Source organism: Periplaneta americana, chromosome 5, assembly GCF_040183065.1.
Source record: "Periplaneta americana isolate PAMFEO1 chromosome 5, P.americana_PAMFEO1_priV1, whole genome shotgun sequence".
In the NCBI taxonomy this organism is placed as follows: Eukaryota; Metazoa; Arthropoda; class Insecta; order Blattodea; family Blattidae; genus Periplaneta; species Periplaneta americana.
In genome coordinates, this window is record NC_091121.1 from 11,247,905 (window position 1) to 11,319,993 (window position 72,089).

Sequence of the window (72,089 nt, forward strand, 5' to 3'; positions counted from 1 at the left end):
TGTATACGGACTCCACATAATTCCCAGTCAGTTTACAGAAAAATAAATGACAGTATCTATCTATCATCAGTTCCACTGACTTGGGTTCAACAATATATTTTTACAGTATATAATTAGGAGAATCTCTTAATAATACCCTCTTATTGGGGCAACTACGAACTGAAAATAGGTACAATTCTTTCATTTTAAATTTTGTACATTACTATTAATTTTTTTTATAAAAATGTATATACACATAAAAAGTAAACTTTGTAGATATAAATAATAATGCAGAGAAGTTATTTTGTGTCTATTTATTTACATTTGCTTTCGCAGGAAATATTAGATTTACTTAGCAATGTTCCACTAAAGCGATATTCTTCTGGCATAAGTGAAAATAGGTCATTATTCTGTCTACTTTCGTTGAGATAATATAGTAGTACTGATGCAGTTTATCAGATTTAATATTTAGTATTCCAGGGAGGTTGCTTGGCTTGCTCAACATCAATTTAAATCAAGATATCTACATCCAAAGCCAGTGACAGACTAATCAATAGACCAACCTGGACAACAGATAGGGTAATAGGCTCAGTTAGGGCCCATACAACATGGCTGTAGTGTAAGCCAGTTTCCAAAATTGAAGCAAATTTTCCCAGTTGAAGTTATCACCATAGTAGGAGAAACCATTCTCTGTTTACCTATTGATTTCCCGCGATGTAAACGTCACATTACAAGCTCGGCAATTTACTGCTGAACTCTGAGGGAAGAGCGAGTTTCGGACTATGTGAATCAAAATACGACTCAAACTTGTCATTGTTTTTAAAGACTCTGCTGATCAACAAAATAATAAAGGTTGTAAGAGCCATTTCTTTCATTTTCAAGGGACACTAGGGCTGAATGTTTGGCCAAAATGTAAAAATAAATATACAGAGTGTTAATTAAGTATGGAATATTGCTAATAACTCTTTATATTGTGACAGCTGCACCGGGATTCGAACGCGTGTCCGACAGGGCGCACGGCAGACGAAACGCTGGTACGGGGAGCATCTGCATGCTGAGAGGGCAGAGGGGGGTGTATTATGGCAACGCGGCGAGGGGAGGTTGCACGCACATCTGCTACTTGCTGAGTGAGGAAGGAAGCAAACTGCTACGTGCGGAGTGAAGGGGGGGACGGACCCTCCCGAATCGTCCAGCAGTCCGTCGAAGTGGAGATATCCAGATAATTCGAGAGAGCTATCTCTGGACACCCATAGAAATTTCTCGTAACTATGGTTTAGTTATAAAAGAAGAAACGCGAGTGAACTTGAGCAGTTTATTCAGCCCGTCAGTAAGCCAATGTTGTTACAGGCAGATTTGGACAGTAAGCGAGTTAGTCTTGTGTAGCAGTGAAGCCAGCTTCGAGACCAGAGCGCGACTTGAGTTGTGTCCGTAACTGTGGAGCCTGCAGCCCGGAGTTCGAGTGCAGTGGACCGCAGTTGGGGGACCTGAATTCGAAGTGCAGCGGATCGTCTCTGAAGGTCTGGGGTTCGAGATTCTGTGAACGCGAGTGACTGAGCTAGAAGAACTAGCCAAGACAAACGAGCTGTGAACTGAGAACTGACAGTTATGTGTTGTAAATAGTGCTTTGTGAATATTAGTTAAGATTAACAGTTCATTGTTGTTCGTAATAGTCCAAGTAAATTGTCATTGTTGTTTGTGGAGTGCAATAACGAACGCGGAGAGCAAATCCCACTGTTGACGGGAGCAAAATTAAATTGTAGAGAGTCAAGAGTTATTGTTGAGATAATAAAATTACATTGTTGTTCAGTATAAAAATTTACAATATATTCATTTTATGAAAAAATACCAAAAACAAAAGTTGTTGTAGATATCTAACTGAAACTTATGGCTGTGATCTCACAAAAGTATTGATCCATGTACAGAGTGTGGCAAAAAATAACACTTTTTTTAAATGGCAATCTATATTAAATTTTATATATGTTGTTGTTTTCTAATGCCAGGCGTTTGACAATAAAGTAATTTGACCTCTTGCACTCCAATATTTTTCAAAGATATTATCATGACCAGCCACTGAAGCACAGATTTTGAGGTGTTTCGAATCCATTTCTTGGTTTGAGTTGCACAATGGACAGTTAGGGGACTGATATATTCCAATTCTATGCAGGTGTTTGGCCAAACAATCATGGCCTGTTGCCAATCTAAATGCAGCTACAGACGATTTTCGTGGTAAATCGGGAATTAACTGTGGATTATGATGCAGAGAGTTCCATTTTTTCCTTTGGGATTGTGTTATCAAATTTTGTTTGTTGAAGTCTAAGTATGTAGATTTAATAAATCTTTTCACAGAGTAATACGTAGATTTAGTAACAGGTCTGTAAGTAGCAGTGCTGCCCTTCTTTGCTAAAGCATCGTTTCCCAGGATTCCACAATGGGATGGTATCCATTGGAATACAATTATTTTATTGAGTGTTATTAGTTGAGAGAGCATTTTATTTATTTCTGCTATTTGAGATGAAGGTGTGTGTCTAGAGACTATTGATAGAATATAATATCTTCTTCTTCTTCTTATTTTCTATATGCCTAAGCCTGTTTGTTTACACACACTACGTCAATGATGGTTACGTCTCATTCCATCTCTTGAGAGGTCTGCCCACTTCTCTTTTTCCTCTAGGGCGTAGGTTCTTTGCTGCCTTAATAAGTCTCGTGTTGTCAGTTCTATCCACATGGGAGCTCCATTCCCTTCTCCTCGTTGTGATGAAAGTCTCAACATCTATAATATTACATTCCTTCCTAACATCCTGGTTCCTAACTCTGTCAAATCTTGTTTTGCTTACTATGGTTCTTAAAGTGTTCATTTCTGCTGTTCTCATGAGCTGTTTCGTTTGGCTAGTATCTGCTCTTGTATCCGCTCCATATGTCATTATTGGTCGTACACATGTTTTATAAATTTTTACTTTACTTTCTATGTTTAGATATTTGTTTTTCCAGATGACATCTCTTAAGTATCCTGATATTCTCGATGCTTTAAAGACCTGAGTTCTTACTTCATCAATCACTCTACGAGAACTAGAAATGTGTATCCCAAGATATTTAAAATCCATAACTTGTATAATTTTCCCATTAACTTCCAGCTTACATCTTATTGGGTTCTTAGATATACACATACATTTAGTTTTATTTGTAGAAATTTCCTCTCCGGGGATTGCCGCCTTGTCGTGGCGGAGGGGCTCAGTCAGTGGCGGCTCGTGCCGGATAAATTAGGTGAAGGTCAATAGAATTCTAGGTAATTTCCTGGAATCGTTATATACCCGTGACGTCGCGAATGCTTTTGTAACCTATACGATGGGCATATTGAATTAATGTAATATATTCACAATTTTCTTAAGTTTTATGAAAAGCACAGCATATAAAATAAACAAATTTTCAACATTTTCGGAAGCTACGTCCCCTTAATACCGAAGAATTCACTGTCCCAACAAAACTTCCACACAATACATACCACAACATAATAAAACAACCACAAGTCCACATGACATAAAAAAGACAAAATCTAACACATTTTATACAACACATCAAATTAAAAGAGTACACAAGAAATAGGACCCATAACAAAATTCAAAATCACAATCATAATCGCAAATTGTATTCATATTTTAAATCAACTTCGGAACATGCAACTTCCAATATAAGTTTACCTATCCAGTAAAATCAAGTAGCTACTATTAAATCAAAGCAGTATTCTCTTGAACAGAAAACTTACACTTGAACGGAAAAGAAAGGGGCACTTGTAATTTCATCTCTTACAAGTTCATTGATGCATTCAGAAATACAATCAATTATTTCAATTTGAATCGTTTTAGATTTCCCAGAAAGAACAGGCCTAATTTTTTTCATAGTGATTTCTAATTTTCATAGGGCCGATGAAATGAGAGCCAATAATTCTTTGAAATTCCCCCTGTTCTGTGACGAAATACTCTCATCATGACCGCGAAAAGCCAACTCCTGCTTGCTTAGAAACAATACCGTATCGATTGCGGTGTGCATTACCAGTCTATTTAAACGTACATTTTCATTAAATTGACTTACGTATAACCTATAACTTTCCTTTAGTGCATCCGCAATGGTGTTCATGTTCTTCTGCAGTGTCTTTAATTGCAAAATACATTTAATGTGTTCAGCTGAATCTGCATGGCTGTAAAGACCGCGATTGACATTTCTGAAATCGCAAAATCCAGTTGAATTCCAAGCGGGTTTCTTGTTCCCCAGAAGAAGACAAGGCCAACAATATACTGTAACTTCTCGTTATAGTGACTCTCACATGACCAGTTGCAATCAGCATACCACGAATCTTAAAACTGAATATTGTATGACCGACCACCACTTTTCACTTTTTTCATAGTTATATTAATGTGACTTGTTGTTCTGCGGTATTTTAAAATATCTTGCTATCTTCTGCACAGCAACGAGAGAACGGTGTCTCCAAAAGATTACACACTAAATCGTTTAACGGATTCATGTTTTCATCGCATTAATACAAGTAGTAACACCTTCACACTTCGCTGCACTTGTCACAACAAAGAAATAAGAATACGTAAAGCGAAATCGTTGGTCAGCGCGGGTCAAATGTACAACGTAGTTTCAAATGTTATGCCAACTTTCTTTATTACAGGATACTCAAATTATTTCAAAATCCATACAAAACATAATATTCAAAAGGTGCTAACGTTAAAAAATACCAAAATATATACGTTATATACTAAATGTAAACAATATTTAACTTCTTTACAGAATATTTTATGTTTTCTTATTTAGTTGCAAAATATTACAGTTTGCCACCCTGATCCAATGTTTGGACGAGAGAGAGATTCTGTCTTTCAAGAATAGAGAAAGGAGATGAATGCCTGCTCCACAGACCCTCATAATAGTCTCGCAAAAGGGACCGGTAATTCATAGTAAGCAGCTCGTTGTCATGGCAACCGGGTGTGTTTACTGAAGGCGAAAAGGAAAGCCTCATTCGGACCTTCAGCTGGTCTACTAGCCAGTAGCCACATGGCCTGGCTGGTGAGGGGTTCGTGTGAAGTACTGCAGTGAACGTTAACTGAGCGGATTAAGCCGAACAAGATATTAAAAAATAGAGCAAAATATGGTTTAGTGAAGAATTCATTTTATTTTAATTTCTTGATAAAATGTATTTTATTAAAGCACGAAAAAAGGGGTGAAGGTGGCCTTCATGTACTTCACTTGAATAACCGCCACTGGGCTCAGTATCCAATGAGCCAGACGAATATGCATGTGAGCGAAAGCTACAGGCTAGTAAGGGGCGAGGCGACGCGAAGAGCAATCCACAACGGGTAGATGAGGCTCGAAGTCGAAGTGAAGACAGTTCATCTAGGGTGCCTAACACCCAAAATATATTAGGAGGGTGGACAAGACTCTATAGCTTAGGGAGGCAACTTGTCTAGGGAAAGAAAAATCCCAAAATCAAACCCAACTCAGACCGGCCTAGCAAGCCACCTGAGATGTAATTTTAGAGCTCCGAGAAACACACAGATGATAGCCGGACAGAATATAATATAATACAATATAATATTTTTTTGTTTATTCATTCATATGACAAATCGAATTTACAAAAACTAATGACACTTATTCATATATGTAGTCATTATGTTCTGTACAATGCAGATTACGAACGTTTTCGCCCATCGGGCATCATCAGGCTGTGTGTATAATATCTCATATCTAGTCTCTGTAGTAAAATACAATGACAATTTGATGAAATGAACTTTTTAAAAAATTAACTTATGATATGTCTAAAATAGTGTACAGACTTAATATGCGTAAAATTAAAAACTGTAACTACATTACATGATACATAAAATTATGAAAATGTGAACATGTTAGTAATGTTCCTCATTTAAACTTCATAATACCGATGTATGTGTCGATCTTGCTTTCAAAGGTTCGACTTGGACGGTGAATTGCATGTTTTAAACGTGTATATTGCACAAGCTGTTTTGTAATTTTTCATTGCGAATATTCTGTGAAGTGGTATTTATGACGACATGAGATGACCTTGTTGCACTGAATTCACCGACTAATGTGAACCTGGGCAACCTGGATGAAAGACGAAACACTAGTTCTAGAACCACAGATGCAACAGACAATGGGTTTTATTTTATATAATCATTCTTACATATTTCTCATTTTGTTTCATATTTTGTCAATTTAAGAATGTAAACAAGATAGGTTGTCAGTGAACAGAACAATCTTTTTCAGAGAAGACAAAACCATTTTTCTTTATCAAATCATCTACTACTGGCGATATCTATGATTAAGTGATTGCATACATTAACTAAGGTTTACCTCTCCTTCAGTTTCAACATAGTTATGACTTCTGTGGGCTACTGGGCTTTACACATACAACCTGTTTCGAGGACATCACATTTTCTCCATCACCACAGCCCTTCGTTTTATACACATACCAGAAACATCCATCATTTTGAACAGCTATTGTTTTGCTTTCATGTGACGGATCATACTGTTACTCGGTATGGTGTAATTAGAGACATCTCGTGGTTCCCAAATGAAATTTTAAATATTAATGGGTCTCCAAATTTGAAAGAAAAAAAAAAAAGAAGAGGCATAGTTTCCTTACCAACCCACGTAATATCGACGATGCACGATTTGTTGGGTGAGAAAGGTGGGTCTTTGAACATAACTGGCATAGGACCACAACATTTTTCTTATAGTTCTTTTGATTCATGTAATTGTTTGGAATATCACAGTTATATCCTCCCGAAAACAATGGTGTGCATTTTAGAGTTTGAATTTAATGACAAAGGATTTCACAATTCTTCTACAAAGTAATACATTTCTAACGAATTTTGGACATAAATATATTATGATAAATAAATATAGAAACAGCCAAGAAACGCATCTTTGAAGTACTAAATATTAAACCCAACATTCCTTGTATATCTCAACTACATACTGTACAAGCATTCTGTCATAATAATATTCTAATCTATAAATGCTACATTACTAGTACTAGTACCTTTAACAATAATCATTAGTTAAATAAATTAATTCAAGTTTTTAGAGGATTCTCCTTTGTACGGAAGAATTCCTTGTTTTATGCACTGAAACAAGAAGCCAAATCTCTGTCAAACTCACACAGGTGTCTCCCAGTACACTGTGGACAGCGAGAGTTGCTGGCTTCCTCTTCTAGACTCTTTGTCCTCTTGCTAACATCACATACCTGGTCCTCCCGCAGTCTGCTGGCTCTTAGGATCTCCGAAACACATGAGCTGAAGTCTCATCCTGACACGGAACTTGCTCAAAATATCCTCCACCACCCTGAAAAAAAAAAAGATGAACTAAGTATCTGCGCAACTTCAACCAATGAAATTAGATCTATATCTTTTCAGCCTCAATTCTGGAAAAGATAATTTTAATTTCGGTAAAACTAACCTCAATTTTGGAAATGGTTAATTCACAATAAAACAAAAATAAATTTAATTTCGGTAAAGACAACCTCAATTTCGGAAATGGTTAATTCATATTATTAAAAAAATTAGAATAATTTGGGTAAAGCTAACCTCAATTTCGGAAATAGTTCATTCATATTAAAAAAATTAATTTCGGTAAAGCTAATCTCAATTTCGGAAATGGTTAATTCATGTTATTAAAAAATGATAATTTGGGTAAAGCTAACCTCAATTTCGGCAATGGTTAATTCGTATTATTTAAATAATAATAATAATAATAATAATAATAATAATAATAATAATAATAATAATAATAATAATAATTTGGGTAAAGCTAACCTCAATTTCGGAAATGGTTGATCCATATTATAAATAAATAAATTGGACAGATGATTTAAGCCTTGAGACGGAACAGGCCAATAGGCCTAATCCCTGTAGCTGAAGAAGAAGAATAAATAAATAAATAAATAAATAAATTTAATTTCCGTAAAGCTAACCTCATTTTCGAAAATGGTTAATTCATATTAAAATAAATAAATAAATAACTTAAATACACAAATAAATAAAAAATAAATAAATTTAATTTCCGTAAAGCTAACCTCTATTTCTGAAATGGTTGATTCATATAAAAAAAAAACAAATTTAATTTCGGTAAAGCTAATCACAGCTTCGGAAATGGTTAATTCATTAAAAAAATAACAATAATTTCGGAAAGCTAACCTCAATTTCGGAAATTATTAATTCATATTAAAAAAAATAAATAAACTTAATTTCGGCAAAACTAACCTCAGTTTCGGAAATGGTTAATTCATATTAAAAAAAAAATACTTTTGGTAAAGCTAACTTCAATTTCGGAAATGGTTAATTCATATTTACAAAAAAGAAACTTAATTTCGGTAAAGCTAACCCCTTAACAGGAGGCCAATGCCCTTCAGAGACATAGAAAAGCTCATCTTTATTTTTAACCTCAATTTCGGAAATGTTTAATTTGTACTTAAAAAATGAAAATCATTTAATTTCGGTAAAGCTGACCTCAATTCCGGAAAGGGTTAATTCATATAAAAAAAAAATAAATTTAACTTCAGAAATGCTAACCTCAATTTCTGAAAATGTAAATTCAATATCGGAAAGGATACTAAACTCAGAACAGAATGAAATCAATTTAGGATTTGAAGGTTTTTCTCATTTTTTCAGCTATATAGTAACACTAAATATATATGTAAAATTGTATTATAAACATATTAAAATCAAATTAATTCTCCACATTGTTTCAAGAGGAAAGACATTTAATATTGGTAGCTACACAACAATTCAATAGCTGTTATATTGAAACAATCAAAATGAAGATATTAGATACGGCCAGAAAAGTTATAGACAATAATGAAAAATTTAGGGATATTAATGTCTCTTGTAGAAAGGATAAAAATAACATATGAAGAATATGTGAGTTGTGTTTGGAGACATGTGGTCACTTCAGAATGGTTCTGTACAAATAAAGGACTCCAAAAAGATACCGGTAGTGTATTATCACCAATACTTTTCAATATTGTGATGAAGTATGTATGAAAGTGTTGAAGACTAGGAGATCTGGTTATTAAGACTCTTCCTATGCAGATATCACTCTGATTCGAGGAAGATATGTCCGAGAAATAGAAAATAGATTAACAAGTTGAAATGAAAACACTGAAGAGTTGGTTTAAAAATTAATTTTGAAAAAAATGTTTTTGTGACGAAGTATTGAGAAAAAAATATAGATAAAAACGAAAGACACATATATTCAAGAAATGGAACAGGGATGCAGAACTGCGGAAGAGAGGGGTGGAAGCATGGGGAAAGAGTATGTTCCCTGTCAACAATCCCCCAGCCTTGAATTACGTATCTGAGACGTCCACAAGCACACTGAATACATATGTCCTCTCCTCCCACCATATCCAATGACGTGTGGAGTGAAAGGAAGGGCTGAGTCATGTGTTTCGGGCTTGTGACGTGTGCCACAATTGTAGCACAGTTTTGCATCTCCGGTTTAGATGTTATTATACAATAGTTAAAAATAACAATTCTTCTGCTTACTTCTTGTCAGCTGTACTTGTAAGTGGTGGAATTGCTTCCAATGCCTCTTCAAAGAAACTCCTGCAAACAAGACAATGATATTTACTAAAGCATTATAACTTTGTCCTAAAAAATATTTCACTTCTTACCTAAAGAATTTGTACAATAAATTAAACTCAGCATACATTTACTACAACATTATTAATATAATATATCGTCCCCTGCAAGCCAAAGTATCGTAAAGGTACGGTCACACATCGCTACTTTTGCAGCACAACTTTTGTACTGCAGCTGCAAAGGTTGCGTGTCGTGTTCACACGTAAGCTGCGCAACCCGAATGCTGCAAAAGTTGCAACTGGAGGTTGCGAGTCTGTTCACACACAAGGCGCTACTTTTGCAGCCGTAGTCATGCTGCAGGTTTCCATCTCCGTGTTGACTTCTCAATATACATTTTGTAGTTATGTTCGCATTATTAAGAAACTCATGCGAAAGCTTCCTTATCTATTATTTGCTTTTCTGTCGTATCTAGTATTCAGAAATTGACATTATTTTTACTATAAAGCTTTTAAAAACGCCTATATACTTAAATGATAACCAACAGTATATTCACGTAATCAATGTTGGCAACCCTCCTGTTTGGAACTACGCTATGGAAAATTTAAAAAATGAATTATATCGTCAGCATTTATGCTCAGACTGTGTTGTGTATTTAATAACTGTTACAAATAATTTATTTTCATCACATCTAACATTAAAATACATCCAAACAATAAAAGTATCATTGGCACATTTGGGTGGCAACACTGGCTGCAACCACAGCAAAAGTTTCAACAAAACCGATATCAAAAATGCTGCAGCGGCAACCCTGAGAACCCTGTACACACGTCGCTACTTTTAAGCTGCGCGCAGTATGGAAAAGTAGCAGGCAGCAGGTTTGGCAGCCGCTACTTTTCGGGTTGCACCGTTGTTCACACGTCGCAGTACAAGAGTTGCGCAGTTTTTTGTACTGCAGCGCTGCAAAAGTAGAGACGTGTGACCGTACCTTAAGTGACACTTTTACCGAAAATGAGTTATGGTGCTTAGAATAAATTGCCCAGCACTTTGCATCAACTGTAAAAGTTCCGTGAGCCCAACAATTTTTCCCCCTCTGATGGGTTGGTTTAAACTTTGACTATCGTATTCACCACCATGTTGGATAACTATCGTAATTGCCTCTCCTGTAAAGTTAGCAAAATGTTCTGCCTTGCAGGGAACGATATGTGCAACTCAGATCTAGGAACGCTTATTTTACTCAATCATGTTTGGATAATCTATCATATACTGTACCTTTTTTTCTGAAGGAAAAAAAAAAGACCAAAAAATAAAACCCTACGTGAATGGTTTACATTTAATGTAGACTTTTTTTTCATGAATTATAATAATACTAGTGGCTTGTGCAGCAAAAGCTGCAAACTAAGTTCATTAGATGTTCAAATAAACATTTTTCAGATTTATTTTCAATGAAGAATACCAGACATTCTGAAAGTAATTTGCTTCCATAATAATGAAACATACTCCCTCTGAATGGTTTTTATGCCAAGTACTTTTTCTTGAACCTATACACCTTCAGTTTTTTAGTTTGAAAGCGAAAACGCAAGTAACAATGTCAGGACGATCGATCGGTTTTTCACGTGGGAGTAAAGCAATAGCTATTTCAGGTCATTGTGGATTGTAGGTGAAAGTTAAAAAAAATATATATCAGGTTTGCTTTGCTTTCGAACAATAGACATAGCATCTTGATATAGCTGCTGCATGTGTTGTAAACTATCTTGAAATGTAGAAAGTAAAATCACTTTATCCTGCTAAGAGATCTTGCTGAAATGATTGAGAGACTACAAAATCTTTGTAGGCCTCTTATTTTATCAGTAAGTAATACCTTTTGGTCTTTCCTAAGGAACTGTAATTTTTGCGCTCTCTCGAGCCAATACTGAAGAGAATCACGCATATAAATATCTACACCACACGGCCATTAAATATATGAAAAAGACCCAACCCCATTTTATTAATAACTATAAAAATATTTGATTTTTAATAACAATATTATTATCTTACGTAAGTTTTATAGTTTTCAGTAACATATACTATATATACTATATAGCCGCCACTCAGTAAATTATATAAATCAATATCTAATTTAAGATATTCTCTACATGTAGTTACATAACCCTAAAAGTTTCACTTTCATATCATCAATATAGCATTAATATGTATAATTAATGAAAAATAGTTCCAGCATGGCATTAACTATAATAATATTTCATTTCTAATGATAATAATGTCATCAAACCACCTCAAGTTTTGTAGTTTTTAATATCCACTACACAGCTGTACTCAGAAAATTACACACCACAGAATTAGACCTGTAAATTATTTTTAGCCAGTCTTGAATTTTTAATTATCAATTTAATTTGAACTCTAAATATGTCAGCATTCTTGCAGATCATGGCCTTCATGTAATATTGTTTACTGTAGTGTGTGTTTTGTTTTATTCTGAAATGCAATTACTGACAACAGATGGATTTTAGAAAATAGGAAAATTATGTTGAAAAATTGACATTTCACTGAAAACTACTATTTTTCTGAAAAACTTTGGGTTCAAAGCTTCAAAATGAGGGGTCATTTATTATAATACGTTCAGCCGTTTTCCCGTAATTTCCATTACCAGTTCAAATTATATATATATAGATTTATTATTATCTTCATTTACGCTATTTTGGAGAAAGAGTAAATGCTAGGAAATAGAAAGTAGAACTTACTGTGCTGATGGAGTGGTGAACAATCTAACTGTCTCCTCCACAGCCCGGATATCAGCTCTAGCTTGCTGGTTACCTTCCACACTGAAGCGAGTCACGCATGACATCAAACGAGACAATTCTTCTGCTACTGTCTCCACTATTTGCGTCAGTACACGTGACACGAGATTTGGGGAGACACGATGTACCTGTTTTCAAGCAACAAGGTTAATTTAAGACTTTCTGATTAAAAATAGGATGTTTCAAAATTCAGCAAGCAGTTTTCTAAAATTTTAATGGACATTATTACCATATTTACTTCAATACAAGACTCTTTCTAATCAACTTTCATTACACAAGGAGTGAGGAGGGTCTCCATTCACAATGAAAACAAAAGTGTTAATTTAAGAATGTAACATTACTGTAAAATTAAGAAGTCATACCACAGTCTAGTATATACAATCACGAAGCTCAATATGTAATAAATATCCATTGATAGATAGTTGCTAACCACTATGATCACTACTATTGCCTCATTACAGACAATGCGAAATAGTATCTGCACAGTCTATTGTTCCTAGCAACCTCATAACTCAAGCTTCATGACTGTATATACTAGACTGTGGTCATACTATCATTCATAATGAGAACATAAATGTGATAAAAATAAGAAGCATGCTTTTACTCATTTTTTCAGTTTTCCTTAAGGCCCATTCACAATGAAAATTAAACATAACTGTAACATAAACACAGAAGTTTGCGCCCAGGCTACCAAATGGGATCATTCACAATGATTCACATAAGCATTGACATAAACATTACCGTAAGACGTTAACATGAAAGTTTGCAACCTCCAAACTTTCATGCTTATGCTTACGTGATTTGCAAACAGAACACAATCGTGGAGCGCTGAAGTATACGACAGAATATGAGGAAATGGCGTCGTTGTTATGTTTCCATGGTTACCAAGTATCTTTGCTGTTATGTTTATGTTCCCATCGTGAATGATGGTATGACTTCTTGATTTTACTGTAACATTAAGTTAACACTTACGTTATGTTTAATTTTCATTGTGAATGAGCCTTTACATAACAAAAATTGCAACCCTTTGAAGCTAGTTTCATTATTGCGAAATAATGCTATGAATGGATATTATCACGATAAATTGCATTTGCAAAAGAGGTTTTAGCTAATTAGTACTATTTCTTCAAATAATTAATACAGTAAAATCCCTCCCATCCGGCACCCAAATAACCAGCAATACCAAAATAACGGCACTATTGGCTAGGCCAAAAAAAAAAAAAGTCATTCACATGAAAGGGAAGAGTCGGACGAAGATGTGAGTGGTTTTCGTGGATCGCACATGCTGCATATTGTTTACTCTTTACATTGTTCATGCGTGAAAACATAGACAGAAAACCTCGTTATGTCCCTGGAGTAGATCAGGTAGCATTGGTAAGCTGTCACTTGGGCCTTGCAAACAATGCGCAGAGATGATATCTTTAAATTTATCACTTGAACTCGCCTATTTCGAAGGGGTGTTGGACGAGTCTAAATAGGAAAGTGTGAAATTCTCTGTTCCCACATCGCATAAAGTTTCATTCTACTGATAGACAGTATATATAAACAAGAAGACATTAGAAATATGTTAAAGAGGTTCAAATCATCGAGCGCTACTTCATCTTCATAGTTGCGATCAGTGTTGCCAATTCAGTGGTTTTCCCGTTAAATCTAGCTTTTTTGGATAACCATCTCGCGGGCAAAATTATATTATCCCGCTTAGCGGGAATACTAGTGGTTTTTAATCTTTAAAGTTACTGAAATGAAATTCATATTAGCATTATAAGCGGCTTTCATAATTACGTTTAATTCGTTCAGTGCGTGTTCTGTGATATAATGGATGTGTTAATGTAGTGATAATTCCATATTATATATGCTGCCATTAAAACCCGAAATACGTCAAAACCAGTTTCAGCTAGTAAAAACTAGTTTAAGCAAATAAAGATAGAAAGTGAGTTTTCGTATAATCTATAATCAGTGTCAGGTTAGCTTTGGTTTGTTTAGGTTTTTGTTTGGTAAAAGCCTAAAAAGACCTATAAAAACCAAACCTAACTTGTCATTGATTCTAGATCTTACGAAAATTCGCTTTCTATCTATCTATATTTTAAAATTACTTTTTACTAGTTGAAACTGGTTTTGTCGGATTTTAGGTTTTAACGGCAACATATATAGTGCAATAAGAATTTAAATAGGTTTTGTCTGTGATAAAAGTGTTCAAAATTGCTTTATAGCGCCACATTGGCAATGATAAAAGTGTGCAATATTCGTTACACTGGCGGGTGAATGCTCTACCTTGACCATTATTATTATTATTATTATTATTATTATTATTATTATTATTATTGAATAATAAGTATACATTAAAATCTAGAGATATTTGCTAGAAAATCGCGGGTTTTCGAAAGTCATCTAGGGGGATTATACGAACAACTGTTGGCAACACTGGTTGCGATGTTGGTTACACTGCTCTTCATGTCACATGGTCGATATTTAAAATTGTCATTAGGTTATGAAAAGGTTTAATATTTTTACGCTATTATGTATTACAATAATTATGAACTGATGAATGTACATTACCGTATTCAGTACTAAAAATAAACATTGTACGTATTTCAAAACTTTATTTTTAAATATCTATATGAAAATTACTAAATTTCAACATGGAAAAAATTTTTTGTGCAGTACAGTATGTCTGTACATAACCTATAAACGTATTTTCCAATTATCCTGCACTGGCTTTGTCCCACAGTTGCCGGATACAAGGAATTATACTGTACTATAATTTCACACCTCTAGATATATGTGCTGTATCCTTATGTTTCAGTAAATACAGTACATTGACTTTCGGAAATAAAATTAAAATTTCAGCAATACATTGTATTTACCTCTGCATGTACACCAATCATGTTAGTAATGATTTCTTTGGCATAAGGTCTAATATCTGTAGGTTTCCGTGGTGTGTCCCAATCAAATCGTCCCAAATACATCGAGGGCTCTATTGTTCCCACCAAGGGATCACTTTTCTGCTCTAGGTAGACCTCAAGAATCCGTCTATCCAGAGTATTCAATGCATTGGTAGCAGTTGCTATGGGCAGTATGGGTGATGGGTAACCATGGCGAGTAAACAGCTCAGAGAGACGAGGTAGCACAACTTTGGCAGTGTACTGACAATTGCTTAGTGTGGTCAGCAATCTCTGTTCCCACGCCTGAAAAGGACATATATAGCTAATGTTAATACAGTACTAATTTATGTCATACACGGTGTCTGTAAATAATAATAATAATAATAATAATAATAATAATAATAATAATAATAATAATAATAATAATAATAATAATAACAATAATAAAAATAACAATAATAATAACAATAAAATAATAATAATAATAATAATAATAATAATAATAATAATAATAATAATAATAATAATATCGCTTTCTTCACATCATCTATTTGGACTTCGTCAGGTACATTATAAATTATCAATCATGGATTTCTTAATTTTGCAGCAGTTGCTTCCAGCTCGTTTCCACATTTATTATTGATGTTGTTGCAAATCAATATATTATAGAAATCAAGATAGATGGCCAGTGTCACATGAGAAACTATTGTTAAAACACTATAAAGAATTCAGAAACTTTGTTCAATCAATAGATTTCACATCACTGTAAATATTATAAATAGTGAAAATACTACTCTACTTAAAATTAGTATTAGTATTCAGTAGTAGTAGTAGTAGTAGTAGTAGTAGTAGTAGTAGTAGTAGTAGTAGTAGTAGTAGTTAGATATGTTAAAATAATTATAAGTAATTCACGACCTTTATTAATTCAATAGACTTCACGGCAGTGTATTATATTGTAAATAGTGAAGATACTACTCCAGTTAAAATACTGGGTGTTCAGGTCAAAGTGTGTCATGGCTCGCTGTATGTCTCATGTGGCTAGCCGATGAGCCTAGAGAATTCAATCTTCCTTCACTTCCACAGAGGTGTATTATCTATGAGGCAGAGAAGTTGCCTAGCATGTACGGCGTTCATTCTGAAGAGTATGTACCGATACGTACGGTAACGCCGGTAGTGGCAGGAATGTGAACTGTTTGGAAATACGTACTGTCGAGATATGGGGAGAGGGCTAAGACGATTACTTACGTATTTGTTGACATTAACTTCGACGGTCAACATGGACACGGAGCATTTGATTTGTATTGTGGAATGTTGCCGTACGCAACCGATGATAACAAATACCCTGCGTACGACTTGCCGGCGCAAAACACAGTTCGAAAGAGGTTATGGTAGCACACAGACCGTACAGACCGCCATCTGTTGCTACGACGTTCAAGTTATACCGTACACGTTCTCAAGTTCAGATTGAAGAACGCCTTGAATAATAGGCAACTTCTCTGACATATAAGCTGAAACTCGCTTCAAATCGGTGACTCAACAACAGTGACGTCATGACACACTTTGAAATGAACACCCAGTAGTATTAGTATTAATAATTTTAAATAATTCATAAACTCTATTCAGTCAGCTGACTTTACATCCTTGTAAATATTGTACATAGTTTACTATTAGTTTTGTTTTAAGTTCAGACAGAATGTAAAAACAGTGTAAGCTTAGCAACAAATGTGTGTAGTATTGCATTACTGCAATGGAGCATACTGAATAAAAAGAGGGATATGATATGAAAAAAAAATAAAATAAAATAATAAATAATAATAATAAAATAATAAAAATAAAATAATAATAAATAAATAATAAAATAATAATAATAATAATAATAATAATAATAATAATAATAATAATAATAATAATAATAATAAAGAGTTATCTTTAAATCAGTAAGTATCTACATCAGATTACATTATGAAAACAAAATCACATATAATTTTATAGATCTTAGAGGAAAAAGAAAATAACGAAAGAAGACTCAGTTACTCACTGGTCCACTGCCTTCCTTCTCAGAGCCCCTATAAACAGCTGGAGAGCCAATAAGCTGCGATACTGCTGAGGAGTGGTCTTCCTGCATCATTGCTTCATTACTGAATGCACAATTTTCTAATGACTGGGAAAAAAAAATAAAGAACTTGTTACAAAGCATATTTTGATTTAAATTAGAAGACAAATAGCTCACAAACTGCCTTCTGAAGGATACACTGGAAGAAATAGCAAAGGGGAAAAAGTTAGGGCAGAAGAAGATATCAGATGACAGACAACATTGAGAGACATGGGGAGACTAAAGGTAGGCGTTCACTACATCGTATTGCACGCATTGGACGAATCGCACGGATCGGAAAAAGACTATCTTTGCTGTAATTGATATGTAACCGCGTTCACTACATCGTATTGGACGCATCGCCTCACGGCAAATCCATCCACCTTTTTAGGATGGGCAACTTTTCCGATGTGTGCGATCATGGCCTTGTTTAATAAATCAATTTTAATTGCTCAACTGTTACTATTATGTTGTGCCATGTTCAGTGTCGCGCCAAAATGGCAGATGGAAAACTTATTTCGCGTGTAGAAAATTGCGAAGAATTATATAATTTGAGGCGTTCCCATTACAGTAATCAAGTCGTTTCTTGCAAATATATTATGTAACCAATATTTCTTTCGTTTCTTCCTCTTCAATTAAAATGCATGAAGCAATTACAAATTCTTATTCGCTAACAGACGTAATTAATAGATCTAACCTCAATTCCTTTGCTTTCAGTAATGTCAATATCGTACGACGTCATGTTTTAAACGGCTGATAGGGAAATCCGATGAGGCGATGAGGTGAAGCAGTTACAGTGAACGCACTGCACTTAAAATATCCATTGCGTGCGATTCGTACGAGCAGTGCGATACGATGTAGTGAACGCTTACCTTAAGAGGAAGGCAGAAAATAGGAAAGATTGGAGAATGCTGGGTTTCAAGTGAAGGACTTTCCCTTGGGAATGAAACTATAAATAACCCTCTGTTTGTATCACAGGCGTGGAAAGCCAACAGTCTTAAGGCTCGCTCCCGCTTAGTGAAATCGAATGGAACAGAATTCCTCTTCACAATGTATTTAAATGGAAGATAGCAGAAAGCAGTGAATTGAATCGAACCAAACCAAATTGAATAGAATTGAATTCATGAGCTAGAAAATTTATTCCACTGCCAGAACAGAATTTCTTGTCTCAGATATGATCGGATGTTCTCGTGAAAAAACAAATGAGCCATATCCTTTTTCTGGTAGAGTATTTTGTTTATTGAAACGTATTGCTTAAATAGTACGTAGGCTATACAGAAAATTACAATTTAATAAGGGAAACTGATAAATTATCCACTACAAAATATACTACAGTAATAATTATTTCCGTGATAATGCTTGAAATGAAATAAGTAAATTAATGGAAAATGACAATGGAAGATACAGTATTTCAAATCAAAATCCAGACAGAAATATCACAATCAAAATTAGTAGGAAGAGGATTAAAACAAGGAGATGGGCTAGCGCTGCTGCTCTTTAACATGGCCCTGGAGTACGTGATAAGGAAATTGAATATGAATACCAACGGTACGCTAATATACAAATCAGTACAGCTTGCTGCTTACGCTGACGACATAAATATAATGGCTAGAACCCAACAAGACTTAATAAATACCTATCAAAACTTAAAACAATCTTCCAAAAAGGTGGGCCTGAGCATTGACTGTGACAAAACAAAGACTCTGACACAAACACACTCAACATGTCCAATTACCTCCAGCATTACCATAGATGATCACAAAATAGAAAGAGTGGACTATTTTAATTATCTGGGAACAATAATTAACAATAGAAACGATGACAATCAGGAAATACAAAACAGGATACTTAAAGCTAATCGTTCTTATTATAATCTTTTACCCATGTTCAAATCTAAACAAATTCACCCAAATACCAAAATGAGGCTTTACAAGACAATGATACGCCCGGTATTAATTTATGGATGCGAAACATGGGTTATGACCAAAAAAATAGAAAACATAATCAATAGTTTTGAAAGAAAAGTATTAAGAAGAATTCTCGGACCCGTTAGAGACAATGGGGTCTGGAGAATGAGATATAACAAAGAAATTTACAATAGATACAAAGATTTGGAGATTTCAGTAATAGTGAAACTAAAAAAATTAGAATGGGCTGGACATGTTCAGAGAATGGACAATTCAGGCATACTGAAGATGGCTATGCAGGACAGATATATGGCAAAAGACCTATTGGAAAACCTAGGAAAAGATGGAAGGACTCAATCAAGGAAGATTGCCAGCAGCTATTAAAGTGTAGGAATTGGGAAGTGAGAGCCCGGGATAGAGAAGATTGGAAGTAGAGAATCAAGAAGGCCAGGGCCCGTTTTGGTTGTAGCACCGATGATGATGATGATGATGATGATGATGATGATGATGATGATGATGATGATGATGATGATGATGAAATTAATGGAAACATCATGTAAAAAATAAAATCCAAAGAAGAGTTACAAAGCGAAATTTTGTTTCATCTATCAGAATTATAGTGAAACAAAGTAGAAAATTCTCCATGTATATCCCTAGTTAAAAATATCATGAGTCAAGTATTTCCTTTTCTTTTTTTTTTTGTTTAGATACGTATTTCTTCCTTTTCCATGTCATCACAGAACTGTACTAAGCTTTATGCGATCCATTTTACACTGCAACATGCTTCAGTTCGGTTCGATTCCACTAGTTCTTCAGTAATTTAACTAATAATGCATGTGTTATTAAATATCAACAGTAGATCTTTGTTTTCTTTCCTTATCCTGACTTCCTCCATATCACTCCTTTTCGGACAGCTGATATTTATCATTAATACTTCAAAAGCAAAAATAAGTCAACTACCTGCGAGAAGCTGAGCAGCAGGCCTTGTACAAGAGCACTCAGCTCCCTCTGTGCACTGCTGTTTTCAAGAATCTGCATCTCTCTCTGCTCTCCCAACAGAACGGATTCCTTCACCAGCTGCACCACCTCTTGCACCTTACTTTCAAACTGTGAAGGCTGAAAGAGAAACATATAACCTAATTATGCACAAATATGTGTGTTATAACTAGGGACCGGATTTTTAGGTTTTTAAAAATACCATTTTAGGTTTTTGGAATAGGTGAAATAGGTTTTTTTTAGGTTTTATGTGAAAGGGTTCACAAAATCTGCCCAATCATTAAAAATGTATCCTTACAGTTATTCTTAAAAAATAAATATATATTTATTAAGGCAACATGGACCACGAAACTGACATTTTCAAGAACCAAACTATTTATCAAAATTTGTAAGTGTGTGTAATCAATGTAACATGATTAAAGTATGTAGTGCTATTTGAAAAATTGATGACGTCACGTGTTTCTTGTACCATAATGTAGTTACATGCACCAAATCCCCATACTCATGTCAGCTCTTTGTTCTAACATAACGCTCAAAAACAAAAATTCCAATACCTATCCAAACAAAAAAGTTACAATAGTGCACAAGATAAATGGGACACTCTGTATATTATACATACAATATAATACCATAATAATAATTAGATAATCAACACTTACAAGAGCTGTAATGCCACCATGCTTGGTATCAAATTCTATTTTCCAAGTTTCTCGTTTATGCAAGGACTTTACATGTTCTGATGCCTGCTGGAATAAAGTGCTCATACAGTGCAACCTGAAACAGAATAATATAAACATATTGTTAATTATTAGTATTCATTTTAAAGATTTAAGCTTTTAAGTGTTTATCATTGTCAGTACTGGAGTACTCACTAAGTGACAGGCAAAATATGACATTTCATATATCGTCGGTTTCTTCCAAGCATAGTGGAAATTTAAGACATAATTTTATATTAAAAACTATAGCATATTTACCTTCAAAATAACTAATTACTAAAATCTAAAGAAGTACAGTTATCTCTGGATGGATCATTACACCTTTAAATGCCTTTTTCCAAAAAATTTTGCATTTTGAACTTGGTCACTTTTATCAAGAAACTGACGATACGTAGAATGCAATTAACGCCAAAAAAATTCAAATTTCATAAAATCTTCATATTTTGCACGATTTTTTCCCCTCTCTGTTAATATTTCTGTAACTAGCACTGAATCAGGCTTTTCAGATATTATAAGGAGACAACAGAGATGTTATTCAGAAAACACTTGAAAACCCCAAGTCAGCCATTCCACCAAAATTCTGGAATTTCCTAGGGCAAGGGATCTCTCCAAATACCCCTTGAAGCTGATGGATATTCAGGATAATAAAAATTCTTAGCAGGGCTTTCTTCAGAAGTGAAGTAAATCCTGTTGCGGAATGAGAGACTCCAATTTACTGGTCATTTCTCGTAAACGTCAAAATGTACTCTACTATAATACACCATTCACTCCTACCACACTTTCTTATGGGCATTTTCATATCAAAAAGAAATTCAATTCTGTCAAAATAACACACACAATTTTGTATTTTTGGAAACAACCTTATTTCCCATTAATAATAATACTAATAATACTAATAATAATAATAATAATAATAATAATAATAATAATAATAATAATAATAATAATAATGATTTATTTAACCTGGCAGAGTTAAGGCCATACGGCCTTCTCTAACACTCAACCAGGAGTAAAACTGCGTTACAAAAGACACTACAAATTTACAAAGTACACTACAATTTTACACACAAAACTGAATAAGATAATAATAATAAAATGTAAACAACAAGTAAGTAGAAATCAGACATAATATATATCACACAGAAAGAAAGGAAAAAGCATAATAAAATGTGAACAGCAGGTCAAAATAAATGAGACATACAAAGTATAAAAAAATAAGACAATTAATAATAATAATAATAATAATAATAATAATAATAATAATAAATAAGAATAGTAATAATAATAATAGATAATAGTAATAATAATAATGATGATGATGATAATAATAATAATAATAATAATAATAATAATAATAATAATAATAATAATAATAATACTAATAGTAGTAATAAAATAGTGCAGTACAAAGCATACAATGAATACAATATTTTTAAGTACACACAGTAAGGAAAATTATGATTATTATATAGCTCAATTTATCACATTATAGATATACCATTATCAGAAAATATGAAAACAAAAATATAAAATAAGTTAAATATCAATTAGAACATAAAAAAAAATGTGAATACGTGGAAACATGCAATACAACACTTGTCAAAATAGTAAGTTAGTTTGGCAACTCGTCATAAGATAATTTTCTAACTTGGATTTGAAAGATTTCAATGTTCGGCAGCCCTTGACTTCAGACGGCAGAGAGTTCCAGTGACGAGAGGTAGCAACAGTGAAAGATGAGGAATACAGAGATGATGTGTCAAGTGGAATTTCTAGCGTGTTATCGCGTTGTGATCGAGTATTAATATTATGATAGTGAGAGAGAGTATGAAAACAAGCAAATAAATAATAGGGGGATGAAGTGTGCATAATTCGATATAACAGAGAAAGTGAGTGCAGATTTCTCCTCTCATGTAACCTAAGCCATGATAACTTCTCGAAAGAAGGTGAGATATGATCATAGTATCTAAAATTACAAATGAAGCGGACACACGTGTTATGAACACGCTGTAGTTTCTGAGCGGAATCAATCCTGAGATCACTGGACAAAACGTTGCAATAATCCAAGTGAGGTAGAATTAGTGTCTGTACCAGCGTCTGTTTTAATTTAGATGGATAATGATAAAATCTTTTTAGTGAATGGAGAATAGAGAATGCCTTCTTACATGTATATTTAATATGCTTATCCCAATTGAGATTAGATTTGAAATGCACTCCGAGATTTTTTACGGTAGAGCTAAACGGGATGATTGTTTTATTCAGTTTCACAGGTGGAATATTCAGGTCGTTGACATCAGGAATTAATGTACGGTTCGCGAACAGAATAGCCTGTTAAGCCCAAATTGTTGAGACCAGGAAGAGATGGAATCAAGATCTTCATTAAGACTATTAATGCTATCATTTAGTGCATCAGGACAGGCTGAAATATACAATTGAACGTCGTCCGCATATATTTGATATCTGCAGTGCTTAAATGATTTAGAAATTCCATTTATATAAATAGAGAAGAGCAAGGGGCCTAATTCTGATCCCTGAGGAACTCCTGTACATCATCTGACGTTCTCTGTTCACTAATATTTGCTCTGTCGGCCACAACTAAACCTTTCGGCCACTTTGGGCTTCTATTGAGAAATTGCCCTGCTCTGGGCAAAAAATCCCTTGTATCTTTCCTGACGACCACATGCATTTCAACACACAAGATGTACCCATTGGAAGATTGAATCTCACTATTTAGTATTACGTACCGTAAATCGAATATGAGACTGGATACAATATCCAAAGCTTCCCCAGGGAGGTCGAGTCTTATGAGTGAACTGTATGTAGAACGAATGTAACGAAGGCAATGGGGCAACCAAGGACCAACTCCTTCCATTCCCTGGCTAGGCCACGTTCCGTATGTTTGTCGTTGTATAGACATTCGATCCAAAGTGTGGGGCAAGATGGCAGCTCGCAGCAATCCAGAGAACAATTCTATTGCTGCCATTACCATTCTCTAAAAATTAAAAATGTAAGATTATCCCAACAAATAATTCTACCATAGACTGTAAATATAATACAGAAATTTAAAACATTACAGTACTCAATTTTACAAAATCTTCAAATATAGTTTATCTCTGTAGATATTTTTAAAACAGTGAAAAATAATAAATGAACTTACAGTAAAACCTCGATAAGACGCGCCCACTTATTACGCTATCCCGGTCCCTGCACATTTCATATATAATGCCTTTATAAAATAACTCGTTTGTTGCGTTCAAGTCCCGCATAATATGCTGTTTTTGTGGAATATTTTTTATCTAAATTTCAGTAATGTACTATAACAGCAATGAAACATTTTGGCCATTGAACTTACTGGTGTCATTAACCTGAAAAGTATTGGTATTCGACCCTTTACCTGCGCATTTAAACCTTCATACTATACCATACATGGGCACAATTTTCGGTTAAGTGAGGCACTCGATTTGAAATAGTTTGTGTACTAGGAGAGGAGACTGCAGAGTAGGATGGGAAATATAAACTGCTGTGACCTGCGTCACCTTATCGTAATCGCTAAGGTGGTCAGTGGCGAATTATTAGGAAAGCGCTTCGTTTACGTGAGAGACTCGAAAACTTTTATTCAATTTGGCAAATTAATTCGGCAGCTTTAATAATAAACCTCTTTACTATTTCTCCATCATTGAGTTGATTTAAATCACAGGCGAGAAATTGCGTAACTAGCCAATAATATTCCATCACGTTTTCTACGTTTATTTTCTTCAATATTCTGGCATTTCTCAAGATTACTTAATAGATTTGCATGTTATCGACCTAAAATAATTTCAGAAAATCATATTCCGTTTTCTACGCACATTTGATATATATTTTTTTTTATAAATTTCTTTTGGAAATAATACGTACAAACAACATTTAATTCCTCGTACCTTTCAATGCAGCGTGTTTAAGGTATAATGTCGTATTTAGTATACTATGCAAATGTTAAGATCATAAATTTTCTTCGGAATAGTACGAAAAAATAACATTTAATTTGTCTTACCTTCTAATTCAGCATGTTCTTTATGACATAAGGAGTAATGTCGTATATTAAATTTATTAATGCCTAATAGGATTTTCGAGCATAACATACATCGTATGTTCTCCTCTTCTAAACAGCAAAAAAACTCTTCCTCCCATTTCTCATAAAATAATCGTTTTCTAACACGCACACACTGCTTTGATAATGCCATTATGCCACCACTGATAATGCTTATGAAACTGATACAGAACCTGCCCACGCCTAGGAACTACGTGAGGGAGGAAAGGGGTCTGTGAAGATGATGTCACTCAGAGCGATAAGCTCTGTGAAGGTCAGTGAGGCACAAATTCTCAATTGTGGCACGATGCCCAAGTATGTACTATACAATACCCCACCCTCTTGTTACGCTCTCTTATTCGACCCTTCACTTGCGCACTTAAAGCCTACATACAGTTACAATAACCCCACTCTTGCTAACCCTCTCTCAAGCAACATTCCTCACTCGACTGTAATAAAATTCTGGATATTTTTGCTGGTCAGTTTGTTGTCCTTTATACATTGAAGTGTCTGTGAGTGTTATTACAATGAGTGTTAAACGAAAAGCACATTCTGTGTCGGAAAAATTGGAAATCTTACGAAAGTACGATGAAAACAGTACTCTTAATCAGAAACAATTCTCTGATTTATTACGAATCCCACCATCGACATTAAGGACGATAATTAAAAATTGCGACTCAATCACTGCAGCTGCGACGTCGGGAGGGTGTAAGCGCAAGAGAGTGAAGTGTGGCAAACATGAGGACTTGGAGAACACGCACAACAAAACAACAATAAATGACTCTTTTAGAAACAATTAAGTACAGTACATACATACAGTATCGTAAATGTCTTTAACGTACAGTACAGCAATTGCATAATGGATTTTAATTTAGTAGTCTGACCCAATATTTTGGGTTTGCCCTGCGACACAGAATAGCCCACAATAAAATTTAAAATGAAAAATTATATAAACAGGTTTCAGACAAAAGTGATTAAGACATAAGAAAAAAAAATAGAACCAAGAGTAATTTAAATTGAATGTACACCATAAAGATGCTGACGAAATATCGCTACAGAAAATTTTATAATGGTGGTGACGATGGCATCTTGAAGATCTCTCGTCAGCTTGTATTTTTCCCTCCACTTTACAAAGGCTTTCGGAATGGTGCCTCTCGCTCCGAAGAAGAGACCGTAACTGTAATTTTTTCTATGTTGTATTTCGCTGATAAGTACTGAATCGTGGGCTCGTAGATTTTCTTTTTCTCTTCGTTCACTTCAGATGGTTGAGTGGCTGAGATTTCAAATCTGATGGTAGGATCAATTATTTCGGCTGTCTGTTTATTCCTATTTATAGGTATGATATCGATCTTACTTTTCATGAATCATGTATTTCAATAAGGAAAAATGCTAATAGATACTGTTTATAAGTCAAAATTAGTATACCTGCCTAATACGCGGTCCCTTGAACAGCATCTTATTGGGGTTTTACTCAGTTCAATATCAATATAGTAACAGCTGATAAACAATATGTTTAAAAAATGGTATTGTATCTATACAATCAAATTTGTCTTCCAATTCAATACTTTACAAGTATACTTGTCAAAGATTGATCAATACTGAAAAATGATATGTCAAAGACTGTTTCATATTGCTAAAGATTAACAAGATTTTAAAAAATATGCTTCAAAACCCCAAATCTCTGTGCAGTGCATATGAAGAGAAGGCATACGTCACTGCCATAGTAGCGACGCTGTTATTCCCGGCGTGACTCCTCCTCTTTGCTTACGTCTTAGGAAGTGAAGGCTCTATAAAGTCTAGGTAGGTAATATCGTTCGCCATTTTTGTTCTTTCGTTGCCGAGCTACCATACGAGGAATCTAATTGTCACACCGTTAAACATTATCATGTCGTAGCTCCTATGATAATAAATCAAACGCACTGTAATTGAGCAAATAATTGAGTGGCAAATAACGTCTTCGTGTGCTTTCTGCGAACGCCAATGAAAGAGCCAAAATGGCGGGCGATTATATTAAGTATTTATCGAGCCTTAAGAAATGAATAACGTCATCCTCAGCAAATCACAAGACACACACATTTAGATGTAGCCGACCTGCAACGCGATTGGCTGCCGGAAATTAGAGCAACAGGACTATAATAGCGATTTGATCTTCAGATGGGGATGTTAAGCCTGGCAGCTCCCTTGGCGCTATTCGACAGGAGTAGGCTATGTGCTGGCACCGGGTTTCCCCTTCTCCTTCTCCCTTCCTCAGCTTCATCATCATAATCATTCATTCCATACACATACACTCACCCTAGTACACGACATAACTCTCCACAGATACACATCATGTACAGCATGGCTGCCAAAGTGGTATGTTTTGTCACTGTCAGTAATTAACGTATTCAATAAGATTATACACAAATATATTACCTTAAACTGAGCTTGTCGACCTGCCTCCACCTTGACATGTAAATCGCCACTGAAATAGGCCTGTCCGAGCTTCCAGAGGTCGGGAAATCTCTCAGACACTAACTCGGTGAGCTCTTCAACAAAGAGCACTCTCTGGGGGACTGAACTCAGCCAGTCCTGTGACTGAGAATTGTTGTTATTGTTGTTGTTGTTAGCGTTGTTACCTGATTTGGCAAACTTGTTTGTAACTGGTGTTGACTGATGACCTGCCTTCGGAGTTTTACCTAAAATTAATCAGAATGAAGGAAAAAACTTAGCTTCAGATTTATACATCTATTTAATATCTTTACTGGTATTAAAAGGCATCCTAAAATATCAAGCAATGACACATGTAATACTGAGTTGGTCATACCTTTGTTTAGAGGTACAATGTAAAAGCAAGCCCATGCAAACACACTTGGCTGTTATAACTTCATTTTTTATTGTACCTATTTTAGTTTATTATCATTATATTTTATATTGTTTGTGGCAGTTAGTGCTGGTTATGTGGAAAAGAAAGCATGAAGGCTTTAACTCTACCAGACGATTAAATAAATAAATAAAATAAATAAAGGGGTGATAATGATATAGTCCTAAGCTACACAGACAAAATTTTACAGGAGAGCGTGTTAAAGATTTAGAGTCCAATGCTATTAGATGTGGTATCATAATTTCTTCAGTACATACTTAAATCATTTGCTGAATAATTTTTATAATATTTTACTAGTAGCTTCCCCACATACGTAAGAAATTAACTCGCACAAAAAAAAAAAAAAAAAAAAACATTTTTGTTAAAAGTGTGGCTTTGGGCTATCTGATTTTCACATGAATAAATGAATAAATAAATAAGTAAATAAGTAAGTAAGTAAATAAGTAAGTAAGTAACTAAGTAAGTAAGTAACTAAGTAAGTAAGTAAATAAATAAATAAAATTAATAAATTAAATAAATAAATAAATAAATGAATAAAAAATAAATAAAAAATAAAAAAAATAAAAATAAAAAAATAAATAAATGAATGAATAAATAAATAAATGAAATATAAATAAATAAAATAATAAAATAAAATAAATAAATAAATCATTAAATAAATTAAATAAATTTAAATAAATAAATAAAATAAAATTAAATAAATTAATTTAAATTAATAAATAAATAAAATTAATTTAAATAAATAAATAATTAAATAAATTAAATAAATAAATACATAAATAAATAATTAAATAAATTAAATAAATAAATACATAAATAAATAATGAAATAAATAAATAAAATTAATTTAAATTAAAATTAAATAAAATTAAATAAATAAATAATTAAATAAATAAAATTCAATGAATAAATTTAAATAAATTAATAAATAAAATAAAATTAAATAAATGAATAAATAAATAAATACATTTTTATTATTCATTTCTACATGTATTCCACATCAATAATTTATTTGTGTGTCCACCATTTGTCTTCCAAAAAGCATACAATGTCATGTGGATTATCAAAGAAGAAGGTACATCATGGAATGGCGACTATTTCAGGAATACAGTTTTAGAAAACAAAATATTTCCATTTTTGAAAGATCCTGGAGGTTTGTTTCCTGTACGATAAAGCATCATGCTTCAAGTCAAATGCAACACAACAGTGACATTAACTTCTATGGGAATTCAGAATGGCCTGGTGCATCTCCAAATCTTAATGTGGCCGAGCATTTGAGTCCAGAACACTACAAGAAAGTAATGTTCTCGCTCTAGCGATAAATAACAATACTATTACATTATCAATTCGGAAATGCAGACAAGTGAAGGGTATTATAATAAGAATCTGATTGCTGAGAATGAAACTGTGAGTGAGTTTGTACCTTAATTCAACTGTTTCTAAACAAACTTGTTACTACGACAACTAAATGATTACATAAGCAGTTTACATCACATATAATTTTTTACAAATCTTAAACACAATCGAAACTAATTTTTACATCCCCATAATTTACGTTTACATCGTACTGAATATTTACAATAGCCAAAATGCAAATTTCATGGGATTTATACTAATTCTGAGCTTCATTAAAGAAACTGCTTCCATATAAGATTGCTTATGAATACCTGCATCTTCCCCTGCGGCAATTTCTGCTGCAATATGCTCATCTCTGCAAGAATTCAGTCGCTGAGATATGTATGTGGAATGACAGGATATTCCATCCCAAGCTGGATCTCCAGTTGCTTCCAGATTCACCAGATTTCTAGGGAAAAAAAAAAAAAATTAAATAAAAATAATAATACTCCACTCAGCATTAAGGATTGTTCAAACACTTATTCCATAGTAATAGTGTGGGTGAAACCTAACCATTTTCCCGCTATTACTACATATGCTAGTGGACTATAGTGACTTTCTAGTTATCAGGTTGAATTTCCTTCTGCCAATTTAAGAATTACGAATGTTACTTCCAAACATAAGGAAATCTACAGACAGATTCAAACTCGTTTGTTATAAAATGTCTTATGGCTCTAAATCAATCCACCACTGGTGAAGGGAACCTGTCTGTTTATGCATGTAGTACAAGAGTTGTTCATCATATTGGAGTCTGAATATATCTATAGTAAGTTCAGTACTAAAGTACATACTGGTATGTTCAGTGATTCTGTTATCTTCAGCAATAATTAACATGAACTTGCTGTATGTTTATACAGTAGCGTGCAAATTAATCCGAACAACGTAATTACTTATGCAAAAACACTCAAACGGGATAAAAAAAGGATCTAAGACATACCTCAGAAATCTATGTGGCCTCCCTTGTTCCTAATAACAGCTCTGAGACGATTTGGCATGGATTCCACTAATTTCCCACAAATATTCTTCATTTATTCATCGCGAAACTATACACCAATGAGGGCAGAAATCATCTTCTCCTTTGTAGAACAATCCATTTTTTTGCATTCTTCTTTTGGAAATTGGCCACAAGTTCTCAATGGGGTTGATGTCGGGTGAGTTGCCTGGCCAAGGGAATACCTGAATATTCTTCCTGTTGAAGAATTCTGTAGTTTTTCGAGACGTATGGCATGGTGCCAGGTCTTGTTGGAATACACCTCTGTCATCCGGAAATGATTTTTGCAGCTGGGGTACGATTCTGGTTTCCAATAAGTGAATATATTTGTCAGAATTCATCATTCCCTTGATAGATATTAATGCTCCAGGCCATTCATGTGTAAAACAACCCCAAAACATTACTTTAGGGGGGTATTTGGGTGCTTGTTGGAGATGAGCTGCTGTTGCTTTTTCGGATCCTTTCCGTACGTAAGAAACACAGTGGCCATGGACCTCGAAATGAGACTCATCGGAAAAAAGTACGTTTTTCCAGTCATTCACTGTCCAGTGTTGATGTAATTTTGCCCACATTAAGCGTTTTTTGCACATAACAGGGGTTAGCAGTTGCTTCTTAATAGGCTTACGATCCCTTCGCCCTACTTCCAAAAGCCTACACCGCACTGTTGTGACGTGAAAATTCGCCCCAGTGGTAGCCATTAACTTGCGGGTTAAGTCGACAGCAGTTAGTCTAGGATTTAATTTACTTTTCCTGACAATTAAACGATCATCTGCAGGTGAAGTCTTCCTTTTCCGGCCACAGTTTCTTCTTTTCTGGGGTGTGATGGATCCAGTCTCCCTGTATTGTTTTATGATCGAATAAACAGTAGCCAAACCAATGTGACATTCTGCAGCAATTTGCCTCTGTGTCTGCTAATGTTATAATTTTAGACCGTTTTCGTGGAGTTTTATCCATTTGTGAAGACGACAGAATGTACACAGGATTGCAGTATTAAGTCTTCAACACAACTGAAATGCTTATAAGTACAAAACGACAGGCAAAATGTCACATATTATAAAAAAAATAATAACGACAGACCTTCAACAATGGAATTACATGTTCTACAGATGTCAATTAAAGCGGTATGAGCAGCTGTGAGGCCAACAATGACAGAAAATGTAAAAATATGTCGTGTTCGGATTAATTTGCACGCTACTATAAATACCAAATCATTATGGCAGTACCAGTACCTTATAATCTTCTTCTGCTCTTCAAGTGTGGAAGGCATGTCTTGCAGCTTATTGTGTAAAATATCTCTAAGCCTATTGATTCGTTGTTCCACTTCAACCAGAACTTTCTTAAATACCTGCGGAAAACATTAAAATAATCAATAAACAGAACTCTATATACAATTCTAGCTTGTGTCTATAACAGATTTGTTTAATCCCTCTATCACTTCTGTGTTGACGTCTTTAATTAATGTTTTGTTTTATTTATGTCATTAACTTTTTTTTTGTTAGAAGATTCAAAGTCCATGTATTGTGGGACCCTATCACCACGGCATGGCGCGTCCTGAGGTTGCAGATAGAGGAGACGGCCTCCAGATATGGAGGGTAGCTGCGAATATATTGAATAAGCAGTCGTGGACAGCCGATAAGGGGTGGTCCTCCAGCTTGGGGGTTGAGCAAAGGACTAACAACCCATCATCGTAAAAAAACAGCTTGTTACAAAACCTAACAGTAAGCCTCGGAATGGGACTGATTCTCCGGCACGACCACAGCAAAGGAAAAAGTTTATAAGATTTGGTATATGGAACGTAACTAGTCTTTATAGAACAGGAGGGGTAACATTAGTAGCAAAAGAATTAGCTAGATATAGAATAGACTTTGTGGGAGTACAAGAGGTTAGGTTAGAGGGGAATGGCATTTCACAAATAGGCGATTACTTATTGTATTATGGGGAAGGAAATGATAATCACCAATTAGGAACAGGATTCTTTGTACATAAAAGAATAAAATCAGCAGTAAAAAAGGTCGAATTTATCAGTGACAGGTTATCGTATTTAGTACTTAAGGGTAGATGGTGCGATATCGTAGTTATAAATGCTCACGCCCCTACAGAAAAAAAAACACATATGGGCGATTTCAGAAATGCATACAGAGTGTTAGTTGGGAGGCCGGATGGAAAAAGACCTTTGGGGAGGCCGAGACGTAGGTGGGAAGATAATATTAAAATGGATTTGAGGGAGGTGGGATATGATGGTAGAGACTGGATTAATCTTGCTCAGGATAGGGACCAACGGCAGGCTTATGTGAGGGCAGCAATGAACCTCCGGGTTCCTTAAAAGCCAGTAAGTAAGGAGATTCAAAGTAAAAGTATTTTCTTTTTCTTGTTTTAGTCATAAATATTTCAGATTAGATATCTGGTTGCCCATACTGGAGACTCTTTAAAAAAAAAAAAAACATTTTTTGTAAAAAGCAGAAATGCTATGTGAAAATCGCAAATGTTCACACTGCAATAACTCGTAAATATAACTTGTAGCAAAAATCATAACTCTTAATAATTCCACAGTTCAAAACTAGAAAAGCAGCAAGTTAAGTAAACAGTGAATGTAATAAATTAACACAATAATATAGAATCAAAGTACTTACAGGGACATCTGTCTTGCTGAACAGATTTTTGGCACGTGCATAATCATTGATTACGACATCATAATCTCCTTTGCGAATGTTACGTTCAATACTAACTGGTAAACTAAAGAGAAATTTAAACCTCTGCAGCACTCCAAGAGCATTTCTTGTAGCATCAGCTCGATCTCGTCTTGCGAGAACCTCTTCAAACAGCTTGTTTGCTTCCAACATTGACTCTGAAACGAAACAGTAACTCTTTGTAATATACATAGTACCTAGAAAAGAAACTTAGCCCAATTTTAATATAAGAAGCAGTTAATAAAATGTATAATAACTTTGAAGGAAAGAGACGAAATTACGTGATTTTCTAGAGAACTTTACTTGCTACAGAAAAGGGACAGTATTTTTGTCACACGCAGTATGTTTCAGCTAGAATGCCATGATGAACTAATCTCTCTGACGGTGCACCCAAAGCAATAGTTAAAGGTAACGAATTTCAAAACAGGCATAATCTGTACTAATAATTAATTCTGTAGCCGAAATTTTTCTGGTAATTTTCGATTTTCCAAAAATAATTGGTCCTAACATATATAATTAACCACCCTGAAACCGAAAATCGCTGTTTTGAAATTTTTGTTTGTATGTCTGTCTGTATGTTTCTTACCTTTTCACGCAATAATGGCTGAACCGATTTCGATGAAAATTGGAATATAAATTAAGTTCCTTGTAACTTAGATTTTAGGCTATATGGCATTCAAAATACATTATTTAAAAGGGGGTTATAAGGGGGCCTGAATTAAATAAATCGAAATATCTCGCTTATTATTGATTTTTTGTGAAAAATGTTACATAACAAAAGTTCCTTTAAAAATCATTTGCGAAAAGTTTTATTCCTTGAAAAATTTTGATAGGACTGATATTTAATGAGATAAATGAGTTTTAAAATTAAAATAACTGCCATCTAATGCGGTGTATTGAAATAAAAAACAAATGACTTCGTCTATAAGGGGCCTTGGACACAACAATCGAAAGCTATGAAACATAGCCTACAGACAATGTTTCTGTGTTTGTATGAAGTAATATCGGAAGCTGAATTAACCGATTTGTATAATTAATTATTATTTTATCATTGGAAAGTGTAGTTTCTCTGGATGGACATAATGCTATAATGTTATTACAGTAACTTGTGAGTGAATTGAGGACGGGTAAGATTAAAATAGCTTCTTATGCACAGAAAACTTGATAGGCTATTCTGTGTATTCATTTCCTGTATTTCTTAAAATAATGTTTATGAACATATTCATTTTTATCTCAGAGAATTAACAAACGAGAGTGTATTGATTTAGTATGCAGTAATAGTACGTTAGCTTAGCAATCCATTATTTTATAGTTCAAATTTTAACTATGCACAATTGAATCCTGTTAAAATACATAAAATATATATGCAATAAATGCAATGCAAAAAAATTGGGTAATGAGCCAAGCAGATTATGTTGCGCTGTTGTAAAAGTTGTTCCTCCTGAGATTCAAGAGCTCCCACAACAAATTAAAAACTTTCTAATTCGAGTACATCCGTTATCAACACACTTTTTACATAATATAATATAATATAATATAATATAATATAATATAATATAATGTAATGTAATGTAATGTAATGTAATGTAATGTAATGTAATGTAATATAATATAATATAATATAATATAATATAATATAATATAATATAATATAATATAATATGTTGTTGTTTTCTAATGCCAGGCATTTGACAATAAAGTCATTTGACCTCTTGCATTCCAATATTTTTCAAAGATATTATCATGACTAGCCACTGAAGCACAGATTTTCAGGTGTTCCGAATCCATTTCTTGGTTTGAGTTGCACAATGAGCAGTTAGGGGACTGATATATTCCAATTCTATGCAGGTGTTTGGCCAAACAATCATGGCCTGTTGCCAATCTAAATGCAGCTACAGACGATTTTCGTGGTAAATCGGGAATTAACTGTGGATTTTGATGCAGGGAGTTCCATTTTTTCCCTTGGGATTGAGTTATCAAATTTTATTTGTTGAAGTCTAAGTATGCAGATTTAATAAATTTAATATAATATAATATAAACATAATAACAAATCTGTAGCCAAAATTTTGCTGTTAATTTTCGCTTTTCCAAAAATAATTGGTAATAACAATTAAGAAACATGTTAAAGGAATTGTCATTGCAGCAAATGAGTGGTCTCTGGATCAAAATGATCGCATTTTAATATTTTAAATACAATTTAAATGAAGTAACATATTAAACGATTTATCCTTCTATCAAACACGAATGTTCCCTGGATCAAATGTCCTATTTTAATTATGTAATTATTTTATATTTATTTCTAACGGGTGCAGCGGAGCACACGGGTATGGCTAGTATCACAATAAATTTCATCCAACATGATTTCTTCTGTTTGTATCTGAACAATAATATTAATGCCAAGTTTTTGCTTTACAAATAAAAAAGATTATTCTAACTATATATAATCATAAAGGTACACATAATGAAGACACATGAGTTGCACAGAGGTATAACTTCAAGCTTTCATGACCTGGGTACTAAGATGAGGTGTGTAAAAATTAAGTCAGCACTCGTATCTAGTTTAGAACAAGTTTAGAAGAAAGATATACCTGTTGCATTAATTCCTGTTGTACTTAAATAACTGTTATTTGAAAGTGTGTGTGTGTGTGTGTGTCTATAAATATATATATATATATATATATATATATATATATATATATAAAGGGTGCGTCAGAAAGAACGGATGGATTTCAAACTATCGATACGCAACGAGGAGACAGATATAGTGAGGGGGACCACGACTGTTGGGTCAGCCATAGAATGCAGTTTCAGTTGAGAACATGGTGTTGGTCTGGTGTACAACGTGCTTTCATCGTAGAGACATTTTTGAAAAATGAAGAGTCTGTGATCGCCACTCAGGACTCATTTCGACATCGGACGTCACGCTAGGATTCCAACTCGGAATACAATTTTGCGGTGGGTGGCTTCATTTCGTATCTCAGGTTCAACATTAAAGAAGAAATCACCTGGACGAAATTCTATTGCACTGAGATTGTCCGAGGCTACGGTAAGATCTCGCGCCTTGCGACTTCTTTCTTTGGGACCATTTGAAGGCGTAAGTTTGTAAACATCGATCACATACACTGGACGAACTGAAGACAGCGATTCGTGAAGAAATCGTGGCAATTGCACCAGCTATGACTGTGAAAGTGATGGCGAATATCAGAAAACGCCTCGATGCCTGTATTGAAAGCCAAGGACATCATAGGGATAATGTTGTTTTCCATAAATAAACTGTATGTATTGGTGAATATGTTGATAACAATAAATTTTTTGATTTGATGAATCTTTACAATTTTCTTGCCATGTGAAATCCGTCCGTTCTTTCTGACGCACCCTGTATATATATATATATATATATATATATACACACACACACACACACACACACACACACAGTCAACTCCGGATATATAGTGAATCTCTGCAAACTTGCATATGTCGTTCACTATATCCCAAGTGTCTCTCCCCTAACCTTAAATGACAGAAATTAATGAAATTGTGAACAAGAAAATAAAACATTTCATTTTTGTGGAATGGATTACACTGTATACTGTTACTCACACTTGATTTACTTAAACTTTGCTGTCGATCTATGTCTACGAAAGACCACGTTCAATGTCACTTATAATATTCTACTTATCTTCCAAAGAAAACACTTTACGCTTCGACATTTTTATACAGTACATTCACTGTTGGAACACTAGAAACAGAAATGACAAACGCTGTTATGGTGTGACTCCGTACTCAGCCTTGGAATTTTCCAGGTCACTTAATGGAAACTGGGAGAGGATTGATGGAGTTTGAAAGCCATCGAAATCTTGCCTTTATTTATGCTCTGGACATAATGTCCATCCCCTAGTAATAAAAGAAGGCAATTTCATTTTCTGTTGTTTTGATGCTGTCATAATAGAAATGTTTCTGAAAATAAAAGGCAACCCTTTGATGGTGGAGGGTTAGAAATAACAGTAGAGTAGAGTGCCTGAGAACAGAATGGCAACCCTTCAATGGTGGAATGAGGCAAGGTTGTCGTCACGCATTGTCTGGATTCACAGTACAGCTCATTGTCTAGGAATCACTAATCCTACCTTTGTCCTTTGACTAAAGGAGTAAGAAACTTAGAATGTTCTTCTCGACACATTCTTTCAATTTTATACAAGAAGGTCTGACTTCAAATAAGAATTTGTCAGGATACAAGGTTCACTATAACCGAAGTGAGGGTTCACTACAAACGGAAATATTAATGTACTTTTTAATGTATGCGGGTGGGACCAACGATTTAGGATGCACGCACGCACACACACATGCACACAGATATATATATATATATATATATATTTTTTTTTTTGGGTCAGTAAGGTAAATGAGACATTCTGTGTATTTTATGTTCCGAACAACTTTAAACATACTACTGGAGATGAAAAAAAAAACATCAATAACTAGATTGTCAAAATTTGCCAATACTAGATGTCCAGATGAAAAGTATCTAAAATAAAAATTAATATATCTAAGTAAGTATAGCCTGCAGAGTGGAAGGTGTTCAATGCAGTAATTAAATTGATTTTAAAGGAGGCAACGGTACACAACTAATATGAGTGAATAAAGATAGGGTTGTGGTGAAAATTTCAAGAGAATCAATAATTAAATACAATAAATAATGTTAATTGTTCAATCTTATGACTTATCAATTTAATAATATTTGTTAAAATATGTTATAAATAATGTATAAACATTTTCGCCTTTTACGACATCATCAGATACAATTTGCTTCTACGATATCTAAATTACATAGAGGAATTTTTGTTTTCTCTTATAGTAAAATATCAAATTGGTGTTATAATAATAAGTAATAATATGTAATAATGACTCAAGAGTTTTATGTATTTTACTTGGAAAAATATTTTACGTTACAAATAAGTCTACATTGTATAACTAATTACATTCTATTTAGTATTGAAATACATAAAACTCATGTTACAATGGTTTCAGTTACATGTGCATTTTAAATTGTCACAATTTTTAAATTAAAATAACTTACGTTTTCAAACTTTGTGTTTAAATATATGATATTGTGTTTGTAATGTATAGCTCAATTTATGTAATGCTTTGTTGATGTACGGTAATTTATATTGTGAAAGCCGGGAAACGATCTCATGACCGGCAGAAGGAGGGCAAAGTCGGCCGTGGCTAGGCACGACAAAAAATGAAGTTGTGCGTGCATCTGCTTCCTGGGGCATGTGCTGTGGCATAGAGAGGAGAGGAGAGACAGAAACTGCGGCAGAAAGGGAAGAAATCCAGAGAATTCGAGAGGTGCCATCTTCTGGACATCCGTCAGAATTTCCAGTATCGTACTCTCTGGAAACTATGGTTTTGTTATAAAAGAAGAGAGGCAAGTGAGCTGCAGCAGTTGTTGTAGTCGCTGGACATCAAGCCAGCCAGTCTTGTGTAGCAGTGAAGCCAGCTTCGAAACCGGAGTTCGACTTGAGTGTGTCCGCAGCTGTGTGAGCGTCCGAAGTCCTGAGTTTGAGTGCAGTGGACTGCAGTTGGGGGACCTGAGTTCGAAGTTCAGTGGACTGTCTCTGAAGGTCTGGGGTTCGAGATACTGTGAACTCGAGTGACTGAGCTAGAAGAATTAGCCAAGGCAAACGAACTGTGAACTGACAGTTCTGATTTGTAAAATAGTGCTCTGTGAACATTAGTTAAGATTAACAGTTCATTGTTGTTCTCAATAATCCAAGTAAATTGTCATTGTCGTCTGTGAAGTGCGATAACGAATACTGTGTTACTGTGTGGAGTGGAAATCCCATTGTTGATGGAAGTGTTTACATTCAATTATAGAAAGTAATTATTGTATTTGTAAGAATAAAAGTTACAATATCTTCATTTTATATTTGTCATAATTCACAAAATAATTCGTAATATTACGTTGATGTCGTGACATCTGAAAATCAAAATATGAAATGTAGACTTATTTATAACCTAAAAATTTTTCCAACAAGCAAAATACATAAAACTCGTGAGTCATTATTACAAATTATTACTCATTATTATAACACCAATTTGATGGTTTACTATAAGAGAAAACAAAAATTCCTCTATGTAATTTAGATATCGTAGAAGCAAATTGTATCTGATGATGCCGTAAAAGGCAAAAATGTTTATACATGATTTATATTTAACATGTATTAACAAATGTTAAGATTAAATTGGTAAGTCATAAGACTGAACATTTAGATTATTTATTGTATTTAATAACTGACTTATCTGAAAATAAAAACATGAATTAATTGCAATTTATTTTTTTAATAACACTTATGCCACATTTACAATCTGTCTACAATAGACAATAAGTAAATATTATAAAGGAATATGACATGAGTGGAGATGTTATCCCATGACAACACTCCAAAAGAAAAATAACAATTTTTTAAATAGTTGTAGTAAAAATGAATGGAAGGTCAAGAGCATTGGTCCTTTTAAGTCTTCTTATTGTTTGATTATTATCCAGCAAATTTAATGCATGATGATTGGGATGTTGATTTAATTGGTGCAGGTATTATTTACTGAACTTAGAGATTTCTTCTTTTACAATTGAAATGTTTAGATCATGATGGATGACATCATTACGTACATACCATGGTGCAGTGACAATGGAACGTAAAGTTTTGGACTGATACCTCTGCAGTATTTCAATGTTTGAGTTGCTAGCAGTTCCCCACAGTTGGATGCCGTATGTCCAGATTGGTTTTAGTATGACTTTATGAACAAGAAGTTTATTTTTTTATGACAGTTTTGATTTAGGTCCCAATAACCAATAGATTTTTGATGTTTTAAAATTTAATTCTTTACGTTTAGTTTCAATATGATTTCGCCATGTTAAGCGGCTATCTAAATGCATACCTAAATATTTAACATCGTCTGCTTCAGGAAGTTCTTCATTGTACAGTGTTACAGGAGGACAGTTTTCAGCTCTGGTTCCGAAAGTAACATGAACTGATTTGTTTTCACTCGTTTGTATTCTCCATTTAATTAGCCAGTCTTCTAATTGTAAATGAATAAAAAATTATTGAGAAAAATAAATTTAAAAATGGAATAGGATATAACACAGGTTCCATTTAAAACATGAACTATAGCAACTACTTAATACTCTTAACATGCAACATAATGTGACAGCCACCTCGAGACTCGAACACGCGTCTCGCAAGAGTCGTGCGGGAGTCGACACGGGCTCCACGGAGCACTGGGGGGGCAGCGCGCGGCATGGATAGGAGAGGAGAAATGGCAGCATTCTGGGCCGCGGGAGAGAGGGGAAGTAGCAGCTGGTGACTGAGTGGAGAAATCCAGTGAAGTCTGGGCGTCTGTCGATTGTTCGCGAACTCTCCAGAAACTATGGCTTAGTTATAAATATAACGCGCAAGTGAACGCGAGTCAGTCAGTCAGTCAGTAAGCCAGTGTTGTTACAGGCAGATTTGGACAGTAAGCGAGTTAGTCTTGTGTAGCAGTGAAGCCAGCTTCGAGACCAGAGCGCGACTTGAGTCGTGTCCGTAACTGTGGAGCCTGAAGCCCGGAGTTCGAGTGCAGTGGACCGCAGTTGGGGGACCTGAGTTCGAAGTGCAGTGGTTCGTCTCTGAAGGTGTGGGGTTCGAGATTCTGTGAACACGAGTGACTGAGCTAGAAGAACTAGCCTAGACAAACGAGCTGTGAACTAAGAACTGACAGTTCTGTGTTGTAAATAGTGCTTTGTGAATATTAGTTAAGATTAACAGTTCATTGCTGTTCGTAATAGTCCAAGTAAATTGTCATTGTCGTTTGTGGAGTGCAATAACGAACGCGGAGAGCAAATCCCACTGTTGACGGGAGTGAAATTAAATTGTAGAGAGTGAAGAGTTAATTGTTGAGATAATAAAATTACATTGTTGTTCAGTATAAAAATTTACAATAACTTAAAAATTACATTAGTAGAAAGTTATTCATATCTTACTATACTTATTTAAAGGGTAAGGTATTTACAGTTAAAAAGTGAATCAGCTAAAGTTTTATCAGTGTCCTGACGAAGTGTATACACCAGTAGGTGACCTTGGCTGAACTGAAGTCTGATACAGCTGTTCAGAGTTGTTTTAAAATACAATATGGACGTAAACCTCCACCACGAAAAGATCTGATTCTGGGACAACAAGCTATGAACTAGAGGAAGTCTGTTTTTATTTTATTTTCGATATCTTTCATCCAGACACCCTATACTTATGACGAATCTAGCACACCTTGAATTGCTTTCTCCACTTTCGCTGTAGGATCAGGTCCATGCTCTTTCACATCAGACTCAAACTTTTCTTTCAGGATTGTCAGAGTGTCTAATTGGTCCATTACTGAACCGACATTTGCCTGTTAACAGAGAAAAAAATCTTATAGAAAGAGAACAAATTGAAATACTGATGATGATCGGCTATGGTGATAGGGAAAGAACCCAAAAAGAGGTTAATGTCCTACTTAATGAACTGCATCCAGAAAGAAACATTACTCATTCCACAGTATCTAAAATTTCTAATCTCATAAAAGAACCATTATAATTCAATTGTTTTCGATTAGCTTTTATCTATGATTATTTAATAAATCATGGCCCCCCTTACTCTCCACAGTGATATCACAGTCTAGTATATACAGTCACGAAGCTCAATACGTAGTAAATACGCATCCATAGATAGTTGCTAACCACTAGGATCGCTAATATTGCCTCATTACAGACAATGCGAAATAGTACCAGCACAGTCTATTATTCCTAGCACCCTCACAACTCAATCTTTGTGACTGTGGTGATATATTAATTTAGTGGCACATTTCTCTTTGGTATGTAAAGGTAAACTGGACTGGAATCATAAATTGAATTTAAGGCAATTTTTACAAAATATTAGTTTGTAAGATATATCATTTTTTACGTTCTGAGACAAGTATAGTAAAACTTTCATATGTTACTTACGCACTTACGCGTTTTTCACAAATATTCGTTTTTTTTTTTTCTGAAATTCCTATAATTTCCATGTTAATTTACATCCGATAAACGTTTTTATTTTATTAGTTTTTTAACTTATATAATTGTATTTTAAGTCCCAGCAATACAAAACATAACACATTGTACATAAATTTTTCTTGAAATTAGATTTGTCATGAAAATTTAAGAACACAAAAATACAACACGTGTTCATTGTTGAGATGTGGTCTAATTTAAAATTCCTGCAAATTCATATCTGCCAATGATTGCCTCCACCAATCTTGTATCCTTTAATGATGATGTTACTGCTTTAGAAACAATGAAATATTTCGTAACATTCATGATGTAACTGAACGAATTATTAAACAGTTATCACAATTTGAGGGAACGGTTTATTCCTATGGCATAAGCAGTCCAAAACAACAGACTTCTGTTGTAAAATAATCACATTATTAATTGAGGGTCATATGGTAACAACAAGGTAAGTCAATTTTATACAATTTTCTGGGTTGGAGTTTGAAATGTAATAATCAGCCAGCTTTGCTCTAAACAGCTAAGATTTCCTACAGTTAATCTTACATTCTTCAAAAATATGACATGTGTTATATATCTGAGTATTGTATTACAGACTCAAAACTAGCTTAACTGTGAAGTTACAAATTTCTCTTGAGAAAATTGTACTAAATTGACTTAACTTGTTCTTCCTGTACAGTCCCAAATGTTATTTCAGTTGCTATTAAATGTCATTTTAGTTATGGTATACATTTTTCTCCAGACCTCAGGTAAATATATTAATGAAGATTTACTGAACACGATGTCATAAAAAACGGACTTCTTGGCATACTCTTTATAAATGAAAAACATAGCTTTAAAAAATATGTTGAGTTAAAAATTGATACTCTAATATTCATGTACTTTTGTATCTTCTATGTGTATATAGACCCTATTATTACATACTGTATGTATTTTACATTTATTAATATTATTGTGCTCAATGAACTCTCTTAATTTTGTGATATATTTTGTATAACTGATCTGAACTGCGCCCGAACACGAGCTTCTGCTCTTTCGGGCTGCAATGCCTAATGCAGCTCAAGTGCAAAGTATTAAATAAATAAATAAAAAAATAAATAAATAAACAGTGAAAAAAAAAAAAAAGAAAAAAAATGTTCCTTTTTTTTTATCACCTGCTATACCTTTTGTATTTAGTTTCTTTATAAAATTAAAAACAGGAAAGCTACAAATAGTGTTTCAACTTTTTACTCAAATAGAATTGTGAGAACATTGTGTATTGGACAGGCATAGACACTGGTATTCCTTATATTTTCCTGAAAATGGAGATCCCTAATGGTTTTAGTCATTTTCCTCTACAAGACCGTTTATATACCTAAAACACTATATCATAAATGAACTGCAAGAGTCTTCAATCTTTAAAAAATTATACATTAGTAATATCATGCAGGAATTCATTGCATTAGCATACTTTGAGGAATGAAAGCTGCCCTTCCTTTTGGCCATCAACCTTTCGACGAAGAAAAGCAAGACCAGCTCTTAAGTCATCAAATGTTGTGGCATGGTGATGCTCTAGTAGAAACCAGCCTGCTATGAACTGTTCTGATGCCAAATCGCCTGATCCCTCAGGGAACAGCTCATGTAGATCATCTTCCGGAAACTTTTTACTGTAAACATAGTAGTAGTTAGTAGAGTCAAAAACCATGCAATTGAAAATATAATAAATCCATTTTTAAATGTTGTAGTAATGTGTTTTGTTAGTAATTGGCTTTCCTTTGCTACCTGTGCTCTAATATGAATCATTTGTTGGAGGGCAAGTGGTCACAGACAACGGTCTACATTGGTCACCTTGATATACAGTGAAACCTGTTCAAATCGGAACCTGAATAATCCGGAATCCTGTCTATTTCGGAACAATTTATTGGTCCCGGCGAAATTTGTATGTATTATGTGTAATTTTTCCTGAATAAAACGGAAACTGTCCAATGCGGAAACGGAAACTGTCTGCTACTGTTCAAAACGGAAACAATATTTTGGACACACTATATTTTGTAACTACATTTTGAAACAGCGTGTAATTTCAAGGAATATACGAAATATGTAGGTCACTAAGATAAAAAGAAGTTTTCTTTGCAAAATTCTAGAGGGTACGAGGGTGTGTTGGCCTGTCGGTCATAAATTTTATTACCCTGTTGACTAGGCAGACGAGTCCCTTCAAAGATTTTCAATGCTTCATATCCGTAGACTGTCTTATAGCTAGACAGAGCGCAAGTGTAGTGATTTCCAGGTAAAAAAAAAAGTTGCATAAAATGTGGCATTAACATTAAGTGAAGAAGTAAAAGTTATCGAGATAAAGGAAAATTAGAAACGAAGTCTGTGTGAAATAATATTGAAGTAGAGTTGTGGAAAACTCAGGTGTGACACTTCAAAAGATAAAGATCATAATGAGTGAGTGGTGTACGGCCAATATTGGTGACACAAAAGGAACCAGAAAGCAACTGTTTATGTGAAAATAAATGAACTGTTGTGGGAGTGGGTTCTTCATGACCTTTCAAAGAACAAGCCAATTTCTGGACCTATCCTGCAAAGCAAGCTATTGAACTGGGAAAGAAATTAAATAAACCAGAATTCAAGGCTTCTAATAGATGGCTCCTAGTCCAATTAATTAATAATGTGCAGTGATATGCAGTACAGTATTAGAGTATAGTGTTAGATATTAAATAGAATGAGATTAGTAAACTTTAGTAATATTTAATGACTAATGAGGGAGTTACGATAATATTTATACAGAAAATGAGATTTTAATCAAGATGATTCACCAATGTAATAAGCGACACAAAGCTGATTTAATGTGATGAGTGTTAAATGGAATATTTTGTACTTCTTGCAGTTTGCGGTATGCCATTTTGTTTTTCATGTATATGAATGACAAAATATTCCATTTTAATGTCACACCTGAATAATACGGAAACCTGTCCACAACGGAAAAAAAAATTAGGACCATGTCACTTCCGTCCTGAACAGGTTTCACTGTATTAGTTTGCAAACTACAATACGAGTTCTTGAACACACTGGTGTCATAGGTATCAAGGAAGCTCATGCTTTGATCAAAGAATGGGTTTCAATTGTCCCTATTGGATCAGAACTTTTTATTAGCATTCCTGTAAGAACTGGCTTATTAAGTACTGAAGGAAGAACTTCATAATACATTCTGGAGGGTTTGAAGTGAAAGACCAGCTATGAGATAATCTAAATTTCTCACTCAAGATACTTATCTACCTTTGCGAGAAGAATGTGCAATTTTATCCAATTTTTTAAACTCTTTTTTCTTGATTACTTGACACAAATTAAGGATTTTCACACAACATAAAGTCCTTAAATATTTTTTGGGGGCAGGAGGGCAAATTTTTTAAGCAAAAACGGAAATTTGTTTGTTTTAGTCCTTGACTCACAGTTTTGTTGTTAGAAGAAAATTTCTTTCACTATCTCACTCCTAAAAGAACACAGAATAAACTGTGAAAACAGTTTTGCCCTATCTTATACCATTGTGGAAAAATGTAATTTTATTTTTTTGAAAATTTTAAACATGAAAATAAAAAATTAAGGTCTTGGAGTTTTAAATTAACTTTCTTAAGTAGTAGGTCACTGTTTATAGTCTGGCACTTAGCTGCGTTAATCAGCTTCATTTTGGTGCAAGAATGATGAAAATATTTCAATTGTAAGTGCACTTTGTGTTAACATTAGTTGTAAAATGCTGTGAAACTGAACAAGGAGAAAAATCATCTACATCCTGAACATATAAAAAAAAAAAGTGTAAAACCAAACACACAGTTTCCTGGCTGCATGAAAAATAATACAAACTCTACTGCCAAAATCGAATTGTTATTAGACCTACACGAAAAATATATATAATTGACAGAATGGGGTGGACTGAAACTTGCAGAACTGCATTTCCAGTTTAAAGAAAGTGTGTTTCCATCAGTAAAACTCACAAGCAAACGTTCTGATGGAGGTAGATAAAAAAGTTAAATTTTTTTCTTCCACCATGTTAATAATGTCACAGCATTTGTTTACAATTACCCCCTGTTTACAATTACCCTGGTCTACCCTAGATGCACTCTTAATTTTATAACATAACTAGTGGCTTGTGCAGCAAATGCTGCAAACTAAGTTCATTAGACATTCAAATAAACATTTTTCAGATTTATTTTCAATGAAGAATACCAGACATTTGGAAAGTTATTTGCTTCCATAACAGTGAAAGATACTCTCTCTCTCGAGCCAATACTTAAGAGAACCACGCATATAAATATCTACACCACACCGCCATTAAATATATGAAAAAGACCCAACCCCACTTGATTAATAACTATAAAAAAATTTGATTTTTAATAATATTATTATCTTACGTAAGTTTTATAGCTTTCAGTAACATATACTATAGGCCTATATAATATATAGCCGCCACTCAGTAAAATATAGAAATCAAAATCTAATTTAAGTTATTCTCTACATCTACTTATATAACCCCAAAACGTTTCACTTTCATATCATCAATATAACATTAATATGTATAATTAATGAAAAATAGTCACATCATGGCATTAACTACAATAATATTTCATTTCTAATGGTAATAATGTCATCAAACCACCTCAAGTTTTGTAGTTTTTAATATCCAATACACAGCTGTACCCAGAAAATTACACACCACAGAATCAGACTTTTAAATTATTTTTAGTAAGTGTTAAAGTTTTTAATAACCAATTTAATTTGAGCTCTAATATGTCAGCATTCTTGCAAATCATGGCCTTCGTATAATATTGTTAACTGTAGTGTGTGTTTTGTTTTATTCTGAAGTGCAACACTGCCGACTTGATGCTCGCTTCGCTTCTCCTTTACAAAAAAGCAAAGGGAATATCAAGTCGGCTGTGAATGCTATTAGCTAGTTCTCAAAACTGACGACAGATGGATTTTGGAAAATAGGAAAATTATGTTTAAAAATTGGCATTTCACTGAAAACTACTATTTTTCTGAAAAACTTCGAGTTCCAAGCTTCAAAATGAGGGGTCATTTATTAAAATCCGTCCAGCCGTTTTCCCGTAATTTCCATTACCAGTTCAAATTATATATGAAATTAAACAGCAGTCTCTGTATGCTTATTATTATGCCAGATAAAGGGCTGAGAAATGGCCAGTACGTGTTAAGAGCACTAGAGATTGGAAACGCTGTAGAATTATGCTGACAGTATGACAGTGACAATCATACTGACAGGTCGTTGACAGACAATACATGGGTAGGTATCAGGGGCATTATCTCTGATCCTATGTGTAAATAATATGGCAAGGAAAAAGAAATTATGTCACACAACATGCTCCACTGTCATGAATTGGATGGAGTCAGGCACAAACATCTCGGAGAAGGGGATCAAACCAACAATCCATGCGAATTCATACTTGCCTCTGGATTGCTTGTATGGTCTCTGTATGTGGGGTAAACAATGGGTCATTTTTTAGGTCTGTGCCTATGGACCACTTGCAGGTCGTCCTAGAATAGAAGGAGAAGAAAAAGAAGAAGCAAGTGGTCAGTTCCCGTAAGAAAATGAGTCATTAAAGGTAGGGACTAAATGTAAGAAGAAGATATTTTTAAAGTCAATACATCAAAAGCGCTCTTCTGTTTCCTGTAACTTCCTAATTAGGCCTACAATAAAGTTAGGCCCGGTTTCTTCAACCTTTGTTAAATTATAACAGTGTGTTATTCCATTTTAACTGTAAACTTAACAGTTGAAGCATTTCTTCAACTACTGTTAGTACTAACAGGCTGTTAAAACCTATGTTAATTTAACTGCCCAATTTCATGCAGTTAAATGACTTAACTCTCTGTTAGCATAGAAGTTTCCAATATGGCTGGTGTGTTAGATGCTGAACTTACATATCTTGATTATTTATAAAATGATATCCATGAATACATAAACAGAGGGGATGATTTCTGTGATTTGACAGACCAGAAGTTCATACAAAGGTATAGGCTATTTTCTGTCAAGCCTCACTTTTTGCTTTCAACTTAGATCCGTTTGTTTGTTTATTCTCATTAATTGGTTTATATTGCGAAATAATTTCCAGCAGAAGGTTTCTTTCGAACGAAGAGAAATTAGTCCCATGATTTCTTTTTGTTCCAGTGTTTTCCATTTCATAACAGCAATACCAATACACCGCTCACGATATTGTGATACAAACGAGGAAAGAAGCAGAAATCAAACCTGAGAGAATAGAAAGACTTCTATTAAATAACAGAAACAAGCGAGAATCGCAATTGTCACAGTTCAGAAAACAGAAATGAGCCTATACTTGGTTATAGGTTATGGTTAAACTCTAGAATCTCTGGTCCTAACAGAGAGTTAATAAACAGAATGTTAAAATGTGAAATGTAAAGTTGAAGAAACGCAATATTTTTAACAGCAATTCATACTTTTAACTTACAGTTAATTAACGCTATGTTAGGTGCATTTTAACAAAGGTTGAAGAAACCGGACCTTAAGATTTTAATTTTTTCAATAATCGAACTGTATTTCGTAAACGATGATCATCATTGTCATCGCCATCATCATCATTACTGTAATTTCGAGATGAAATAGAGGGTCACAATGAGAGAGAGGGGAGGGGGAGGCACGGAGGGTGGGTGAGTGTGTGTGTGTGTGCGCGCGCGCATGTCAAAATCTAAGATATAAACTGCTTATCCTGAAAGCGATAATAATCCTCTCTCTAATGCATTATTTTTAAGAATTAATTTAGGCCTATTCAGGTATATGAAAATTTAATATTGCATATTACTCAATAATTTGTTTTCTTTTTTAATATAAATTTTCAGTCTTTACAAACCTCCATACAGAGATTAATACAGAGTGTTCGCTTACATAATGTAGGTCAAACAGGCAGCATGTGTCTGGCACCAAAGCCATGCAACATGCGACAAACTGTCTCCCACACACTTAGCAGTCCAGTTCAGTCTCTCTGTAGGAGTGGTTGTATTGACGTTAGATTGCGTGTTATTCTTCTGAATATATTAGTGAAGTGTTTAGATTTAATAGTTGTGGATAGAGGAGACGGCCTCCAGATATAGACGGTAGCTGCGAATACATTGAATAAGCAGTTGCAGACAGCCAATAAGGGTGGTCCTCCAGTTGGGCGGTTGGGTGAAGGGTTAACAACTCATCACTTTAAAAAAGAGCTTCTTGTAAAACTCCAATATAAACCACGGAATGGGTCTGATTCTTTGGTGCGACCACAGTAAAGGAATAAGGTTATGAGATATGATACTTGGAATGTAATTAAATGGATTTGAGGGAATTCGTATTGATGGTGGGAACTGGATTAATCTTGCTCAGGATAGGGACTGATGGCGGGCTTATGTGAGGGCGGCAATGAATCTCCAGGTTCCTTAAAATCCATTTTTAAGTAAGTGGTTGTGTTTATGTTAAATTGCGTTAGTGAAGTGATTGCGTGTTATTCTTCTGATTGTGTTAGTGAAGTGTTTAGATTAGCTTATTCACATGGGACCACAGAAATTTACATTTAGAGCAAAGGATTTCCTTGGTAGATACTTATCTCAAAAAGAGTGATGTTGGAAAGGTAAAAAGACGATTTATAAGAAAATTTCCTATCTTACCATTCCACATAGAAACAGCACCAAAAGACTTCTCTTAAACCTAAATACTTCACTAATGCAATCAGAAGAATAACACGCAATCTAATATCAACACAACCACTTCTAAACCTAAACACTTCAGTGACACAATCAGAAGAATAACATGCAATCACTTCACTAACGCAATCTAACATAAACACAACCACTTACTTAAAAATGGCTTTTAAGGAACCTGGAGATTCATTGCCTCCCTCACATAAGCCCGCCATACTTCACCTTTCATCAACGAAATAGAATACAGTAGAACCTCTATTATCCGTGGTAATGAAAGGGGTGGACTGAACGGTTAATCGAAAAAATCGGATAATCCATACCATAAAATATTTTCGTAAATGAAGTGAATAATTCTTGAAATTTCGTAATTTCTTCCGTAGTCTTCTGTTTAACACGCTAGGTAGTCGTCAAGGACGTGTTTTTAAGGGGCAAGAAAGCTCCTTGTAATGGCTGTAAGCAGAAAGATAGGAATAGTAGAGGTCTCATGTTGTAGATTTACATACTCTATACACTTTATCCTTGATTTTTATTAAATTGCGCACAGTTGTAACATCAGTCTCGTATTCTGATGCGAGATGAGCCACAGTTTCTCTTTTCCCAAATCACTCAATTATATGCATTTTTCGATATTTATCACAAAAGTTTTCTTTTAACATTCATGGAATACGTTTTATATAGAAGTTGTACAGTACGGCAACTTGAACAGTAGACCAAACTGGAAGTGTAAAGGCTTGTAATAACACTCTCTAGAAAAAAAATATACGTACTAATATAACGTACAGTAGTACTTCATATGTTTCTGTACCAAAAGAGTGAGCGGAAAACAGTCGGATAATCCGCCAATCGGTTAATAGAGTGTCGGTTAATCGGGGTTCTACTGTATGTTCAAAACCAAGCTCTCACACTCATTACTGGTGGAATCAAAACAACTCCAATAGATTCTAACGTCAACACAACCCTTCTAAGAGAGAGTGAACTAGACTGAAAAGTAAGTGAGCAATGGTTCACAGCATGCTGTAGGACCTTCTTGCTAGTGATACACCACCTGGTTGGCCTACATTATGTAAGAAAATGCTCTGTATTATGCACTGATGTTACAGTTTATGCATTCTGAACAACTACTATTTTTTTTTAAATTTTAATTGCAGATAGAGAAGTCCTTAACGTATGTTAATACTTACATTATTGCGGTGAAAATTACTGTAAAAGGAGTACCAGTATCAGTATGAAACAGAAGGAAAAGCAAATTCAAATTAAGCAAAAACTCGTCACATTCTTCAGTTATCAATTCTTGTTTAGGTGTTCCTAATTTTGTTTTATGTCATAGTGTGTATCATTTTTGGCTGGATTTTAAACGCTATAAATGCATAAATATATAGGCCTAAGCTTAAGAAAAAATAGACATTTTAAATCTATATATTATTTAATGTACCGAAGTACATATGATATTTCCATGCAGATATTCTGCGTCATCATACGATGAAAGAGTAATGGAACAGAGAAAAATTCTCTCCGGCACCAGGATTTGAACCCAGGAACTTAAAAATTAGACGATTCTGTCCGATGCCGGGGTGGTATCCGGTATGGCTTAATGGATAAAGCATCAGCATGTAGAGCTGAAAACCCAGGTTCAAATCCCGGCGCCGGAGAGAATTTTTCTCCATTCCATTACTCTTTCATCGTATGATGACGCAGAATATCTGCATGGAAATATCATATGTACTTCGGTACATTAAATAATATATATGATATGCGTAAATCACTTGTGATTTAAAACGGCGCTTATTCCGTCGGATCCCAGCCAACTAGTCACTCATAACGAGCGCACCTCAGCACATGTGTGGACTTCAGTCCTTCGTTCATAGACATCTATGACGTAGTGCAGAGGGTGGCCACTAGAGGGAACCCAAGAGTTGGAACTTAAAACTGAGGCGATTCTGTCCGACACCGGGGTGGTATCCGGTGTGGCTTAGTGGATAAAGCATCAGCACGTAGAGCTGAAAACCCGGGTTCAAATCCCAGCGCCAGAGAGAATTTTTCTCCGTTCCATTACTCTTTCATTGTATTTTAAATCTAGCTCTTCTATGTTTGGGATAGGAGGAAGCCATCCTCTCACCCTCTCGAAAAATAACAATAGCATACTGCAATCAGCTAGGATAATAACGAATTGTAGGTCAAGAACTTTACACTACCTTTGCTTCAGAGAATATATAGCGGCCCAACTCCGGGAATACAAAGGTAACAACCGCGATAATATACCGGAGAATAAAATTAAACAGGCTGTCTTGAAAAGGGACCTCTTTCTAGACAACAAATTCGTTAGAGCATTACAGTGAGATGATCAGGTATCAAAACAAATGAGTAATTCTCCAGAAAAACTACACTGAAGGAGGCATATCTTCCTTCCTTCTTTAACAATTACTAACATAGCATGTATGTATTTATTTACACTGCAAGTGGGCAAACACCTGGTGGCAGTGGTAACTTAATTACACACAATAAAAATTAAATACAAAATAAATTAATACACAATAACATGTGGGAGATCCAGGACAAATTACTGCATCCTGAACTTCTTGTAATAACACGATGAAACAGTAATGGAACGGAGAAAAATTCTCTCTGGCAACAGGACTTGAACCCGGGTTTTCAGCTCTACGTGCTGATGCTTTGTACACTAACCCACACCGGATACAACCCCGACGCCGGTCAGAATCGTCTCAGATTAAGCTCCAACTCTTGGGTTCCCTCTAGTGGCCGCCCTCTGCACTACGTCATAGATGTCTATGAACGCAGGACCGAAGTCCACACATGTGCTGAGGTGCACTCGATATGAGTGACTAGTTGGCCGGGATCCGACGGAATAAGCGCCGTCTTAAATCACGGAGTGATTTACGCATATCATATATATTATTTTAATGTACCAAAGTACATAATCTTAAGTGGAGGGAAGAATACAAAAGTGCAGTAGAATATGTTGTTGTTGTTTTCTAATGCCAGGCGTTTGACAATAAAGTCATTTGACCTCTTGCACTCCAATATTTTTAAAAAATGTTATGTTTTATTTAACGACGCTCGCAACTGAAGAGGTTATATCAGCGTCGCCGGATGTGCCGGAATTTTGTCCCGCAGGAGTTCTTTTACATGCCAGTAAATCTACTGACATGAGCCTGTCGCATTTAAGCACACTTAAATGCCATTGACCTGGCCCGGGATCGAACCCGCAATCTTGGGCATAGAAGGCCAGCGCTATACCAACTCGCCAACCAGATCGACAATATTTTTCAAAGATATTATCATGGCCACCCACTGAAGCACAGATTTTGAGGTGTTCCGAATCTATTTCTTGGTTTGAGTTGCACAATGGACAGTTAGGGGACTGATATATTCCAATTCTATGCAGGTGTTTGGCTAAACAAGCATGGCCTGTTGCCAATCTAAATGCAGTTACAGACAATTTTCGTAGTAAATCGGGAATTAACTGTGGATTGTGATGCAGAGAGTTCCATTTTTTCCCTTGGGATTGTGTTATCAAATTTTGTTTGTTGAAGTCTAAGTATGGAGATTTAATAAATCTTTTCACGGAGTAATACGTAGATTTAGTAACAGGTCTGTAAGTAGCAGTGCTGCCCTTCTTTGCTAAAGCATCAGCATTCTCGTTTCCCAGTATTCCACAATGGGATGGTATCCATTGGAATACAATTCTTTTATTGAGTGGTATTAATTGAGAGAGCATTTTAGTTATTTCTGCTGTTTGAGATGAAGGTGTGTGTTTAGAGACTAGCAGTAGAATATACAGTTAAATACCAAACGATTTTTAAGCTGAAAGTATTTGTGGCTACTAATAAAACCACATGTTTATCACTATATACAGCTCAGAAAAGTGAGTGAAGAAAAAAATAATTATCCTTCCTTCAGTGTAGCTTTTCTGGAGAATTAGCAACAAATTTAATATAGCGTAGCTAGTCTAGCTTACAGATCTAAAGTTTAAATTGTTATGATGGTGAAAAAGTTAGTGATGGTGGTGACGATGGCGGTTTTGTGTTGTGGTGCTGATGATGATGATATATCTCAGAAATTATTCCATGCTAAAATGGCATACTCATTTTCCTCTACTGAAAGACCAAGAGGATCCTCCTGCTGATAACTGGTTGGCGATAAAGATCTTCGTCCCCAAGCAAGTGTTTGCAGCGGTGCTTCTTCAACCCATACAGCACTCTCTTTCATTGGCCCAATTGTCTCATGGTAACCTATACGAAAAATAAAATCAAGAGCAGTTTCCATAACGCTCTAGGACTAAGCATGCCACTAGAATATGTTATTTAAAGACATGAAAGCAAGTCACATACCTCGGAATTGTACCGTGGATGTCCCTTTTCCACCTGAACGAGTTGTGACTATAATATCTCCACGACCTTTTCCTGGTCCAGATCGGGCAATAATTTTGTTTGTAGATTTCCATTCTGCTGACAATAAGCAGTCACAGCCACATATCGTTAATCCTTGAAGATCGGTTGGTCCTGTACCCAAAAATTCACCTCTTACCGTAACACGAGTCCCAGGAGGCCCTTCCTTAGGGGATACTCCCGTAACAACAGGGGGAGGTCCCATCTTCTAACCTCTCACTTCCTTCTGTACTACACTGTTCAGCTTTTGATGACACCTTTAATACAAATGTCACACATACATGTTCTTTGATAAAAATATAATAAGAACTTCACTACAATTTTTCAAACAAAATGAGAGGTTTTCAGTTACTACGTTTATCGAATTTTCAAATGTCAAACTCCATTGAATAAAAGCTGAGAGAAAGCTGTCATGCAAAAATAGGCATTTAGAAGACCGTGATCATTTCACTGATACAGTACTGCCAATAAAACAAGTCGAAATGTAACATTTAGCTTATTCCCGCTGTACACGTAGAACTTCCCTCCCTGCAGAAAGAAGATAAGTCAGTCATAACAGGCTAACACAGAATGAACAAATTTGATAAATTATTTTGTGTTTGAATTTTATATTTGTTAAAATGACGATGTCTTATGTAATATATTTCTGTATTAGACTACAGTAACGTGCAAATTAATCCGAACACGATATATTTTTACATTTTCTGTCATTGTTGGCCTCACAGCTGCTCATACCGCTTTAATTGACGTCTGTAGTACGTGTAATTCCATTGTTGAAAGTCTGTCATTATTTTTTTTATAATATGTGACATTTTGCCTGTCGTTTTGTACTTATAAGCATTTCAGTTGTTTTGAAGACTTAATACTGCAATCCTGTGTACATTCTGTCGTCTTCACAAATGGATACAACTCCACGAAAACGGTCTAAAATTATAACATTAGCAGAGCATTCTTCTATGACACAGAGGCAAATTGCTGCAGAATGTCACATCGGTTTGGTTACTGTTAATTCGATCATAAAACGATACAGGGAGACTGGATCCATCACACCCCAGAAAAAAGGAAACTATGGCCGGAAAAGGAAGACTTCACCTGCAGATGATCGTTTAATTGTCAGGAAAAGTAAATTAAATCCTAGACTAACTGCTGTCGACTTAACCCGCGAGTTAATGGCTACCACTGGGGCGAATATTCACGTCACAACAGTGCGGCGTAGGCTTTTGGAAGCTGGACGAAGGGCTCTAAGCCTATTAAGAAGCAACTGCTAACCCCTGTTATGTGCAAAAAACGCTTAATGTGGGCAAAATTACATCAACACTGGACAGTGAATGACTGGAAGAACGTACTTTTTTCCGATGAGTCTCATTTCGAGGTCCACGGCCACCGTGTTTCTTACGTACGGAAAGGACCCGAAAAAGTAACAGCAGCTCATCTCCAACAAGCACCCAAATACCCCCCCCCCTAAAGTAATGTTTTGGGGTTCTTTTACACATGAAGGGCCTGGAGCATTAATACCTATCTGAAAAATATATTCACTTATTGGAAACCAGAATCGTACCCCAGCTGCAAAAATCATTTCCGGATGGCAGAGGTGTGTTCCAACAAGACCTGGCACCATACCATACGTCTCGAAAAACTACAAAATTCTTCAACAAGAAGAATATTCAGGTACTCCCCTGGCCAGGCAACTCACCCGACATCAACCCCATTGAGAACTTGTGGTCAATTTGCAAAAGAAGAATACAAAAAATGGATTGTTCTACAAAGGAGAAGATGATTTCTGCCCTCATTGGTGCATGGTTTCGCGATGAAGAAATGAAGAATATTTGTGGGAAATTAGTGGAATCCATGCCAAATCGTCTCAGAGCTGTTATCAGGAACAAGGGAGGCCACATAGATTACTGAGGTATGTCTTAGATCCTTTTTTTTTATCCTGTTTGAGTGTTTTTGCGTAAGTAATTACGTTGTTCGGATTAATTTGCACGCTACTGTATTTCATGCAGAACTTTATTATTTATGTCCTTTGTGCCTTTCCTACAGAGTAGAGTAAAATTTGTTCACATGAAGCAAAACTTATGAAGTCAGCTTCTAAAATACTGGTTTTGAGAATCAAATTCGTATTATTTTTTAACAAAATTTTGAATTAATTCATGAAATAAAGACTTTTTTTTTGTTAAATCTTTAACAGATTTTTTAGAAACCCCATAAGTCAAACATTTTCAAACCTGAATATTGAGTCACATTCTATTTAACAAAATCTTTTGCATATTATGTTTTTACCAACATTTTCAATTTCAAGTATTCCAATTCTTAACTCATGCATTTCTTTTACACATTTTTTTTTTTTTTTTTTTTTGCGTTTCCCCAAAACTTTGTATTTCGTGACTTTAGAGGATTTCTATATATATATATATATATATATATATATATATATATATATATATATATATAAAGATTCAATTCTTAAAATTCTTAAAAATAAAGATATAATTTAGGTCAATAATTAAGAATCATGACTCGCGTTACAGAATGCGCGCTGGTTCGATTCCTCATTGGGGAAGAAATTTTCTCATGAAATTTCGGCCAGTGTATGGGACCAGTGCCCACCCAGCATCGTGATGCACTTGGGGAGCTATGATAGGTAGCGAAATCCGGTTGCGAATACCAGCTATAACGACTGGGGGGGATCATCGTGCTAACCACACGATACCTCCATTCTCGTTGGATGATCGTCCACCTCTGCTTCGGTATGTGGGCGTGAGGCCAGCAGCCGGCTGGTCGGTCTAGGCCCTTCACGGGCTGAGCGCCACGGATTATTATTAATTAAGAATCATAGATGTTAGAATAAGTAACAGTAATATTTTGCCAATAGTCTTGCCCTATCGTTCATAATGCAATGTATTATTTTTAACGTTTGTTTGTTTGCTTGTTTACTAACTTATTACCACAGAAATCCAATAAAATACTGTATAAATCTAATAGAAATGAATATCATACTCCAAGACAAAAGTCTACTTTCCCATTGATTGAGCCTTAATGTCATACAAGTGCAGCAGTTAAACATGCTGCTAGTTTCGGCCCAAGACTTTATAATACAGAGGTGTGAAAATTATTAGAATAATCTTAATTTTAAAGGTTTTTTAATAGTTCCTTCACAACTATTCATTGAATTGATGAATATTGGTATATAATATTACTATACTGATGTAGGATATATTCACTACTAACAATGCCGGAAAGCATTGTTGTACATTGGTATTTTTCTTATTTTACAATTGTTATGGGAATTCAGAAATTATTATATTATGTTGGCGGAATTGGAAACATCAAAAATTAATTAAGAAATGCTTTAAGCAAATTGTTCTTTGCGTTTACATTGTTGTGAAGGTTCAAATGAACGTATACATCTGTTTTGTGCATATAATTTTTTATGTTTCCAATTCCGCCAACATAATATAATAATTTCTGAATTCCCATAACAATTGTAAAATAAGAAAAATACCAATGTACAACAATGCTTTCCGGCATTGTTAGTAGTAAATATATCCTACATCAGTATAGTAATATATACCAATATTCATCAATTCAATGAATATTTGTGAAGGAACTATTAAAAAACCTTTAAAATTAAGATTATTCTAATAATTTTCACACCTCTGTAAAATTACAAATCATTTTCCAAATTTGAAATGTTTTAAAATTGAACTTTCTAAAAAAGAAATTTATAGAATTCATAATATATTAACAAATGGTCTATTTTTTACCTTTTTATTTCTGTCGACTATATTCATGTTTTCATTGAATATCATTGGTTTCTGTCTGATTGTCAGTTCATATTGAATGTGTTTTCTTTTTTTTTTTCTCTTGTGTGTTAGCTGTCGATGTGAATTAAGTTAGTGTATTTAGTAAACTATCTTTGTAAATTTTATATTGTATTTTTAGCTCTAAGACCACACAGTACACGAGCCTGGGTTTTACAGTAGTGGCTAGAAACATTTTTTGGTATATACTCATTCATTCATTCATTTATTTTATTCCATAGATCTTACATGAGCAATGAAGCTTTAAGATGTGGAACAAGTCAAAATTTTACAATGTTACAATTTTTACAGTTTTACAATTTAGTAATTTTCTACAATTTTTTACAATATTTTGGCAAGATGTAGTGAGATGAGGTGAAGTTCGAGGATTTGCCAAAAGATTATCCGGCATTTGCCTTTTGAATTTCTACTCGCTTTGCTTACTAGCTAAATAAAAAAAGAAAAGATTATGTACTGTAATTTTCAATTATGTAATAAACATCCTATCCATTACGGTATCCATGGAAACGTATAAATTTAATTCCTTATAATTTAAAAGTCACAAATATACGAGTAGTTACTTACTAAATACAATATATAATGATATAATTGAATACTTACTTACTTACAAATGGCTTTTAAGGAACCCGAAGGTTCATTGCCGCCCTCACATAAGCCCGCCATCGGTCCCTATCCTGTGCAAGATTAATCCAGTCTCTATCATCACACCCCACTTCCTTCAAATCCATTTTAATATTATCCTCCCATCTACGTCTCGGCCTCCCTAAAGGTCTTTTTCCCTCCGGTCTCCCAACTAACACTCTATATCCATTTCTGGATTCGCCCATACGTGCTACATGCCCTGCCCATCTCAAACGTCTGGATTTAATGTTCCTAATTATGTCAGGTGAAGAATACAATGCGTGCAGTTCTGTGTTGTGTAACTTCCTCCATTCTCCTGTAACTTCATCCCGCTTAGCCCCAAATATTTTCCTAAGCACCTTATTCTCAAACACCCTGAACCTATGTTCCTCTCTCAGAGTGAGAGTCCAAGTTTCACAACCATACAGAAGAACCGGTAATATAACTGTTTTATAAATTCTAACTTTCAGATTTTTGGACAGCAGACTGGATGATAAGAGCTTCTCAACCGAATAATAACACGCATTTCCCATCTTTATTCTGCGTTTAAATTCCTCCCGAGTGTCATTTATATTTGTTACTGTTGCTCCAAGATATTTGAATTTTTCCACCTCTTCGAAGGATAAATCTCCAATTTTTATATTTCCATTTCGTACAATATTCTGGTCACGAGACATAATCATATACTTTGTCTTTTCGGGATTTACTTCCAAACCGATCGCTCTACTTGCTTCAAGTAAAATTTCCGTGTTTTCCCTAATCGTTTGTGTATTTTCTCCTAACATATTCACGTCATCCGCATAGACAAGAAGCTGATGTAACCCGTTCAATTCCAAACCCTGCCTGTTATCCTGAACTTTCCTAATGGCATATTCTAGAGCGAAGTTAAAAAGTAAAGGTGATAGTGCATCTCCCTGCTTTAGCCCGCAGTGAATTGGAAAAGCATCAGATAGAGACTGACCTATACGAACTCTGCTGTATGTTTCACTGAGACACATTTTAATTAATCGAACTAGTTTCTTGGGAATACCAAATTCAATAAGAATATCATATAATATTTCCCTCTTAACCGAGTCATAAGCCTTTTTGAAATCTATGAATAACTGATGTACTGTACCCTTATACTCCCATTTTTTCTCCATTATCTGTCGAATACAAAAAATCTGATCAATAGTCGATCTATTACGCCGAAAACCGCACTGATGATCCCCAATAATTTCATCTACGTACGGAGTTAATCTTCTCAAAAGAATATTGGACAAAATTTTGTACGACGTCAACAAAAGTGATATTCCTCGAAAGTTACCACAGTTGGTTTTGTCCCCCTTTTTAAAAATAGGTACAATTATGGACTCCTTCCATTGTTCTGGTACAATTTCCTTTCCCCAAATAGCAAGTACAAGTTTATAAATTTCGCTATATAATGCACTCCCACCCTCTTGTATTAATTCTGCTGGAATTTGATCGATACCTGGAGACTTGTACTTTTTCAGATTTTCTATCGCAATTTCGACTTCTGAAAGCGTGGGTTCGGGTATAAATGGCTCAGCAGTTTGTATTTCAATTTCGTCCCGATCATTTATATTTGGCCTATGTACATTTAGTAGTTGCGCAAAATAGTTTTTCCATCTGTTTAGGATTGATGGAGAGTCTGCAAGCAAGTCACCATTCTCATCCTTGATCACGTTTACCCTTGGCTGATATCCGTTCTTAAATTCCTTTATACCCTTATATAAATCTCGAATGTTTTTATTCTTACTATTTGTTTCTACCTCATTCAGTTTTTCCTTCAAGTAACCTCTCTTTTTATTCCTAAATGTACGACTTTCTTCCCGTCTTTCATTGAAATAATTATCTCTCTTCTCCTCAACTGGATCCTGTAAGAATTTCAATTTTGCCTGTTTCCTTCTTTCTACTACCATGCAACAATCTTCATCAAACCATGGTTTCTTTTTCTTAGTTTCATAATAACCTATGCTCTGCTCAGCTGCAATTTTGATACTATCTCTGATATTTTCCCACACGCTATTAACATCTAATTCTTTCTCAACTTCGTCGGAACTTTCTAAAGTGGCAAACCTATTCGAAATTTCGACCTGATAATTTTGCTTAGCTTCCTCGTCCTTTAATTTCAAAATATTGAATTTAGTAGTATTAACTTGTTGCTCTACTCGCCTGGCTACTGATAATCTTTCTCTTAATTCTCCAATCACCAAATAATTGAATACTCCCCGGTAATAAGGGTATACGAATGTGGTGCATGGTTTCCCTATGTACAGCTGTCAATAGAAAAAGTGGCCGCTCTCTAGAAACAAAGTTCCCTTCGGAAAACTCCGTTACAATTCGAAGATAGGCGATGTTACATGTTGGACCACGTTGCCTGATATCTAGTTATAATTAAAGTATTTTCAGTCTTATTGTTATAGCGTAATGTAGCGTTTCGGGCTGGTATTTGTGAGATCCTGCGTTCAAACATAACCTAGTGTTTTCTTTTTTTAAGAGCGAGAAAAATAATATATCCTAATTGTTCTTGCCTCTCTAAAAGTGTTTTAGTAATTAACATCAGGTTCATGAATGTATTATGCCATGCCTTTATCATTACTCATTATGACATTATGCCTGCAAATGGAAAGAAACAAAGATTATATTCTGAACAAAAATATATTTCGTGGTATAAAAAAAAACTTACTGGCGTCTGCCTTAGAAAATTCAAATAATCAGGCCTAAACGTTCAAAAAACAAGAAAAAAAAGCCACGATTCAATATTTAGTTCACCTTCCTCCCATCTCGATCACATCTTGCAGTCGAGTGGGCATGAAATCGACTAGTCTCTCCAATTCTCAGGCTCGGCATCCCAGGACAGGTTTCCACAAATCATCAGGACATCTTGGAGGGGGATTGAGCCAATATTTCGGCAAATGCTACTTTACTTGTGCCCTCGTAGCTCAGTCGGAAGAACGTCGGAATTTAGATGTCAATGTATCAGGTTCAAATCCTCGTCACTCCTTTTCATTTTATTGTGTTACACGATAGTATAATGTAATACAGGGCTTGCCAAACTTTTCATACCGAGGGCCACATTAACCATCGGAAAAAGAATCGCGGGCCAAGTAACGTAAGTTTAAATTAAGTCTAATAAACAAAGCTCATAAATAACATTGTTATTTTTTTCATATTGTTCTACTGTGTTAGTTTCTGGCGTTTTTTTGGATGTGTAGTATTTCCATGTCTGTGTTGATGTCTCTGTGGGTGTGGTTAGCATTTGTTATGTGTTCTGCATATGTGGAGGTGTTTTGTAATTTTGTTATGGCTGTGATGTGTTCTTTGTAACCTGTTTGAAACGATCTGCCTGTTTGTCCTATGTAGAAGTTGTTGCAAGTGTTACAGTTGAGTTTGTATACGCCTGTGTGGTTGTATTTGTTTGTTTGTGTTGTTTGTCTGTTGAGATGTTTTTGTAGAGTGTTATTTGTTCTGTATGGGATGTTGTAATTTAATTTCTTGAACGTAGGTTGCAATTTTGTGTATGTGTTTTTTTTTCGTATGTTAGTGTGATGTATTTTTGTGTTCTTGTGTTTGTGATGTATATAATTTAAAAATTGCTTGTGACAACAATGTTTAACGGAAAACTGTGTAACGTCTTCAGAGATTTCAACCCACAGAAATTTAAACTACATTCTAGTGAATATTAGGATTAGATATTTGCTTAGGTTATAATATAGCATACATTTCATGAAACTTATTAAGATTGTATTTTACTATTTAATTTCAACTCATTGCATTTCATTCATTCATGTGTATAACTTATAAAACTTTGTACAGATTTGCAGGATATATAGATTTGTTAAATTGTTTTAATTTCATAATTGGCACGTAAGATTAATTCAATAGGAGACCTCATTAATGTATATCATGTTATTATTATTATTATTATTATTATTATTATTATTATTATTATTATTATTATTATTATTAGCCTACTATTATGTATTTATTGTTTATTGTTTATTGTTAATAAAATAACATTGACAGGAATACAATCTTAGTCCTTCCCTGAAGGAGTAAAAAACTCGTGCTCATGGAGATATCTAAACACAAAGATAAACACAAAGATAATTTTTTGACACAAACTGGGTCAAGAAAAAAAAATACAGGATTAAATTAAATTTAAAAATAGAATTTCAATTTTAACAATTTAAGTCATACAAATACATATACATATTAAATCAATATATATTCTTTAAAAATTAAATTCCTAACGCTATTTTTGAAATTCCTGATACTAAAATTCTGCAAATCTGGATATTTATGAATTATTTTATTGTATAACCTTGGACCAAAGTAGGTACCATGGCTCAGAGTTGTGCTTGTATAACACTTTGGTTCCTCTAGTCGTATAAAATCGGATCTTTTAGTTCCATATTTACGAAGATACAATTTGAATTTATTACGGTTTTTATGTATGAAGATTAATAAGGCAATATAATAAATCTGTTTAATTTTCAAAACATTAAAATCAGTAAACAAAAGCTCGGATGAGTAATCAATTGGTTTATTAAGGCATATTTTAATAATTCTTTTCTGAATAAGTATTAGTGGAGTTAGATTAGAATTACAAGCATTTCCCCACCCTAAAATTCCATACTGGAGAATGGATTGAAATAAAGCTAAATAAATGAGACGTAAAATATTAATTGGTAAATATGACCGAAGTATATCAAAGATATAAATTGTTTTACGTAATCTATTGCATAAATATGTAATATATTTGTTCCATCGTAAGTGTTGGTCGATCGTAATGCCTAAATACTTAACTTCTGAGGATTCGGTTAATATGGGACAATCACAATTTTGAGAAGAACAATCTGAATGATGAATTTTGAGCCTAAAGGAAGATTGAGGAGATTGAAGACCACTGGAGCTTAGTGAAAATGGAACAACAGTTGTTTTGGATGTGTTACCTATCTCAGGTAAAACAGGGTTCTCTGTAAAATGGAGTATAATAAATAAATAACATTGTTATTCAAACTTTGTGTTTTATTGACCTAAAACCTACACTTTCAAACTGCTTTCTTTTTTCATTCAACTGGCAAGTTATGTTTTTGGCAATATCTTCCACTCTACGAACAACTACATGTACTGAAAGACTAATATTCTTAACCCATTTTAACCTAGCATTAGCATATGGTAACGCAGTGCAGAAAGTAATATAACTTGCTTCATACCCGTCCTTAATTAATAAAACTGGAATTTTTCTTTGTGAATCCAAGCTACATGATTGGTTCTTTCTTATTACATTATGAAATCACAGTTTTATTATACCAGTTGGGCAAGAGCAGCTGCGAGATTTAGAAGTTGCTTTCTCAGCAGCAATTTTGGAGAGCAACAAGAAGTAAGATTATTTTTTTTGTTACTTTGATTAACTTGATTGTAATGTTTGTTGTGGTATTTTACTTATTGTTGATTGAGTATTCGTGTACATCAAGCACAAGTTTACAATCCGTAACATTGTTGTGGATATAATACATTGTTTCTTACGTTACCATATGGTAACGCTAGGCTAATATGTTGTCACTCATTCTTTGTGCTCTCTTGCTACTAACAGTAAGATAGAGGAGTTACAGGAAAGTAGAAGTAACAAAATGAATGTTACAAACAGGCGCGTGGAAGTGCATGAGATACTTTGGGAATTACTTACTTACTTACTTACTGGCTTTCACGGAACCCGGAGGTTCATTGCCGCCCTCACATAAGCCCACCATCGGTCCCTATCCTGTGCAAGATTAATCCAGTCTCTATCATCATATCCCACCTCCCTCAAATAAATTTTAATATTATCCTCCCATCTACGTCTCGGCCTCTACAAAGGTCTTTTTCCCTCCGGTCTCCCAACTAACACTCTATATGCATTTCTGGATTCGCCCATACGTGCTACATGCCCTGCCCATCTCAAACGTCTGGATTTAATGTTCCTAATTATGTCAGGTGAAGAATACAACGCGTGCAGCTCTGTGTTGTGTAACTTCCTCCATTCTCCTGTAACTTCATCCCTCTTAGCCCCAAATATTTTCCTAAGAACCTTATTCTCAAAAACCCTCAATCTCTGTTCCTTTCTCAAAGTGAGAGTCCAAGTTTCACAACCATAAATAACAACCGGTAATATAACTGTTTTATAAATTCTAACTTCCAGATTTTTTTACAAAAGACTAGATGACAAAAGCTTCTCAACCGAATAATAACAGGCATTTCCTATATTTATTCTGCATTTAATTTCCTCCCGAGTATCATTTATATTTGTTACTGTTGCGCCAAGATATTTGAATTTTTCCACCTCTTCGAAGGATAAATCTCCAACTTTTATAGTTCCATTTCGTACAATATTATGATCACGAGACATAATCATATACTTAGTCTTTTCGGGATTTACTTCCAACCCTATTTCTTTAGTTCCTTTAAGTAGAATTTCCGCGTTTTCTCTAATCGTTTGTGGATTTTCTCCTAACATATTCACGTCATCCGCATAGACGAGAAGCTGATGTAACCAGTTCAATTCCAAACCCTCTGACTTTGGGAATTAGAAAACGAAAAATTAGAGCATTCTACATACAGCCACCAAAGTCCAATTTTTTATCTGACGAGAACTCTGCAGATGTAGAGGGTGGCATGTTCGACAACCTAAGTGGAAGGAAACTGAGTACTGAAGCTGGGGTTAAGTTGTTAATAGCGACAGAATAGGTGAACCAGACGATGATAATAATAATAATAATAATAATAATAATAATAATAATAATAATAATAATAATAATAATAATAATTTATTTATTTAATCTGGCAGAGCTAAGGCCAGTAGGCCTTCTCTTCCGCCCAGCCAGACTCTAATTCTAATTGAATACAATTGCTTACATAGTTATTACATTAATATCTAGATCATAAAACAACAAGAAAGTAAATAATGAAAGTTGGATAACTAATGTTAGTGTGACAATAATAAACATTGGTAAGAAATAGTTATAATAATAATAATAATAATAATAATAATAATAATAATAATAATAATAATAATAATAATAATAATAATAATAGTAATAGTAGTAGTAGTAATAATAATAATAATAATAATAATAGAAATAATAATAATAATGAGATAATTTATATATTTATCTGTGATATACATAACCATTAAACATTGAGAAACCTGAAACAGCTATTATTGTTAACAAGAATTGTTAGAAAAATATTTCGTTAGCCTATTCTTAAATTGGTTTGATGTCTGACAGTCCCTGACATTACTCGGTAGGGAATTCCAAAGTCGAGGAACAGCCACAGTGAAAGAAGATGAATATGAGGATGTTCCGGGGGAGGGAATGGATAATATTGAGGAGTGTTGTGATCGTGTGTCTAGGTTATGATGAGTGGATACATTTTGAAAACGAGACGCAAGGTAGACAGGAGTGGAGAAATGCAATATGTGAAAGAGAAGGGAAAGACAGTGGATTTTCCTACGATCTTCTAGACGGAGCCAGGACAACATTTCGAGGGATGGTGTTACGTGATCAGCCCGGCGAATATTGCAGACGAAACGGACACACATATTATGAACACGTTGTAGTCTCTGCGCCGAAGTAACGCTTAGGTCAGTATATTCCTTTCATAGAAGAAGAGGAAGTTGAAGAGTCATCTGTGACAGAAAGAGAATGATACCGTACCGTCAACATTGCAATGTGTGGAAATGGTGCCATCAGGGAAATGTAAGTGGATAAAACAGCATGTTATAACAGTTCAATCGATTTCTCCTGAGAGTGACTTTTAAAGACAGAGATGTGACAAATTTTGTTTTCTTTATAAAAATTCGCTTTATCTATGTAAAAACTGTTTTAGCCCATTTTCACATGCCCTTTTCCCCAGTTCATGCGAAACTAACTACTGTTGCTGCTTCATTGTCTGATCTCTGTGTCTTGAAAATATTCTGGTGAGATGATAGTCCACTTTTCATTGCTTCAAATTTATCATTCCGTGACTTCCTCGTAAATTGAAAAATGTTTGATTTCATAATGCCTGCGGATATTATAACATATTCTTTAAAGACAGCAACTGATTCCTTACAAATCAGGCATAATTACTTTATTTCCAGTTTTAATCATAAAATAGTCCAAACTCCATTGTCGTTCAAACACAGAACATTCGATTCGGAACTTCTGGTTGTGGCCTCCGTGGTTATGGAAGCCTACCGTCGATGTCCAGTACTAGCCTCGTGGCTTTGCGGAAGGCAAAATCGTAAGTACCACTTCTGATTCGTGCCCCCATGAACCTTGTATGTGATGATAGCGTCCCCAGAATTACCGCCAGCGAAGTCGAGCACATACCTGAAAAATGAAGAACGTACATAATTGAATCACAGTAATTTGAGACAAATATTCATAATTTTAAAACATGTCGAAGAAACCAATTTTTCCTAAGGAAATTGCACCCCCTTCCCCCATATTAAAAAATATAATTCCTGTTAACAAAACAAGTTTCTTGGATTGTCAAAATTTTGTTTATTAATATACTATAGTAGTTAAATTACATGTTAGGTCAGATGCAACAGTGTTTATGAGTAGGGTAGTTATATACATTAGAAGTAATTTAATACAGTTATATGAACACTTTTTAATGATTGAATAACATTAATAAAATCGGTTAAAAACCAGACATGTTTCGGAGGAATGCTTCTCCATCTTCAGTGGTAGTACTACGACACTGGTATCGATGTTCGACCGCGTAACGTAGCTTAAGGAAGACCGCGGTCAAACATCCATACCAGCGTCGTGGTACTACCACTGAAGATGGAGGAGCATTCCTCCGAAACATGCCTGGTTTTTAACCGATTTTATTAATTTTATTCAATCATTAAAAAGTGTTCATATAACTGTATTAAATTACTTCTAATGTATATAACTATACTATAGTAGTATTGTTTAATCATGATACAAAATATATAAACTAAGGAATACATTAACAACACAAAACTAATAAAGGTAAGTGGGTTCAATATTTTGGACAACTACAATATATTGTGGAGAAGAGGAGGAAGAACACAATATACCAAATACAGTTCAAATAAATATTCCAGTGACATGAAATATTCAATGTCATTAAGGATTTAAAAAATTGAAATCACCCAGTGTCGATGGTATAACCTAACGAATGAAATGATTGAGTACAGGAGAGAGAAACCATATGGAAAAATTTTAATATTGTGTTAATTTTTAAGGATAGAGACCAATGGCGGGCTTACGTGAGGGCGGCAATGAACCTCCAGGTTCCTTAAAAGCCATTTGTAAGTAGGGGAGAGTCGGGTAGTATCGGACATCGGGTAGTATCGAACAGTGCGTTTCTTTCATCTACCACCATATGGTAGTACCTGAATGACATGGTTACGTTTCTCTATGCGACATCACAGAAACGTAACCATGTCAATCAGGTACTATCATCGTGTGGTAGATGAAAGAAACTCACTGTCCGTTATTACCCGATGTCCGATACTACCCGACTCTCCCCTAAGTCAATTTTTAAGTATGCAAAAATACCCAACGTTTGGAATATTTAAAAAGGAAGACGAACAGGTAGTCCAAAATTGTAAGGAATATAAACCATTAAACTCCTTTCCCCAAAAATCACTACTAAATTTATTCAGACGTACAATTATGATACCAGGTGGACAAGGATTTAGAACCAGAAGATCACTTACCCATGCAATTTTAATAATTAATATGCAAATAACAGAGAAAGCGTTAAAATTCTATAAACCGTCTTGTATACCAGTATGTTTAATTTATCTTAAAGAGTTTGGCAAGCTAGATTTGAGCGATGTTTTAAAAATTTTAAATATGAATGTTCCGAATAGTTTAATAGAACTAATACAGGGTTTTTATTTTAACAATTTGAATCGAATTAAAGGACAATTAATCGATAGAATTCCGATAAGGAGAGGCGTCAGGTAAAGCGTTACTCAGTATTTTTCTATTTAATTTAGTGGTGGATAAGATAATTGGTAATATGAAAAATTGATATGGATATGGAATGGGGATAAGGAAATTGACATGTTATGCCTACGAAGTGGTTCTTAAACCAGAGTTCAAGGCTAATCTACAACTTTTGTAACAGCTTCATCTTCAAATTAATGAGTGCTAAGAAACAAGTGATTGAATTGTGTGCTGTACCGGAAACCCAGTTCAGTGCCCATATTTTAGTGCCTTATGACAATCAGTGGTGTGCTGAAGCAAAATTCACTAAGCCACAGCTGTAAAAATTTCCTTTGGTTAATGTAACGCTTACCAAATTTCTCAAGTATCCAATCCAGAGTAAGTTTCCAGTATTGTACAGCTCTTTTCTGCAGCACTGGATAATTTCCCAATACAAATTCTAAGGCTAGGGCTCCACTAGCTGTGTTTGACGGCTGCTGTGAGCTGCATTCTACTGCCTAGATTTGTACTGCAAGAAGGTGGCTCTACTTAATGTAAATTTTCTGCGTGTGAAAGCCGTAGTCTACTGCTCCGCCCGGCTCCACTCCTGTTGTTCAGCCGAAAACAGCGTTGTGATGTTCTTTGTGTATTATAAGATCAAGCAAAAATTGCAATGAAAATGAGCACACTACAAGTATTTATCAAGATGATTGTATGTTTGCTATTGGTTCGCTGTCGTCGAAGATTGCATCAAAGAAAATGGTGGATACATCCAATATTAAGCAACAGAAAAACATGAAGGCATGTTTGCTGCAATGCATCACAAACTTAGGGAATATCCAGCTAAATTTGTTTAGTTCTACCGGATGTCGGAATTTTGTTCTAAGCATACGAAGTAATTGTTCTGTTTGGTTGTGAATCTTCGACTCTCACTTTGAGAGAAGAACGGAGATTAAGGGTGTTTGAGAATAAGGTTCTTAGGAAAATATTTGGGGCTAAGAGGGATGAAATTACAGGAGAACGGAGAAAGTTACACAACGCAGAACTGCACGCATTGTATTCTTCACCTGAAATAATTAGGAACATTAAATCTAGACGTTTGAGATGGGCAGGACACGTAGCACGTATGGGCGAATCCAGAAATGCATATAGAGTGTTAGTTGGGAGACCGGAAGAAAAAAGACCTTTGTGGAGGCCGAGACGTAGATGGGAGGATAATATTAAAATTTATTTGAGGGAGGTGGGATATGATGATAGAGTCTGGATTAATCTTGCACAGGATAGGGACCGATGGTGGGCTTATGTGAGGGCGGCAATGAACCTCCGGGTTCCTTGAAAGGCATTTGTAAGTAAGTAAGTGAGTTTACTAAGTAATAATGCTCATACATAGGGGATGTTTCGCCTCATGGATAATTGGAAACAGGAGGACTACTACGGCCAGTGGGGCCAGGCTTCGGCGACAGATAACGGCACGAAAATGGAACATGTTCTATTCCCCTGGCAGTAGACCTTGGTACTGCCGCCGAAATTCTGTTAAGCGCAGTGAAATACTGCCCATATAGCCACCTAGATTGTTCTGCGTGTATTCCATTTTCAGGCAGTAGACTGCAGCTCACAACAGCTGTCAAATACGTACAGCTAGTGGAGCCCTAGCCTAAATCTGCAAACTGTCCCGTTTAGCCAAGGAAGGATGCAGACAGCTACCGTGCTAATTTCTGTGAACACATGTGAGCCTTGCATCCTTCCTCGTTACACCCGCCCGCCACGATGAGGCACGGGACAATGGGCGGGTTCCTGAAACTACTATTATTTTTTTTTTATTTTACGACTCTGTATCTACATCTCAGGTTATTTAGCGTCTGAATGAAATGAAGGTGATAATGCCGGTGATATGAGTCCGGGGTCCAGCACCGAAAGTTACCCAGCATTTGCTCGTATTGGGTTGAGGGAAAACCCCGGAAAAAACCTCAACCAGGTAACTTGACCCAACCGGGAATCGAACCCGGGCCAGACGCGCTGACCGTTACTCCACAGGCGTGGATGGGGGCCTGAAATAAAAGAAAACAAAGTTACTAGCACGAAGAGAAAGCATAATATCACAGTCGACAGATCGGAAAGGAACTCACCTCATTTCTTGAGTACAGTTCGTGTTTCTTCTTTTTTACACCAAGATAAACTTCAAAATTAAGAAAGAACACTAGTAAAAGTAAAGAAATACGTCGACATCCAAATAAGCGAATTAAGAACTCTGTTTGGTATGATGAATTCACGTCTGCACTGTAAGAATATCTTCGGCGCCCCTTTTTACAGTAGGAGGCCTAGAAATAGAATGAATGGTTCAGTATATCAGTAATATTTCCACACTATAAACCTGCAGACTCGTTAAAAAAACCGGAACAATTCAAATCGGAGTACAAGTAAACTCGCTTAAACGACGTAATTTCCGAAATTACACAAATGTACGATCGTAGATCGGTTCAGGACTACTCCAACATTAATTCTACACTATAACAATTCACCACATTGAAATATAAACATTTGAATTAAGAGAGGTACAATTCAAATCGAAGTTCAAGTAAACAAACTTGTTTGAACGACGTAAATCCATATTTTACACGGGTTTACAAGATTGGAACGGTTCAGCATTTCTGTAGCATAAATTCTACAATACTCTTATTATTTAATTGCATTTCATTTATTGAATTCCATAAATCTCACATTAGCATTCAAGCTGTAGGCCAAGATGTGGAACAACTGAAGTTGGGAAAACCTAGGAAAAACCCAACCATGTTAGATTATCGTTTCGGCAGCTTACAAGTCCAAACGAAGTTTCGAATCAGTAGGCTAGCGAGTCTGCCGCCTGAGCTACGTTGGTGGCTACACAGGGAATATACTGTACCCTTGTAACAAGCAGATGATTCCATTTATAACCTGAATAATAAATTATTCTTGAGTTGAGCTATAAAATATAATACATAGCAAGTAAATTAATTCAATATAAAAGCATAAACAATTCAATCAGTTGAGATATGCAAATATAGATAACATATCATGCAAATTACTTCACAATTTACAAACAAACAATTCATCAGTCGAGTTATGCCGATTACTATTCAATTTACAGCATATAGAATTCATAGTCAAGATATAAAAAGTAGGGCCTATACAATACATAGTAGATTAATTCAATTTACAAGAGTATTTCACATGAGCCATATAAAAATTGTACCATATATATCTGGTAGATTAATTCAATTTATAAAGATAAATATAGAATGTAGCTAGATGGATGGATGAATTCAACAATCAAATACACACAGATGCACTATACCATCAGAATTTGCTCTTAAATCCAATGCACGGGTCTTCTTGACCGTACGTGCTTATAAAACAAGTCCTACTTTGTACAGCTTACACTAACAGAGGATATGGCGATCGATTTGTATTATGTATAAATATGTAGAAGTTTAGTTTAATTTGTTTGAAAATTTTCTCATGGTTCTTCAAACATTCAAGACAAGTAGTGCCCTGAAAAAAATACATACAGTGAACTCTTTTCAACAGCTTACACTAACAGAGGATATGGCGATCGATTTGTATTATGT

The 72,089-nt window shown here is 34.7% G+C and overlaps 1 protein-coding gene across 2 annotated transcripts; it reads right to left on the reverse strand.

Annotated features, from left to right (window-relative positions):
* Nucleotides 1-5,242: 5,242 nt before the first annotated feature.
* Nucleotides 5,243-54,527, reverse strand: Sec5 (secretory 5). 2 transcript variants are annotated; one of them, XM_069825350.1, is made up of 17 exons: nt 54,045-54,527; nt 53,798-53,945; nt 47,458-47,544; nt 43,469-43,664; nt 41,261-41,381; nt 32,903-33,117; nt 31,502-31,617; nt 29,554-29,690; nt 27,439-27,701; nt 23,702-23,949; nt 20,904-21,018; nt 20,209-20,364; nt 17,288-17,410; nt 15,232-15,552; nt 12,311-12,495; nt 9,537-9,596; nt 5,243-7,335 (listed from the first exon to the last, which is right to left on the reverse strand). In XM_069825350.1, the coding sequence occupies exons 1-17, from the start codon at nt 54,304-54,306 to the stop codon at nt 7,230-7,232; spliced, it is 2,859 nt and encodes a 952-aa protein (XP_069681451.1). In that variant the 5' UTR covers nt 54,307-54,527; the 3' UTR covers nt 5,243-7,229. The 2 variants fall into 2 exon arrangements, with proteins under 2 accessions (XP_069681451.1, XP_069681452.1); XM_069825351.1 differs by lacking the exon at nt 47,458-47,544 and having other exon boundaries at nt 54,045-54,526.
* Nucleotides 54,528-72,089: the final 17,562 nt, after the last annotated feature.

Coding starts and splice junctions, on each gene's coding strand:
- Sec5 (XM_069825350.1), bottom strand. CDS start 54,306: ATGGGACCTCCCCCTGTTGTTACGGGAGTATCCCCTAAGGAAGGGCCT. Junction 27,702..29,553: donor TGCCGCAGGGGAAGATGCAG/GTATTCATAAGC, acceptor GATTAATTTTAG/GTAAAACTCCGAAGGCAGGT. Junction 15,553..17,287: donor AGAAGGAAGGCAGTGGACCA/GTGAGTAACTGA, acceptor TGTCCTTTTCAG/GCGTGGGAACAGAGATTGCT.